The 71,886-nt window shown below is 42.9% G+C and overlaps 2 protein-coding genes across 15 annotated transcripts in view; one reads left to right on the top strand and one right to left on the bottom strand.

The window, feature by feature from the left end:
* Window positions 1-31,062: 31,062 nt before the first annotated feature.
* On the top strand, window positions 31,063-61,140 carry Prpf18 (pre-mRNA processing factor 18). 2 transcript variants are annotated; one of them, NM_001356451.1, is made up of 11 exons: window positions 31,063-31,282; window positions 34,880-34,957; window positions 35,075-35,101; window positions 37,525-37,629; window positions 39,434-39,547; window positions 44,203-44,349; window positions 45,982-46,050; window positions 47,230-47,370; window positions 47,496-47,567; window positions 49,610-49,765; window positions 58,672-61,140. In NM_001356451.1, the coding sequence occupies exons 1-11, from the start codon at window positions 31,217-31,219 to the stop codon at window positions 58,750-58,752; spliced, it is 1,056 nt and encodes a 351-aa protein (NP_001343380.1). In that variant the 5' UTR covers window positions 31,063-31,216; the 3' UTR covers window positions 58,753-61,140. The 2 variants fall into 2 exon arrangements, with proteins under 2 accessions (NP_001343380.1, NP_080321.2); NM_026045.4 differs by lacking the exon at window positions 35,075-35,101.
* An 8,014-nt stretch (window positions 61,141-69,154) lies between these two features.
* The window catches only part of Frmd4a (FERM domain containing 4A), a 596,394-nt gene continuing 593,662 nt past the window's right edge, over window positions 69,155-71,886 (bottom strand). For all 13 annotated transcript variants that reach the window (XM_006497439.4, NM_001347086.1, NM_172475.3 and 10 more), the window contains one exon: window positions 69,155-71,886. This exon is cut by the window's right edge and continues 345 nt beyond it. The gene's annotated coding sequence lies outside the window, so the exon portion shown is untranslated.

Raw genomic sequence — 71,886 nt, 5'->3', positions numbered from 1 at the left:
CCTTCATGCCTTCAAAACCAGTACCACCTGGGTGACTCGTACACATTACCAAGTCCAGCTGCAGCACAAGGTACAGCCTTGGCTATCTCTGGAACACAGCTTCTTTGTGCTCCCAGAAAACAACTCCCAGATTTCAATTCAATGATGTTGGTCTCTTCTTAATCATTACTAATGTCTTAGCTCAAGCTAACCAGCATCAATTGTCCCAGTAGTTCCTTCCATTCTTATTTCTAGAGCCAGAGCCACATGGTTGAAGCTGCCGAGTTCTGCTGCTTACAGGAACTAGAACATGATCCCCTTGTACTATTACATTACCACTGGCTTTATGTTTTCTAAATCCTTCACTGCCTGGGCTTGGCTATCCTGGTTATTGCTCTGTAGATTGACCTTGAATGAAGAGATGAGCATGCCTGTCTCATGGGATGAAAGGTGTGACCTGGTTGGAGTAGGTGTGTCGCTGTGGGTGTGGGTTTAAGACTCAATTGCCTGGAAGTCCAGTCTTCCACTAGCAACCTTTGGATGAAGAAGACATAGAACTCTCAGCTCTGCCTGTGCCATGCCTGCCTGCATATTGCCATGTTCCCACCTTGGTGATAACAGACTGAACCTCTAAGCCTGTAAGCCAGCCCCAAGTAAATGTTTTTTGTTTTGTTTTGTTTTTTTTATAAGCCTTGCCTCGGTCATGGTGTCTGTTCACAGCAGTAAAACCCTAACTAAGACAGAAGTTGGTAGAGAGGGCTATCCCTGGCCCACTTAGACTTGTTCAAAAACATGAGTCTATGGGGGCCATACTTAAACATAGCATAATGCAAATGCATTTAGTCCATGCCTGGATCTAAATTCAGCAGGGTAGGATCTTGTCCCAAGATCCCACTCCCTTAATCTGTTATTTCCTAGAACACAGGATTTTGCTCCATTTCACTTCCTGGTATGCCTTTAATACTCAAACCATATATTTTATATTTTGCCTTTCTAAGCTTGCTATGCTTGTTCAAACTTCTCTTTGTGAGACTTAACCAGAGAACAAAGTCTCGCTGGGCTTTTTTGAAACTTCCTTTGTCAATGCAATTAATGCAATTAATCCAAGTCTCTTCACCTTAGCCTCAGGCAGACTTTTCAAACAAGGGTAAAAAGTAGCCACATTCTTCACCAAAATTCCACAAAAACAGTCTTTATGCCACATACTGAAATTCTTCTCCTTTGAAATCTCTTGGGCCAGGTCAACACAGTTCAAATTACTCCCAGCAACAAAGTCTTCCATATTCCTACTAGGATGACCCATTAAGCCCCATTTAAAGCATTCCACTGAGTTTCAAATCCAAAGTCCAAAAATCCACATTCTTTCAAATAAAAGCATGGTCAGGCCTATCACAGCAATACCCCAGACCTCCAGTACTAACTTCTGTCTTAGGGTTTTACTGCTGTGAACAGATACCATGACCAAGGCAAGTCTTATTAAAAAAAAAAAAAGCAACATTTACTTGGGGCTGGTTTACAGGCTTAAAGATTCAGTCCATTATCACCAAGGTAGGAGCATGGCAGTATGCAGGCAGGCATGGCACAGGCAGAGCTGAGAGTTCTATGTCTTCATCCAAAGGCTGCTAGTGGAAGACTGACTTCCAGGCAACTAGGTTAGAGTCTTGAGCCCACACCCACAGTGACACACCTACTCCAACCAGGTCACACCTATTCCAACAAGGCCACACCTCCAAATGGTGCCACTCCCTGGTCCAAGAATAGACAAACCATCACAGTCTTCTTAAAACTTCCTCTCTCCCTCTGTCTCTGCCTCTCTCTCTTTTCCTTTCTTTCTCTCTCCAACTATGTATTATCTTTCTCTCCCTGTCTTTCTCTCTGTCTCTCTCCCTCTCCCTCTCTCTCTCTCTCTCTCTCTCTCTCAATATATATATATATATATATATATATATGAAATTTATATTGAGAGTTTGTATTAGTGTTCTCTAGAGTAATAGAATTTATGGAATGATTCTTTTTTCTCTATATTTGAACACACACACACACACACACACACATATATATATATGAATTAATAGACTGACTTATAGACTACAGTCCAGCTAATCCAGCAATGGCTGTCTGTGAATGAAAAGTCCAAGAATCCAGTAGTTGCTCAGTCCACAAGGCTGTTCTTCTGTATACACTGGATCCCAAAGAACTAGGGTCTAATGTCAGTGGAGAAGTGGACCTACTAGCGAGGTGAGGGCAAGCAGGCAAAGGAGAAAAGCTTCTTCCTTCTTCCATGCCCCTATATAGGCTCCCAGCAGAAGGCATGGCCCAAATTAGAGGTGGGTCTTTTCACATCAAAAGGTCTGGATTGGAACTGTGTCTTTCCATCTCAGAGATCCTGATTATAAGTGGATCAAATTAAACAACAACAACAACAACAAATCCTTCACAGAGTCCCCTGCACTCTTAGGTTTCAGTTCCTGATGTTGTCAAGACAAACAAGTGTGGCCATCATAGAGTTTAAGCAGATATTTTAAGAAAGTTTAAAAATACACACACACACACACACACACACACACACACACGTCCTGTTTCTCTGGCAATCCTGACTAATATAAGGTCTAACTGTCCATTATCACCTCTGAAACCCGTTGCCTCTTCCTAGCCTTCAACCCAAATCTTCTAAGCTCATATTGCTTAATGTACCTTTTGTCAATGATGATGGCTTCAAGTCAAAAGAAAGGAACTGCGTTCAAGGAGTTTAGCTAACATGTATGTGCTTTTGATTTGATGTATATTTATGGGTTTGGGGGTTTTTGTTTTTGTTTTGTTTTTGTTCTTTATTCATTTTTTTTCAGCTAGAGGGCCTTTTTAGGGATCAGTCTGTGCCAGCTGCACACAGAGCACACAGACCCTGGCTAATGGATTTGCTCACCATGCGGGTAGAAAGTTAAGAAACCAGGTCCACTAATTCCAGGTCCTGCTTATTACTTGACACTAGAACGTTAATATGGTAATTCCTTAAATAATGACTTCTTAGAAAACTTCCCACTGCTTACATGTAGACCTCACTCGCACAGCTATGCTTCTGCCCTGGCCACACACTTGGGCATGAGTATTTGGACTGTGATCCTATCTAGTTCTCGCTGGCTCTTTGCCCCACAGCAGCTGACACAACACATTCCTATTCATCTGGGATAACCTTCTCTTGGGTTCTGACTCTTGTTATTCCTGCCTATGTGTGCCATCAATGCTCAGTGACTAGTGACACAGTGCCCTCATTTACTGGAGAGAGCCAGGTAGCTACAACTAGAACTGGACCTAGGGCTTTTGTTGTTGTTTCTCTGATGGAAGCTAGGACACACATCTTGAGCCCTGGTATTCACGTCTGGGATGGAGTGTTCTAAATTCAGTCCTCTTGGCTCTACTTAATTCCCTTTTCACTTAGGGCCCAGATTGCACGGCTACCATACCATATGAAAGACGGGCAGATAAGCACCGTGACATCCTAAGAAGATGGCATGATGAAAATGGCCTATCGGATGACCCATCCCCAAGTATTATACAGGATAGATAAAGGAGAAGAGACTGGCTAGCATGCTAATCCATTAATTGAGATATATGATGCGTAAGGCCTGGCCTAGGTAGTGACCATAAGAAATGATGAATTACACTTTTATGTAATTAAGGTACTATTTGCATAAAGATGTTCATTGAAGAATAATTTATAATAGCAAAAGCTTTCAGTTACCTAAATATCCAATAGTGAAGGAAATAATTTAAATAAAGACCACATAATGAAATATGAACTACACAAACTACTTCAGAGGCTATGCATAAAAAGAAGAAAGTACATGTTAAGTAATAGATGCAGTGTCACTCTTAAAAGTAAGATACAAAATATATATGCAGTTGTCACATTGTCTATTGTCTAAAAACCTGTTGGCTGTGACAGCATTAATGGTAAATCAATAAGCCTCAACTACTGTCCAGTGCACAGGAAAATTTTTGTCCCCCTAATACTGTTCTTTTGTTTTGTTTTGTTTTGTTTATTTATTTTATTTTTTGTTTTTTTCGAGACAGGGTTTCTCTGTGTAGTCCTGGCTGTCCTGGAACTCACTTTGTAGACCAGGCTGGCCTCGAACCCAGAAATCCGCCTGCTTCTGCCTCCCAAGTGCTAGGATTAAAGGCATACGCCACCACCACCTGGCCCTAACACTGTTCTTATTTGGGCTTTGAAGTGGTATGAACTCAGTTTATTACATGGGTCATGAGCAAGAAGCACATATACTTCTCTTTAGACGACCTCTTCCAAAAGAATAAGAAAAATGAAATACAGTTGGGGTCATCTAATCTTTCTCAAATTCAATGTATCTGTGTATATCACGTGGTATTCAGTGAATACTTGAAAGTGTACAAACCTTTCGTCCATGCCTGTGCACGCGCTGTGTTCGTCACGGCAACAGAGCCCAGGCAAATGCAACTGCAAGTGAGTTGTTTTAAGTTGTTCAAGATGAGCTTTCTTGGAGTCTTTTCTTAATGTAAATGCCTCTACCTGTTACTTTTGCTAAAGAAAGTCTGTATATTGCATTAAAAAAAAAGAATGTGGAGGAGACCAGCTTTCCCTGGATCACATGAAGGACACCCCCCCAGCCACATAAAAGACACTGTAATAAATAAAAGGCTGTGGTCAGTAAGAGCTGACTAGGAAGGAGAGCAGGATCTCACCTGAGGCCGTCTCTCTCTCTGTCTCTCTCTGTCTCTCTCTGACTCTCTCTCTGTCTCTCTCTGTCTCTCTCTGTCTCTCTCTGTCTCTCTCTGTCTCTCGTTGTCTCTCTCTTCTGTTTAGCAGCTGTCGGTGCCAGAGAGTAATTGACAAAGTTCAGAAGTTCTTACTGCTTCTCAGAGTCATTTTCTGTATTGTTATTCTGCCCCCAAATTTTAGCACCTGTCCTCTGTCATGCAGTTAGGAGATTATCACTTCAGCCATCTCAAGTGTGTCTTCAAGAAAATAACAAATCAAGTTGACCTTGCTTGCAACCACAAGGCCTACTGTAGCTTGGTAGGACAAGCATAGACTGAAGGATGCTCTTAGAGTAGCGATTCTCAACCTTCCTAATGCTCCGACCTTTTAATATAAGTTCTTACATTATGGTGATCCCAACCATAAAATTATTTTGTTGCTACTTCATAACTGTAACTTTCCTACTGTTAGTGAATTGTAATATTAATATCGATATGTGACCCCTATGAAAGAGTTCTACAACCACCCCCCCACACACACACACACAAAGGGTTTACCACCCACAGATTGAGAGCATCTGCCTTGGCACAACTGGCCTATTCCTTGGAGAGTAACTGTATTTGTATAAGAAAATCCCGATGGGACACTGGACTTATCCTATCTGAAAGAAGGGATATATGGAAGATTACCTGACCCTCTCTCTATCTCTAAACTGGCCAGTTACTCCTAGAACATATACTCAAAGCTCATTGTAGACTCTTCGTCTGATGTGTAGTGTACAGCCTACAATATAAAATGTTTATTTAATGATTTCACTTTGTCTCACAAAGGATTTCTGGTCCTATTTGCTTTGGCATCATTTGACCACTATTGACCTATTGACCCCCTTTCTATGCCTCTGTACTTACTTCATCCTTCTAGTTGCTGTCCTTTAAGGACAGATTCTTATTTTTGTTCAGAGCATCTTGATGTGCTCTTCAGGTTACCTCTTGTTTCAGCTTTCTGAGCCAATGTTTCTTTCTGGTACATCCTATCATCCCTTGTGAAATCTGGCATTGCCTTCTATGGCATGAACTTTCACCCTGGCCATGTTAATCAGCATTGAATATAGTACAATAATTTGCAAGTCCACGGTGCTATCAGGACAGTATCACCATAGCAAGCTTACTTCTTCTGTCTCACAAAGCTTTGATCCAGTGACATCATGAAAGAGGTCTCTTGTGCCAGGCGGCAGTGGTGGATGAATGCCTTTAATGCCTGTACTGGGAAGGCAGAGGCAGATGGATCTCTTGAGTTTGAGGCCAGCCTAGTCTACAGAGTTCCAGGATGTTCAGGGCTACACAGAGAAACCCTATCTTGAAAAAACAAAAACAAATCCAAACAAACACCAAAAAAAAACCCACCACAAAACAAAATACAAAAACAAAAACAAAAGAACAACAACAATAACCCAAACAAAATAAAAAAAAAAGCCAGCATAGTGTGCTGATAAATGCAGTTGGCTATTAATAGTGCATAGTCTATGTCACTCATGGACCTGATCTCTGTGTTTTGTTTTCTGTGTTTCTCTCTGTCCTTGACTCTAAGCTTTTTCTTCTTGATGGATCCAGGAACTTATGGATATGCTTGACCCAACTCTTCTCCTTGGTATTTTGACAGTGGCTCTTACTGTCTTTATTAATCTGTCACCCTGCTTGCAATTGTGGAACAATTAAGTTGTCTTCCCACAAATGATCCATGTCTCCCTCAACCACTTTACCTGACACTGGTTGGAGGCTATGCTCTTTAATGGTCTAGTGTTGCGTGTTGTTTTCTGCTACCGCCTTTGTTCTGGGAGGTGTCCATACTCCCAGCCCCCACCGAGCTTCTGTTTTACTCTGCCCGACTTTAGCTCTGGGAGGTGGCCGATGATCTCTCAGTCCCCACACGGCTTCCCTTTAATCCTCAGATAAATGACATGCATACACATTTTGTTTCTTTTCCACTTGCCTGGTTTCTGCCATGCTTTGGAGGGAGAAGAGGGGAGCAGCCATTGAGGTCTCAGGACGAACTGGGACCTGTGGTCACTACTACAGGGGGCAGGTCATGGATGTTTGGCAGGGACTAGGTGGGACTAGCCACTGAAGTTTAGGGCAGGTGGGAGGAGCAGAGATAAAAATATTAAGGGCCAGTTTTCCTGGCAGGAGATAGTAACACCCAACAATTGTGCCCTAAGGCAAGTTGAAAAGGAACAAACTGTGTGTATGTGTGTTTTATCCGAAGATTAAAGGCAAACTGGGTGGGGGCTGGTAGGGCAGACACCTCTCAGAGTAAAGTCAGTAGAGTAAAACTACACGCAACAGCATAGCAGATTTCATGGCTGTGGTGGTTTGAGTGAGAAATGTCCTCCATTGGGTCAGGTATTGAACACTCAGTTCCCAGTTGGTGGTTCTGTTTGGGGAGGTGGGGTGCACCCTTGCTGGAGGTGGTACATCACTGGGTGCAGACTTTATGAGGATAATAGCTTCCAGTTTGTGCTTTCTGTTTGTGGTTGAAGATGTGATCTTTCAGTTTCTGCTCCACGCCTCCCTTGTAGTGTGTACTCTCCCTTCTGGAACTGTGAGCTAAAATAAGCTCTGTTTTCCGAAAGGCACTCTTGGCCATGGTGTTTTATAACAGCAACAATGGGTAATGGAGTCTTTTCAGGAACGTCATTCCCATCTATGGGGATTTAGCAGAAAGGTGATAAGATGGAGTATGAGGAGGGGAACAAGGAAAGGGTGAAATTCAGGGATGGAAGTTGCTCAAGTAGCACATGGGGGAACAGAACCCTAGAAACGACGGGCATGGTTGGTAAATGGAGTTCCATGAAGAAAAGAAAGTGTTCAGGTGAGGGATGAGGAGGAGAAAGAATGGATGTGTTGTTCACAGTTGTTCAGCAGGCTTGGCAGAGAGATACAGGGTCATGCCAAGGCCAGATTGTGAGGGAGGCTGGAGCTGGTCTTTGCTTCTTTGTGTGTTCTTTTCCCATCTTTTATCTCCCCAGTTTCACCCCCATTACTAGAAGGATAGGGGAGCAGGAGAGCAAGAAAAATCCCCAAGTCTAATTTCTTTCCCTTCCTTTCTACTAATAAACCTTGACTAAACCCCAACTGATCACCAACCACCAACCTGGCCTTCCAGGTAAATATGAATTTATGCACCCTCTGAGAAGTTCCCAGAATCACAAACATCACACAATTGCAGAAACTATTGCAGCTGGCAAAACCAAGCCTCTTCTAGAGCATGAGGCAAATCATAGTCAGCTATTGCAAACAGTCTGAAGTACCATATCCCACTCCTGGAATTATATTGAAAGCACATGCTTATAATATTTTAAAGAAATTCCAAAATTGCTACTACAAGATGCTATTAAAGAGACAGCAAATGAATGCCACTAGAAGCTGTCCAAGTAGATTTTTTGTTTTGCATTCAAGAAAAAATATTCTTTTTTTTTTTCTGAAACATAGGCTCCTTCAAAGTTTTATCAGCACACCCCTGTTCTTCCTAAGTCTCTTTCAATAGTCTTTTTTTTTTTTTTTTTCTTTTTTTGGTTTTTCGAGACAGGGTTTCACTGTATAGCCCTGGCTGTCCTGGAACTCACTTTGTAGACCAGACAGCCTTGAACTCAGAAATCTGCTGGCCTCTGCCTCCTGAGTGCTGGGATTAAAGCGTGTGCCACCACGCCTGGCTTCAATAGTCTTTTTTGATTAGATATTTTCTTTATTTACATTTCAAATGTTATCCCCTTACCTAGTTTCCTCTCCAAAAATCCCCTATCCTCTCCCCTCTCCCTGCTCCCCAACCCACCCACTTCTGCTTCCTGGCCCTGGGGCATAGAACCTTCACAGGACCAAGGGCCTCTCCTCTCACTGATGACTGACTAGGCCATCCTCTGCTACATATGCAGCTAGAGCCACGAGTTCCACCATGTGTTTTCTTTGGTTAGTAGTTTAGTCCCCGGGAGCTCTGGGGGTACTGGTTAGTTCATATTGTTCCTCTTCCTATGGGGCTGCAAACCCCTGCAGCTCCTTGGGTCCTTTCTCTAGCTCCTTCATTGGGGACCCTATGCGCCATCTAATGGATGACTGTGGGCATCCACTTCTGTATTAGTCAGGCACTGGCAGAGCCTCTCAGGAGACAGTTATATCAGGCTCCTGTCAGCAAGCTCTTGTTGGCATCTGCAATAGTGTCTGGGTTTGGTGGTTGTTTATGGGATGGATCCCCAGGTGGGGCAGTCTCTGTCCATCCTTTAGTCTCTGCTCCGCACTTTGTATCTGTAACTCCTCCCAGATTTTGGGAGGTATTTTGTTCCCCCTTCTAAGAAGGATCAAAGTGTCCACACTTTGGTCTTCCTTCTTCTTGAGTTTCATGTGTTTTGCAAATTGTATCTTGTGTATTCTGAGCTTCTGAGCTAATATCCACTTTAAAATTTTTTAATTATTTATTTTTTTACACTCCATATTTTATTGCTCCCCCACATCTACCCTCCAACTGTTCAATATCCCATACCTCCTCCCTACCCCCTGTCTCCACATGGATGTCCCCATCCCCCACCCCACCTGACCTCTAAATTCCCTGGGGCCTTCAGTCTCTTGAGGGTTAGGTGCATCACCTCTGAATGAACACAGACCTGGCAGTCCTCTACTGTGTGTTGGGGACCTCATATCAGCTGGTGTATGCTATCTGTTTGGTGGTCCAGTGTTTGAAAGATCTAAGGGGTCCAGGTTAATTAAGACTGCTAGTCCTCCTACAGGGTCGCTCTTCTCAGCTTCTTTCAGCCTTCCCCAATTCAACAACAGGGGTCAGCTGCTTCTGTCCATTGGTTGGGTGCAAATATCTGCATCTGACTCTTTCAGCTGTTTGTTGGGTCTTCCAGAGTGTGGTCATGTTAGGTCCCTTTTTGTGAGTGCTCCATAGCCTCTGTAATTTCACAACCGAGGAATATCAAATGGCTGAGAAGCACCTAAAGAAATGTTCAAAGTCCTTAGTGATCAGAGAAATGCAAATCAAAATGACCCTGAGATTCCACTTTACACCAATCAGAATGGCTAAGATCAAAACCACAGATGACAACACATATTGAAGAGGATGTGGAGAAAGAGGAACATTCCTCTATTGCTGGTGGGATTGCAAACTGTACAACCACTCTGGAAATCAATCTGGAGGTTCCTCAGAAAATTGGAAATAGATCTACCTGAAGACCTAGCTATACCACTCTTGGGAATATACCCAAAAGATGCCCCACCATGCCGGGGGGTGGGGGGCATGTGCTCCAGTACATTCATAGCAGCCTTATTTATAATATCCAGAAGCTGGAAACAACCCAGATGTCCATGACAGAAGAATGGATACAGAGAATGTGGTTCATTTACACAATGGAGTACTACTCACCTATTAAGAACGAGGACATCCTGAGTTTTGCAGGCAAATGAATGGAACTAGAAAATATCCTGCGTGAGATAATATCCAAAAGGACATGCATGGTATGTACTCACTAATAAGTGGGTGTTGGCCAAAAAGAAAAAAATATTCTTTAAAAAATATCTATGCATGTGTATGTGTCTGTGTGCATGCATGGGTATTTGTGTATCCCACAGAGCCTAGACAAGGTTATCCAATCTCTTGGAGCTGGAGTTATAAGCATCTGTGGGCAGCCTGACTGTGGGGGCTGGGCTCTGGCCCTCAGAACTGAGCAGCAATGGCTTTTCCCCACGAGCCTTCTCTCCAGCCCCAGCCCAAGAAAGGACTTTTTTTTTTTTTTTTTTTTTTTTAGACAGCTTAAATAAACACAAAATATTTTAAGTCAGAAGGCATGGTGTCATGTTGGGTTTTTTTTTTTTTTTTTGGTCTGTTGCTATGTATTGTAATGCTAAATACTGCCCTCCCCCCAAGGTCTGGTTGCCCCCAGGGATGAGGAAGTGTTATTATGTAACCTAGCTCCTTAATTTAAGACTTTGGTTGAGTTAAGATGCCTACATCTTACAGTTGTGCAGAAGAGAGGTAGATGGATCTCAGTTCCTGGGCTTGGGGTTTGAGGATAGACCACCAAGGCGAGAAGAAGGTGGAGAGAGGAGAAGACAAGATGGGGGCAGGTAAGTCATGAAAACATGGCTGTGAGCCTGGCTAGTTGGAGTTAAGAGCAGCCCAGATGAAACATGGCAAGTCAAAACAGGGTTATTGATGGGGAGTAGATTTTAAAAACATGGAGGGTAGATATCTGTCCAGCTCTAGTGCTTTAAAGACTTATTGTAAATATTAAGATTTTGTGTCTTTTATCTGGGAACTGAACAATAAAAGGCGGGGCATGAACCCCCAATTGAGATTAAATAATTACTACAGCCGTGTCCAAGCCTGTAATTCCTGAACTTAGGAGGAGAATGGAGGATTTCAATGCTGATACCAGCTATATTAGCAAGACCAAATTTCAAGAATGAAAAACCCAAACAAACAGAAATAGCTCTAAAACAAGCTACTTGATTAACCACAGCCAGGAAAGTGGACATCAGAGTGCTGTACTCGAAGGGCAGCGTGACATTTGACATTTAGTACTGTGTGTTACAAGAGGCAGCCACTCAGTCACTGCGGACGAAGGCTAAGCTAAGCAGTACACGGAGTACCTGTGTGACGTTCAGCACGGCCAACCTTTCGTTTTCTACCAGTGATTCTCAACACTTGGATGCATCCCTGCATCCCAGGGCAGCCTTGCAAACTATTGATGCCTGGCCTCTTCATTCAGAGACTGGGGGTTAGGTCTTGGAATCAACAGTTTTCACATATGCTCAGTTAACATTAGTGAACAGCTAGGCCTGAGAAACTCTGGTCTTTGTGAATGTTTTCCCCTGTGAAAGATGAAGGGGCTTAGAAATCAAAGAGAAAATGCAAGTCTAAACCTACCAATCACTATACCTATTACTAAATCTTAGATAATTCTCCAACCCAATGGAATTAAAAATGAAATCTAAACTTGAAACAATACATGATTTCTGCCCTTCAGAATGTTCAAGAATCCTAAGACTGAAATTTAGGGGTTCATAAGTAAGAAATAATTATGTAAGAATGTACAAAATTACTTTATTTCTTCTTTGTGTGGCATGCATGTGCATGTGCTGAGACGCACACACGGAAGTCAGAGGACAGCTTTGGAAACAGTTCTCTCCTTCCTCCGTACTGAGCGGGGGATCGTAACGTTTCTCACAATGAATTGTAGGCTGGTTGGCCTTCCAGCTTCTTGTCGGCTCTCCTGCTTCTGCCTCCTATCTCACTATAGAAATGAAGGATTGCAGACGCAGCCCATCACATCTATGCTTTTTGTGGGTACCAAGGATTCAAGTCATGTTGTCAGGCATGTGCAGCCAGCATCTTTATCCACTGAGCCATCTCTCCAGCCCTGCAAATGTATTTAATTATGAAACTCTTCAGTAATCCATGTAGGAAGCACGTTATTTTTGATACTATACTATGATTTACAGTTTAGAATGTATTTCTGCATTTTGACACATTTCTGTCTCTTAAGTTTCTTTCAAAATTGCTATCTTAAATACATCCTTTGCAAATTTCAGGTCTTGTATGCTCATCAGTGAAAACACCACCTCGTATTTCTCTTCTATCCAGTCTTCTGTATTTTTTCTAGATTACTGTTGGCAGGCCCATGTTTATTACATGACAGGTCAATGTCACTTCTTTGATGTAAGTCTCTAGCCCTACTTTGAACTCATTGGTTGACTGGAATGCTTATGGAATAAAAATAAGACAGAAGAAAGGACAAGTAAGGGTGATTGGGAAATTGGCACCGGCCATTTTTAAGGGAATTAAAAAGATAAAAGTAGGGGGCTGGAGAGATGGCTCAGTGGTTAAGAGCAGTAACTGATCTTCCAGAGGTCCTTAGTTCAAATCCCAGCAACCACATGGTGACTCACAACCATGTATAATGAGATCTGATGCTCTCTTCTGGTGTGTCTGAAGACAGCTAAAGTGTACTTAGTAATAAATCTTTTTTAAAAAAAGATAAAAGTAGCAATAACAAAATGCCATCAACTAGGCTGCCAGCAGAAGTGCTAAATGAGTGTTTGTTGGAAGAATACAAGAATGGATGGTTGAATTAGAAACAGGAAAAGAGCTGAACTGACATGTAAAACCTGTACAATGCATACTCCATATTCAATCTTGTTTTATTCATTTATATGCACAATTTATTTATATTGTTTTGTTTTGTTTTACAAGATGTGGTCTCACTCTGGCTATCCTGGAACTCACTCTGGCTGGCCTGACTCAGAGATCGGCCTGCCTCTGTCTCCCAGGTGCTGAGATTGGAGGCGTGATTTCTCTGCACACCCGACAGTATCTTAAATCAACACACTAATTCCATCCCACGGGCACTAGGATTTCCCGTACTATAGATGAAGGAACTGAAATACAGTAGGACAGTCATGTCAGTGCTGGGTTTGCCTGCTGGTGATACAGGCGCAGTCCTGGATTTCATAACATCACTATGGCTGGTCACCTAATTTCAAGCACTAATGAGTCAGCCCCACTTCCTGCACCAGCCAAGGGTAAGGCCACCTTGGGTGTTGTCTGATTTTGGTGGCACCTGCTGGTGGTGGGACCTGATCTTACTTTAACCACTTTTTAATCTCTTCCTGTTTATAACTTCTGAGACTCATCTAAAGGTATCAAAGGTATCAGGCGACTCCTGCCCGAGCACTTCAAACAGAACATCGAGACTCGGGCGCAGAGCTGGATCTGAGGACTCTGGTTTCAGCTTGGCTCATCTCCGCTGACGGACCGTTGCAAACCAAAGCAGCTCCTGTGTGTCCTCTACCCAGTGTGCAGTTGAGACAGTTTATGTATAAGTTCACGAGATGGTGATCTGCAGTTTTCTTTTTCTAAACTGCCCTTGTCTGTTGTCTGTGTCAGGGGAAGACTTGCCTCAAACAATGAGTTGGAAAGTGTCCCCTCTTCAGCTTCCTGGACGAAACTACAGAATCAGCATCAATATTCGCCTGAATGTTGGGCCCTTTCTCAGGTCCTGGAAATTTCTGCTTCCATCCTACAGAGTTTGTTTCCTGATTTATTCAGTTTGAAATCATCGATCCCGTTCCCTATCCCTTCTCCCGATCTCTTCCCTCCCTCTCTTCTTTCCAGTTTGTTTACTTAGGATTGCAAGTTGTGCAACTTGAACTAGAAGTCAAGTCTCCTTGAACTAGAGATCCTCCTGCCTCAGTGCTCCTCCAAGTGCTGGGACTGAATGTATATAATTGAGCCCAATTGTGACTTCTTTTCTTACTCTCTGGGATTTTTTAGAAGCTATTATTTAAATTTCCAGATACTGGCATGCTTTTATAGATGCTTTGCTGTGGCTTGTATATTAATTTCATTGTTGTTAGACATCATACATTGCATAATTTTAATTCCTTTTGATTTATTAATAGATTAATATTTTGGTTGTGAACCTATCCTTTAACAGGTAAGTCATCTCTCCATTCATTATTAATATTTTTAATATTCCCCAAAACCTGCCTTAGTGCATGTTCCCGAGCTATGGAAGGGACAGTCTGGTGGTGAGGGTGTATACAAGTCAAAAATCTCTGAGCTGTCCACCATTGGCAACAGCAATGGTCTTGCTGGCCTTGCACTTTCTGGACCCAAAGCTCTCCCTGGTTTCAAGGCTGCTAACAGTACCCTTTACCCTCCCTGATTACACAGGCTTGTCCTTGAACCGCTCAGTGAGATTAAATGAATGAGAGGAAAAAAAAAAAAAAAACAATTTCTGTTTTGTCCTGTATTTGTCACAGACAAGATACCAACTTCAAGATGAAGTTCTCATCCTCAGATTTCTCCCATAGATAGACTTGCTGCTAATGCTGTTTTATGGTGTATGAAGTCACCAACCTGGCATATGAATCCTGTGATATAATATGTGAATATTGTATCACAGTATAATTATTGTGAAAATTGTTGTGAATGAGTGTGTGAAAGCAGAAATCCTTGTAACCAAATCCCCATGCCCCCTTCTCTCTCTCGTACTCATGGTGTCTTAGTTAGGGTTTTATTGCCATGAAGAGACTCTATGACCAAGGCAACTCTTATAAAGGAAAATGTTTAATTGGAGCCAGCTTATCATTCTAGAAGTTCAGTCCATTATCATCGTGGCAGGAAGCATGGCAGCTTGCAGGCAGACATGGTGCTGGAGGAACCAAGTGTTCTACATCTTGACCCATAGGGAGCAAAGAGTAGATTGTCTTCTGCAGGCAACTAGAAGGAGGCTCTGATTCCACACTGGGCAGTGCTTAGGCATATGAGACCTCAAAGCCCAACTACACAGTGATACACTTCCTCCAAAAAGGCCACACCTACTCCTAACAAAGGCCATACCTGCTAACAGTGCCACTTGCTGTGGGTCAAGATTCCAACACATGAGGCTATGGGGGCTGAACTTATTCAAATCACCATATACAGCATGAAAGTTGTCTGTGGTGTTTGGACATTTGTCTGCAAACAGCTCAAAGGAGACACAGCTTAAGGGCTGATCAATAGCGCTGTTAAAGAAAATGCTAAGATTAACCATAGCTGACAGCATACTGTTCCGGGGGACAGTGGCACTTGCCACTTTGTTTAAATTAATATAATCATTCTAAATCTGCATTAGTGGCTTCCTGAGGGGGTTATAGACGCTGGTCTTACTTACCGATCCTTTTACCTTTAATTCGCGATATTTTTCTTTATATCCTAGATAGTGTTCTTGTAGACTGTGCTGATAGCTCTATTTCATAAACTCACTTGGATGCTCTATTTAAGCAATTTGCTTTTTTGAGCAGACTTTATTTACATTTGTGTGTGTGTGTGTGTGTGTGTGTGTGTTTATGTACCAGGCTGATTTCAAGCTCCTTCTCACTTCTGTGTGCGGGGGTTATGAGAGTTCACCACAGCACCTGCTGGGAACGTTCATTCTACATCCTTACTGATGTAAGTAGCAAATTCGCTGTTAGAGAAACCAAAAAACCGTGGAGCTTTATTTCTGTTTGTCTGTATCTTTAGCATGTTTTTGGTTCTCCTGCTTTTTCGTGCTTTCTCTTCTGTTCTAAGACCCGTCTTTCACATCTCTTACAGTACAGTTTTGATGGTAATGAATACCTTTGACTTTCGTCTGAAAGAAGCACTCTTTGGTTCACCTTCCTTTTTTTTTTTGGTTTTTTGCTGAGAATAGAATTCTAGGATGACAGGGTCTTTTTCTTCACCACCCTCACAATGTCACTCCTCTGTCTTGTGTCGTGCGTGCTGAGAGGAAGAGCACAGCTCTCCTTTGTTCCTACTCCTGTGATGATTTCTTGAAGGCACCACTGAGCTGCTGGCTTCATCCCTGGCTTCTCGGGAAGTTAATTACGATCTGCCTTAATGTTTTTCCTACTGGGTTCAGAAGTTTTGTGGATCTGTGTTTCTTTTAACTTTCATCACTTTTGGAAAAATTGGCTATATTTCTCAAAATGTCCCGAATGGGACTCCTATTACAGATAAGTCAGACGCTTGATCCTGTTCACTAGTCAATGATGCCCTCATATTTACTGTTTGCAGCCTCTTTTTTTTTTTTTTTTCTATTCTTCTTTAGGATCATTTGTACCAACAACTCTGTCTTCAAATTCATTTGTATTTTCTTCTTCTACTTTTTATGTGCTGTTACTAGCATACCCCGGGTCACTTTTACCTCATAGATGATATTTGCAAATCTGTGTTATATTCGGTTTTCTTTCATTTTTCTATGCATCATGGTTTTGAAGACTCTTTTTAATATTTAATAACCTTTAATTGACATTATACCTATGTTTACTCACACTAAGCACACTTATGGTCAGCATTCATTGCCTAGATTACATCCTCTACATCTCGAGCGTCAGAGACATGCATGTGCCGCTGGAGCATCAGAGACATGCATGTGTCGCTGGAGCGTCAGAGACATGCATGTGCCGCTGGAGCGTCAGAGACATGCATGTGCCGCTGGAGCGTCAGAGACATGCTTGTGCCGCTGGAGCGTCAGAGACATGCATGTGCCCCTGGAGCATCAGAGACATGCATGAGCCACTAGAGCATCAGAGACATGCATGAGCCACTAGAGCATCAGAGACATGCATGAGCCACTAGAGCATCAGAGACATGCATGTGCCGCTGGAGCATCAGAGACATGCATGTGCCCCTGGAGCATCAGAGACATGCATGTGCCACTAGAGCATCAGAGACATGCATATGCCCCTGGAGCATCAGAGACATGCATGTGCCCCTGGAGCATCAGAGACATGCATGTGCCACTGGAGCATCAGAGACATGCATGTGCCCCTGGAGCATCAGAGACATGCATGTGCCACTAGAGCATCAGAGACATGCATATGTCCCTGGAGCATCAGAGACATGCATGTGCCACTAGAGCATCAGAGACATGCATGTGCCACTAGAGCATCAGAGACATGCATATGCCCCTGGAGCATCAGAGACATGCATGTGCCACTAGAGCATCAGAGACATGCATGTGCCACTAGAGCATCAGAGACATGCATGTGCCAGTAGAGCATCAGAGACATGCATGTGCCCCTGGAGCATCAGGGACATGCATGTGCCCCTGGAGCATCAGAGACATGCATGTGCCACTAGAGCATCAGAGACATGCATGTGCCCCTGGAGCATCAGAGACATGCATGTGCCCCTGGAGCATCAGAGACATGCATGTGCCACTGGAGCATCAGAGACACATGTGTACCTACCGCTTCAGAGGCTTCCTATTCACCATCCTTGTCATTTATTTGATTTTTAAAAATTTCTCTTTATAGACTATATTTTCTTGCCCACCTGATAATTTTGTTTGTATCGCAGGACATCACAGTTTTGTTTTGTTTTTTTTAAATAGTGTTAAGTAGTGGATTGTGTTGTATCCATGTAGAAACATTGTCCTTGGAGGCTGGCGAGATGGCTGAGACCTAGGTTCGGTTTCTAGCACCCATATATTGGCTTTCAGCCACTCTCAGTAAGTCCTGCTCTAGGGGATCTGATGTCCTCTTCTGGTCCCCATGGGTACCAGCCGTGCGTGTAGTGCACAGACATGCACGTCCTCAAAAAATCCCATACACAAAAATAAATACATAAAACACCAGCCCTTTATCTAACAGGCTGTCAAGTCACACACCGTCAGCTTGACTATTTTGAAGCCTTTAAGCTTGAGTAGGGTGAGCTAGAACCCCCCACAGTTTCAGGATAATTTAGCCCCAACTGCTTGGATAAGTTCTTTTTGAGGACTCTTTCCTAAACCTGGTGTTTATCTCCCATGTGTAAGTTCTGGGTTTTGTTTGCATTACTGCTGTATGGGGGGTGGGAGGGGTTATACACAAATATACAGATCAAAATTCAGCCAATTGTTTAAACAATTGTGGAAATCGCACCCTCTCTTTTCCTCAAAATGTAGTCCCCTTAAGATTAATCACAACTGGACTCTACATGTGTTGGATTCTGCAAATTGCCTTGGCAGTAATTCAGGGTGAGGCCTCACCCATCATAGCTTCTCTCTTGGGGATCTATAGTCTTGCTGCTTGTCACAGAGTGGAAATATTTGTTTCATGTCTTTTTATGTTATGTCTGCCCACCCATCTGCCTTTCTCTTATTCCTCCCCTACTGCTATTTATGATGGGTTCTTGTAGTTGGCAGTGTGCTATGTATTAAAAATCCATGTCCTGTGGCCCAGCTACTTGGGAGGATGAGACAGGAAGACTAAAAATTTGAGACCAACTTGGACAACTCAGTGAGACCCTGTCTCAAAATAAAATATTAAAGAAGGTCTGGGGACATAGCTCAGTGGTGGGGCACATTCAAGGCCCAGGGTTCAATTCTCAGTATTTAGAAAAAGAGTCATGCTTTCTCGTAATCTTTTGGAATTATATATATATATATATATATATATATATATATATATATATATATATATATATTATTAGTCAGGGTTCTCTCGAGTCACAGAACTTATGGATAGTCTCTATATAGTAAAGGAATTTATTGATGACTTACAGTCTGCAGTCCAATTCCCAACAATGGTTCAGTAGTAGCTATGAATGGAAGTCCAAGGATCTAGCAGTTACTCAGTCCCACACGGCAAGCAGGCGAAGGAGCGAGAGCGAGACTCCCTTCTTCCAATGTCCTTATATGGTCTCCAGCAGAAGGTGTAGCCCAGATTAAAGGTGTGTTCCACCACACCTTTAATCCCAGATGACCTTGAACTCAGAGATCTCCCTGTCTTAATCTTCTGGAATCCATAGCCACTATGCCTCAAGATCCAGATCAGAAACTTCTATCTCCCAGCCTCCAGATAAGGGTTACTGGTGAACCTTCCAATTCTGGATTGTAGTTCATTCCAAATATAGTCAAGTTGACAACCAGGAATAGCCTATGTGTGTGTGTGTGTGTGTGTGTGTGTGTGTGTGTGTGTGTTATGTATGAGTTTTACAGAGTTGTCTACTTTTTATATGTGCAAGTGTGGTATTTTGCCTGTATGTAGTATGTGTACTATGTGAGCACCTGGTGCCTGTGGTGGACAGAAGAAAACATTGAGTCCCCCAGAACTGGAGTTACAGATGGTTGTGAGTTATCCTGTGAGTGCTGGGTATGGAACCTATGTCCTCTGGGAGAGCCACAAGTGCTATTCATTGCTAAGCCATCTCTCTTGCCTCCCCTTCTATATGAATTTGAAGATTATTTTCTTCTATTTTGAAACTTTATTCCATAACATTAGAGTGAAGCATGCACTTTGTTACTGTGATGTTTGCTCCTCCTGGCTTCCTTTGGATGAAGATGTAGAACTCTCAGCTCCTTCAGTGCCATGACTGACTGGATGCTTCTGTGTTTCTTGTGTTAATGATAATGGACTGAACTCTCAACCTGTAAGCCAGCCCCAATTAAATGTTGTCCTTATAAGAGTTGCCTTGGTCATGGTAGCAGTAAACCCTAACTAAGACAATTACTGTCTCTGAAATTGACTTTACAGAGACTGTCTTTTGCCAGTTCCTTTCTTGGGTCTTTTTCTCTATTCTTCACCAATCTCGTGTAAGTCTTTACTCAGACTCTTTCCAATATACACTTATTTTATATTTTTGATAATTTCATACATGAATACTGTATTTATGTAACCCCCACTCTGTACTTTCCTCCTTCAATGGCTCCCATGCCCCATGCCCCCTGCATCTCAACTTCATTGCAACACTTTAATTAACATTGTTACATACCCACCCCATAATTATGTACACACATCACACACACACAGGTTCCTCCCACTCTCTCTCTCTCTCTCTCTCTGTGTATGTATATATATATGGGACATCTTGGGATTGGATGTTCAGGGGTCTCACCCCTAGAAAAAAACAGTTTTACCTCTCTCATAGGAACAATGAGTTGACTATAGCCCTTTATCTATGGGTGGGTGCTTTGTGAGGTTTCCTCCATCCACTTTGGTATATCAACCACATCACTGCACAGGTCTTGTTTGGGTGGCCATATTGTTACTACTTCATGAATGCAGCTCCTTGTCATATATGGAAGACTATCTCCTAGCAGATATCCTGGTCCTCTGCTTCTACAATCTCCCTGCCCCATTTCTGGAATGTTCCTTGAGCCTTAGGCATAGAAACTGACAACACAACACCCATGATTTGTTTTATTTCTTTCATACAACACCAAAAAGGTTGAATTATGACAGTGATGATGTGTGCCTTGCCATCTCACCACCTACAATTATGTCTGCTGTTAAATCTCTATCATGCTTACATGATTTCCCTTCTATTTATTTTACTTCAAGTTTTTATTAACAACAGGCACTAAATTGTATTAGGTGCCTTCTTGGGGCTTTAAATATATATAATTACTTGTTATTTCTCTTTTAATTTGTTCATGTAATTCACTTTTAGTTAGATATTCTGTAATAAATTCTTGGTGTGCTTTTATATACTGCTAAATTTCCTATGCTAATATCTCAGAAGCAGCTTTCTAATCTCCATCCATAAGTGCAGCCACAGCACAGCATCCTTCTTGCTCATGTGGCCAGTTTTCAGGGTTAAGTTTATAATTGTTTCATAAAGTGCAACAGAGTAATTGCCAAAAAAATTTTTATCATCTGGGAGATTTCTCAGACCAGTGATTTTCAAAGCGTGACCAACTTAGAGGACAGCTGAAGTTAATGCTATTTTTACAATAATGGACACCATGTGCCCTTTCTGGTGCCATTCATGGGGAAGACATGAGAGCAACCACCACACAGGACTCACCAATCCCCTCACTCTTCTCTGCCATGTATGAAAGGAAGACAAAATCTAGCTGCACATAAACAGCTTTGGCAAAGCAGCAAGATTTAGACATTTTATCAAATCTTGACACTTGAGTAGATATCATTTTCAATATTCTGTATGATGAAGCATGAAGTACCTACACAGGGTATTATGGGAGCCCTTAGAGAATGGATGCATCGAGAGAGTCAGGTGCTTAGTGAAGGGACCAGTTCAGAACTATAGCTCCCACACTTGCATATTTGGCAAATGTTTTCTTGTAAAGAGCTGGGTCTGGTCCCTAAGCATCTACCAGCATTTGTAACTCCTGGTGGAATGTGAACCAGCAGTGAAAATGAGCATTCTGGAAAATTTTATCTGTCATCAAGAGTTTGATCCCTTCCTCGTCATTAAAGGGGTTTTCTGGGGCTGGGGATGAGACTCAGTTGGTAGAGTGCTTGTCCAGCATGCTCAAAGCCCTGGGTTCCATGTCCAGCTATGTGTGAAACTGATAGTGCAGCCCCAGCTCTTGGGAGGTGGAAGCCAGAAGCTCAGAAGTTCCAGCTCAGCCTTAGGTACACAATGAGTTCCCAGCCAGCCACATCAGTCTATGTCATTGATGAGACATGGTGATATTAATGAGTGGGGTTTTAAAATACTGCCTAGTAAAAGTGACAAAATTTGTGAGATATACATATATCAATGAACCAATATTTTCCAAATGACCAGTTATGATGTCACAAAATTACAAATGAGAAAAAAAATTATTCAAAGCTCAAGATGAACAAGTGGGTTTTTAATGTAAGAGAATGAACTGTTCATCAGCATAGTTTCAGAAGTAATACTGATTGAGTAGGAGTGTGTGTGTGTGTGTGTGTGTGTGTGTGTGTGTGTGTGTGTCACATGTGGAGGCCAGCAGGCAACACTGAGTGTCATTGTTTAGGTGCCATACACTTTTCTGTGAAAGATAGGATCTCTTTCTGACATGGATGGATGTCTCCAAAGAAATTCAGCTGGCTGGCCTGTGGGCTTCAGGGACGAAGTGGAAGTTTCTGGTTGGGTCTTGTGATGCAGACTCATGTGGTGTTTTGCCGAGGCAAGACCATGGCAGGACAGGTAATGTTTGGAGAGAGTATAAATAGGACCCAATGGACAGTGACAGGCTCACTTCCATAGCTAGCTTTGCAATGCTTTGTTGGTCTCATGCCTTCACTGATTTTTCACTCCCTTGAGAGAGGCATGGCAAAGGACTCCTGGCATCCCTGCTGGTTCTGGTTGCTCTCTCTGACTCATGCAGATTCAGCCCAGATTCAGCGGAGGCCTGGCTGTTTCTGCTGGGTCATCCACCGCTGCTGACTCATGTTTGCTATCCTGACAAACAGAAATTGGAATCACCTCAAAGAACTACTTCTAAACAGGTCCACATCCCCTTGTCCTATTTACTGTCTTTTCTCCCCTGTCTTTGTATGGTAAAATAGAAGGAGGGTTGAAACTTTTGAGAACTCTTATTAAAAGTAGGTTTTGAAAAACTTAAGCCGACACAGGGATGGGTCTGTCTCCACTGGGAGTACAATGTGTACCACCATGCCCAGCTTTAAAAAGGATGGGGGTGGGATGCTTAAGGGTTTGAATTCAGGTCTTCTTGCTTTCATGCCAAGCGCTTTATAGACAGGACTATCTCTGCAGCCTGATAATTAACTTTTGAAAAACTATTGCTGCTTAATTTGGGGTATGTTAACAGAGAGAGTTGTCATAAGAACATACTAAAGATATTACATTCAATTGAATGCAGAAGTAGACATGAAAGAAATTTTGTATTAGACATTAAAAAGGTTTTAAACAACATAAAATAATGCTACTATGTTCATTTGAGTTTTTGAAAATGTTATTTCTCAAAAAGCACGTTTATACTAATATGTAGTATGTTTGTTATGGTATTTTATAAATGAATTATGACTTACATAAAGCTAAGGTGACCTTTTGAAGAACATGTCATTCTCAATAGCAAGAGATTCGAACATGATGCCTTTGTAAATGGGGTCCCCTGCATCACTCTTATGTTGGAGTTGTTTGGTCACTTTCATAACTTAAATTTCTGGCAGGAAATCCCCCACCTCTCCGAGGTTTTCAGGCTCATGACCAGTAGGCTGCAGGAGATACTTCCAGTCTGTTAGAAGGCCTGGCTACTGCTTCTTTCCTCTTCCTGACCTTGAGGTTTCCTCTCTGAAACTTTCTTTTTAATTGCGGAGATACTGCTAGGAACCATTGTAAACGCTTCAGGTGAAGAGTAGAGAAGACAGCAGTGGACACGAACTGTCAAGCAAGGGCAGGACGCTCAGCGACCTACAGGTGGCCTCTCATCTGACCTTTTGGAAAAGTCAAGAAAACATGGCAGTCGGGTTCTTAACAGGTGTCTCAGCATGGGCTTCAAACGGAAGACTGATATCTGTAGACTCTCCCAGCCCCTCCTGCCCAAGACCTGCTTCTCAACTTCCAACAATCTTAAACAGTCTCAAAATCAGTTCTGTTACCAGCCTCGGGTCAGGCTCTAGAATAATTCTAACAATCCTTACAAACATGACTGATCTAAAAACTAGAATGCCTGTTTATTAATTTCCTGTGTCTTTTGGTCAAAGTGTTTTCTTCGTGTTGCTTGTAAGTGGCTGTCCTTTGCTTCGGAAGTGTTCTTGAAGTACCTCAGTAAGGAAATGAGAAATTTCCAAATCTGCAGAATTTGGCAGAGGATAACGAGGGTGTGATGAGATCTGTGATCCTTAGATTGAAGCAGTGAATTAAGACCTCTAAATCTCCACATGAGATATTGGCTAGGATGGGCTGTGTGATGAAGAGGGTGCCTGAGGGCCAGGGCCACACTCTGGAAGGGATGCTGCTTGCACCTTCAGGAGCCATATTCCCAGTACGTGGAAGAGGGATACTTTGATCTGAAGAGAGACTCAGGGTAAAATACCACTATACTTACGGCAACCACATCAGTTACAGGATGCACCCTGGTTTCAGAAACCCTGCAGCATGAAGACTTAGTTGTGGTTCTAGAAAACCAGAGCAAGCCATAGTCTAGAAAGTTCAGAGTAGAAAATTAGCAGCCTGGAGGCCCTGGGACTTGCTCTTCACTGCCGGCCATTCAAATTTCTTCTTGCAAATCCATCTTACTCTTCGTGGCATTCCAACCTTGCCCTAGCAAAACTGTTTACAGTTTCCTAGCAACTACATCCTTAGAAATTAACAATATATCTAATTGATTCTCACAGAACGTTTCCATTGATTTTTACAGAACTCTGTGTCCTGAACTGTCATATGGTTGTAAATGATGAACAAAGCCAGCTCTCACACAAATTCCTGGTGATATTTTTGTTTAGATTAATGAATGAGACAGAAGTGAGACAATGAAGATGTATGTCAGAGCTACACTTATTTGTCAATGACATGAGAGGCCATTGCATCAGACAGAGGTCTTAAAATGTCCTAAAGAATGTTTCTTTAAGGTTTTTGTCCTGTTTATAAGTGATGGATACAGATTCTGTGGGGTTTAACTTATTTTATATTGATGATTCTCCACTACAGAGAGATTGGCTCCCCAGGCAATGGTTAGCAATGGTCAGGACATTTCTGTTTGTCACAAATAGAGAAGAGGCTGCTACTGATCCACTGAGTAAGGGCCCTTCCCTGGTGAAGAGTTGCCCAAGGTTGAGCAATCTTAGCCTGCACTATTAATATTATAGCTGTATTTTTGCATACATGGGTGTAAGAGGGCACTTGTGTGGAGAGTTAGTTCAATGTCGGGTATCTTTCTCTCACTCTCCACCTTATTTTCTGAGACATATCCATAGTTTATAGAAGTTTATATCATCAACAAGATGTAAGATGGAGTGTACATACAATGTGCCTGACCTACGAGATGCCCAAACAGCCTGTGAATCATTATTTGTAGCTTTTCTATGGGCTCTCCATGAACATCTTACACTCTTGGACATGGGAGTTCCTGGCCCTTCAGTTTTGAGACTTCAGGGCTTAATAAGCATACCATTTTATTGCTCCACCCAAATTCTCAGAACTCCAGACTGAATTACAATACTGGCTCTCCTAGTTTTCAGTTTGCAGATGGCAGTCAAACTTTCAGATTGCCATAATGTAAAACCAGTTCCTTGTATAGCATCAGTGGTTACACGTAGCCACTTTTGATAGTAATGTTAAAGCAATGCACATGCAGTAGAAGTAATACTTGGGATTTTGATCTTCTTAGTGATACTTGGTAAGAAAAGTACCTTGAGCTTTTGGGTGGCGGTCAGTTTTCTACAGTGTACTTACTGTGGCTAAGCAGGTGTTTATGACATTAGGTATAGTAAAATTATGTATTTTCAAATTATGATACTCTTGATGACTGTGATTCTTACTCTTCGTTGTCTACTCTATTAGATTCATAATCATCATGGAAATGCATCTCTGGGTGCATCCACAAAGGGTTAAATGAACAGGTATAAGATGTGGGCAGAGTCACCCCAATGGGCTGTGGTACTGAATGAAAGGAGAAAATGAGCCAGACACTGCTGCATGTAGCTTTTGCTACCTGGCCTAAGCTCCAGGAACAGGCCACACTACCAGCGCCCATCCAGGTTCCCAGATGAAACACACACACATTTAATTAATTTCAACCAGCACTATTGGCTCAACTGCTGGACACCTCCAATCTACTTCTCAACCTGCCCTCAACTTGAGTGGCTCAGCCACCTTCAGTCCCATCACTACATCCCACCTCCACCTGTGGCTGCTCTGCCCGAGATCTCACATGGCTGGTTAGCTTTTCTCCCTCCAAAGCATGGTGAACACTCCTTTTTTCCCTCTTTCTCCTGAATCTGCTAGCTTTGCCTGCAGGGTGTGGAGGGTTATTGTTGTTGTTAATGGTGGTGGTGGTGGTGGTGGTGGTGGTGGTGTCTTGCGCGCGCTCGACTGGCCAGGAAGAACGATGCTGCAACAGGATCCTTCTGCACACGTTTATTGGAAGAGCTTGATTGTAGAGGCGAAGAGACCCTGAGCCCAGAACTGGTGCTGCTTTTATAGGCCTAGGAGAGGCGTGTCTTACACCCGGATTGGTTATGCACTATGCCTCATTTGCATGTTCCTCATCTGATTGGCTACTCTCTCTCAGTACCTCACAGAGCCTCATTATCATACCTCATTTGCATGTCTCACATCTGATTGGTTACTCTCAGTACCTTACAGAACCTCATTATCATACCTCATTTGCATGTCTCACATCTGATTGGTTATACTCTCAGTACCTTACAGAACCTCATTATCATACCTCATTTGCATGTCTCACATCTGATTGGTTATACTCTCAGTACCTTACAGAACCTCATTATCATGCCCGGGCCAGGCAGTGTCTTTGCAAAAAACTTTACTGCATATGTACACATTGGTTGTTTGTCCAAACTTATGCGTGGTGGCCAGCAGTAGTCAGTGCCACTCTGCAACGGCACATGTGGCTTCCCACATAGGTGGTGGTGAGACCTGGAAGTCCCACCTATTTTTCCCAGCTCATTGGCTACTAGCATCTTTATTGACAGATCAAGAACCAATTGGTGAACAGGACCTTAGCATCAGCCCCATGCCCTACAGATATCATGTCACCAGATGTTTCATGCTTTTGCTGGTATGCTCTCCACACCATAGTGGGCTGTATCCCCTCAAAGTGTGAGGCAAAATAAAATCTATCTTCCATAAATTGCTTCTTCTTAGATTGATGGTTATAGGAACAAGAAAAACATCTAATACAATGGGTTTATTGGGATACAACCTTCTTGTAATTAGAAGAAAACTGTTATATCTGTACATATCCTGATGGTTCTGTTCTTCAGGAGGCCCAGTCTCTATCATTGATCTCAAACTACTAACATTATGGACAAGCAAGGGGTTGGTCAGAAATGTGCAGTCCCGCACTACTAAGTGACCTCTCATCTCAAAGGTACAGATGTCACAAACCCAACAGCACAAAGAGTAAAACCATAAGTAAGCAACTGACTCACAGAGTCCTTTAGCGATCTCTGTGGGTTGCTGTCAGCCAGTCTGCTTTTAGCCTGCCAATGACATGGCTGCCTACCATTCTCAAACTCACATGTTTATGTCCTGTGTCTTGGCGAGACTTATGCCATTCCAGTTTCAGTTTCTCAAGGAAGGGAGAAGGGTCTCTGACTGGATTGGATTTTGTATCTGCCCACAGTTACATTTAACAAATCATCCATGTAAATGTGGCTGGACCCAAAGGGAGCCTGCCTACTTCCCATCAGATCCTCAGAAATCTCATTGGAGAAGAGATAGGCATCCTAATATGACACCCATGACAATGATGCAAATAGATAGACACATAGACACATGCCTCCTATTGTCCTCTGACTCTTGATATGACACAGCCTGTGTTTCTGATTTACCCCTTTCCTACAGTGAGATTCTGTGATAATAGACCATCAGGTCTCAAAATGCTCCATAGTCAGCAGCAGCAGCTGCCTCACTTGGAAATTCTGGGATGTGGGAACCAGCAACTTTATCATTAAAATCAACCAACAGACTCTTCTGAGGCTAAAGATTGAGACCCACTATGTATGGTTATCTCTCTTCTTTTTTTTATTCATTAGGATTACAACAAAATAAATTCAGGTTACCTTGATAACATTTGGTATTGCCCTCCAGTCTCCAGAACTGACAGATAATGTTTTAGGATGCATTACTCCTCCAAAGGGATAATCTTATAATCTGTGTATTGATTTACATTTCTTCATCTTTCAGAAGATGACTGCTTTTAACTTCTGTGAATACTGTGTCTCAGATACACCACCAATCATATAATTTAATACTAGTTAAGCTTTTGGGGGACAACCCTGTGCCTCCCGAGCTCACTGATCCCATAGGAACCCTGCTCTGGAGCTTGGTTTGAGCCAGCACTTAAAGGACTGAAGAGGTCATGTCAGACGCTGGAGTGTTCAAGTGGATGATCATGAGAACTTTAAATATTATTCCCCTTAACCTTTGCATTCTTGTCTTAGTTAGGGTTTTACTGCTGTGAACAGGTACCATGACCAAGGCAACTCTTATGAAGGACAGCATTTCACTGGGGCTGGCTTACAGGTTCAGAGGTTCAGTCCGTTATCATCAAGCATGGTAGCATCCAGGCAGGCGTGGCGCAGGCAGAGCTGAGAGGTCTACATCTTCATCTGAAGGCTGCCAGAAGACTGGCTTCCAGGCAGCTAGGGTGAGGGTCTTATACCCCCCCCCCACAGTGACACACCTACTCCAACAAGGCCATGCCTTCTCCAACAGGGTCACAACTTCTCATAGTTCCACTCCCAAGCATATACAAACCGTTACACTTGTATAGGAGTCATTTAAGATTTATCATGTTTAATTTCAAGAGTAGATAAGTAGGTCTAGACTATTAAAAGTTTCAGTGATATAAAATATGAAATGACTGATAACTGAATTTTTTTTCCAAATCATGGACTTTGAATCAAAATCTGGGCTAAAGAAGACACTAATATTTACCAGTGGGTCTGTGTCTATTTAACAACTTCATTTTGGTCTATTTCCTTGTAGTAAGTTCTTTGTTTCTATGTTTTAATTATACAATAGATATTATTGCTGTATTTACTTACATTTAAAGATATTTATTTGTGTGTTTGTGAAAGGGCAAGTGTGTGCCATGGTGTGTGTGTGTGTGTGTGTGTGTGTGTGTGTGTGTGTGGTGGTCAGAGCATGGCTCTCTAGAGTAGGTTCTCCTCTGTCACGTTCTAGGGTTCAGAGCCTGGTCATTTGGCCCATGCACAAGCGCACCCACCTACTGAGCCCTTTGTTGGCCTTGCACGCTATACTTATGCATTCATTATTTTACTTTTAAAAGAAAGCCTATTATAAACATTGCTATTGTTGAGAATTTTTTTTCAAATGTAGTTTCGTGCTATTCAGTTGTATGTATGACCTATAATTTAGCTATTCCTCAATTTAGGACCTTTGATTTATAGCTAATATCTCACTCTTAAATAATATTTGTGATGAAATGGTGTACACATTTTCTGGATAGCAGGATTGATCTGTTTTAAACTCTGCTGGTCCTCTTCCCCACTGTGCCCCTCTTCTGTAGTTTAAATTGCTCATCCATTTGCTCCCTCGGGTATTCGTCTTTTTCGTTCTTTGATCTGAGACCCTCATCATGATTTAATGCGCTTTGCATAAACATAGAAGTCAAAGATGGGAATTGAAGAGGAGATAGCCTTTTCTGAGTTTACCCTGATAGTGTCCCATCTGGTTCTCTGTGAACTGTATAAGCTATGCCAACACTTCAGGTTTGGGGGTCATCATCTCTAGTTCCTAAATCAGAAGGATGTGGGTAAATGGTTTGACCCTGGTAACAACTATTCACATAAGAATGTCAGCATGCTTCATCCAAGGACAGAAGTTAGGCATCTTTTACTTTTTAAAAAAGTTACCACATTTAGTCATTTATTCTTCAGTTGCATGTGTGAACGTGTGTGCGTATACGTGTGTGTATGTGGTGGTGTGGTTGTGAACGTGCGTGTGTATACGTGTGTGTATGTGGTGGTGTGGTTGTGAACGTGCGTGTGTATACGTGTGTGTATGTGGTGGTGTGGTTGTGAACGTGCGTGTGTATACGTGTGTGTATGTGGTGGTGTGGTTGTGAACGTGCGTGTGTATACGTGTGTGTATGTGGTGGTGTGGTTGTGAACGTGCGTGTGTATACGTGTGTGTATGTGGTGGTGTGGTTGTGGTTAGAGGATGACTTTGAGAATCTACTTTTTCTTTCCACCATGTGGGTTCCCAGGGACTGCACTCAGGTCATCAGTCTTGGCAGCAACTATTTTTAGCTGTTCAGCCATCTTTTTGGTCCTCAGATATCTTTTAGATGAAATATCCTATTTCACACACAGACACACACACACAGTATAAAACTTTCTTTTCTTTTTTAAATTTGTTTATTTATTATATGTAAGTACACTGTAGTTGTCTTCAGACACCCCAGAAGAGGGCATCAGATCTCATTACAGATGGTTGTGAGCCACCATGTGGTTGCTGGGATTTGAACTCAGGACCTTTAGAAGAGCAGTCAGTGCTCTTAACCGCTGAGCCATCTCACCAGCCCCAGTATAAAACTTTCTAATGAGCAATCCTTTCAGTTTTTATTTTGATAAACCATCTTACCTACACTTGAGTTTGAATTGAATGTTATTTCACTACTTCTAGAATAGAAAAATGTAACATAAAATATTGTTGAATTATGACAACTAAAAACAAAGATGCTTTCATGGCATGGAACCAAGAATAGATATGTTATAAATGGTTCTAAGATTAAAAAAAACAAAACAAAACCAAAACTCTGCCAAGTATGGAGGTCCACTCTGCGGTTGGGGCAGGAGGATTACTTTGATAGCAAGAGTTTGAGACCTGCCCAGGCAACACAGTGAGTGCCTGAATCACAATAAAAATAAAAACAAATCAAAGTAGAATTTCAACATATTTTTTCTTGGGCTAGGTTATAAGAAAGAATGATTATATTCCCAATCATCATTGAAAATCTTCATTGCTGATTGCATAACCAGAAAACACAATAAATTTACAGGGTGTTGAATAGGCAATTAATAAACACTGCCATTTTAAAACTTGTATTATTTATGTATTTCTCATTCTCTAGTATGTTAGCACTCTTGGCAAATAAGTAAATTGAGGAACTATGAAGCAAACTTTAGGAGTATACAAGCTGGTTCAATCGGGCACAATAACCATTTAAAGAGACAAACAGTTGTTTTTTTTTTTTTTTTGAGACAACTCAGAAATCTGCCTGCCTCTGCCTCCCAAGTGCTGGGATTAAAGGCCTGTGCTACCTTTGCCCGGCCTTTTGTTCTTTTCTACCTGTTACTGAAATCACAAGTGTGTATCTGGAGGGTTCCGCTAGGGGGCAACAATACTCAGCGGTTTTGGCCGCGTTCGCGCCGAGGGGCGCTCCCTACCTTCCTTTCGTTCATCCTGATTTCCGCCGGAAGCGGCTCCGGCAGTTGTTGTTTTCCGATAATTGGGCTCTGGTTGCTTCGTGGTTTGTCCTCTTCCCCCTCCCCTGGCGGGTGAGGTTACCGCCGAGGAGCTGGGGAGTCAAAGTGAAGACACTTAGACCCTGGGAGCGAGATGGACATCCTGAAATCCGAGATTCTGCGGAAGCGGCAGCTGGTGGAGGACAGGAACCTGCTGGTGGTGAGTCCCGGAGCTGTGGTTCGGGCTTGAGGGTGGTGGACTGTGCTTGCGGTGTTGGCGGGAGGGTGATGGTCCTGAGAGGGTCTGGGGCGGGCACGGGGCTGACAGATCCGCCACTGTCCCGGGCAAGCTGCTGGCCCAGGGCTTAGCAAGGGGCAGAGTATGGATGTCAAGCCTAGTCTGGCTCACTTCGGCGGCGCTTGCTGTCCTAACCAGTATCCGCCGCAGGCAGAGTGATAAAACAGCATACTAGTCATTGTCAATTCCAAAGCATGTTGCAGAGTTAGTCGGCTTTATTCCTAAGCGATCTGGCACACGCCATAGAGTGCAGAGTTTGTTCCTCTTTGTGTGCGTGTGTGTAAAAATCTTGTTTATTAGTCAGTGACTTTTGACAAGTGCAAACACCTGTGTAACCCATTCTCCATGAGGAGATAAAATAGCAATGTCCACTTTCCAGTCCCTGCGTGGATTACCCACCGAAGCAACTTATTTATACCTCAGTTTTGCCTGCTCTAGAATGTCACATCAATAGGATGTACATTTTCATATGGAGCTTCGTTTGATTAGAATGTTCGGGGTATTACTTTGCTGTGTGTGTGTATGTATGTGTGTGTGTGTGTGTGTGTGTGTATGTATGTATGTATTAATTTTCTGAAATTGTATTCTGTTGTCTGAGTAGATCTGGTTACCCATTCTCCTAGGGATGAGTGTTTGAGCTGTTTCTCAGAATTGGTTGAGCAGATTCTGAGCCCTATCCCTTTGGAACCGCAGGGTTACAGAGTACATGCATGCCTAAGTCATTCAAAATGTTGCACATCTATGAGCTATGTCAGAGGCTGGCTAGTCTGCACTGTTGCCCGCGGTTTATGTTGCCTGTCTTTTTGGTGGAGAGGTTTCTGTATGGTTCTAAATCTCATCTTCTTGATAATTTAAGTAATTCATGTGTGACTTTTTTTTTTTTAGATACTTACATATTTTTTTGTGAAGTGTTAAAACTGCTTGCAAACTTAAATTAGGCTAGTTATTAGTTCTCCGGACTTTAAATTAGGTTAGTTATTCTCCATACTTTAAATTACGTTCGTTATTAATTCTCTGGACTCCTTTATGTATCCCACCATCTTCTTTGATAAGTATGTTTTCTGGATATCAATAATAGTGCCTTTTGAGGAATAAAAGCTCTGTGTGTGTGTGTGTGTGTGTTTATATTTATGGATTGGGGGAGAGCATGGCAGGGACCCTTGGGCTTGTCAATGACAAGACAATCAGTATAGATTAGAAACAACTACATAGGGTTTGCATGGGGATGGTGAGGAACCAGAGAGATGAACAGAGATGCTAGTTAAAGCTCTAGGAGACAAAGTTTGGGAAAGGTCACAATCCTCCAGATGGAATCTGAGGAATGGTGTGTGTGTGTTTGTGTTTGTGTGTGTGTGTGTGTGTGTGTGTGTTCATGTCTCCAGCAGCACAGAGCCAGTGGTGAGGCCTCTATTGTGTGTGTGTGTGTGTGTGTGTGTGTGTTCATGTCTCCAGCAGCACAGAGCCAGTGGTGAGGCCTCTATTACAGTTAGGCACTGGAACCCTACACACTATTTCAGCTATACCCAGAAATACTCTCCCAGGCCCAGCATGTTGACCGAAGGCCTCAACTTCTGACTGACCTCTGCTCTGGTTCCCAGTCATCTTCTCACTCTAGTGCTGACTGCAAGTCCCTTCCTCTCCCAGTATAGCATGTCAGATGCTGGTAGACCTGGACCTGCGTAGCCCCAGCCAGGATAATATTAGCCAGTTACTCCTTTGTTCTCTATATAGCCTGTTAGGTGCTGGTGGGCCCAGCCAGGATGGCCTCAGCCAACTATTGGTGCTTGGTCTCCTCCTGTCCTGTACAAGACACTGCTGAATGCCCAGAGCTGCAGGGACTAGGGAACCATGGGATTGCAGCTGGTCTCCAAGGTTCTCCCTGTGGTCTTTAGCCTTCTCCAAGCAGTTTGTGAAAGCATCTAGGCCCCTTCTTCTTTGATTTCTGAGACTTCCTTCCAGACTTCCCCGCAGCTGGTCCATGAGTGTGCCTTACATCTTCTGCGGCATCTCAGGCTGTGACTGATACAAGTATTGAAACTGTTGATGAATCTTGTAGCTGCTGGTGGCAGCTTCTGAAAAAACAGTTCATCATGGTGTCCAGGGTGAACCTGGAGGCTGCTGTGTGAGCTTGTAGATCCTCTGGTCCTGTAGACCTTTCCCACAGCCACTGCCCAATTAGCATTGCTCAGTTCAGCCATTTTGAAATCACCACCAGCTTTTGATTTTTTTTTTTTTTTTAATAGAGCACAGTTGGTTTTTTTCTTCACCCTGCTCCTCCCTCTCCCTTTCTTTCAGTACTTACTATGTACTCCTACTGTGTCATCCAGGTTGGCTTGGGACTACAGCGGTGTATCTAGCGTCAGTGTGTGAAGGGTTTTTTTGTTTGTTTTGTTTTTGTTTTTGTTTGGTTTGGTTTTCGAGACAGGGTTTCTCTGTATAGCTCTGTATGTCCTAGAACTCACTTTGTAGACCAGGCTGGCCTCGAACTCAGAAATCCTCCTGCCTCTGCCTCCCAAGTGTTGGGATTAAAGGCATGCACCACCACTACCCAGCATGTGAAGTTTTGTTTTGTTTTAAAGATTTTATTATTGTAAGTAAGTACACTGTAGCTGACTTCAGACACACCAGAAGAGGGTGTCAGATCTCATTACCGGTGGTTGTGAGCCGCCACGTGGTTGCTAGGATTTGAACTCAGGACCCTCAGAAGAGCAGTCAGTGCTCTTACCTGCTGAGCCATCTCGCCAGCCCACATGTGAAGTTTTTAATGATTATCATTTTCTGTGTTTTCTGATTGGGAGATTAAAACAGTGTAACGAGTTGGAAAGCAGTTGAGCAACGTCTTAAAATTAGGCGGCTGTTTGGCCTGCGGGCTGGCCATTCTTCCTGCCGGAGACGTTTGAGCATATTGTAGTGGCACTGTCTTCTACGGGCTCACGGGCGTTTATGAAATACTGGGCATCTTAAGGATGTTTGGAATCAGATGTTCATTTGCCCCAAAGGAGGAGCTATAAAATAACAGAACCCAGAATTGCTATGCTAGGGTTGCTAAGATTCCAAATGATGAGACCTCACACGTTCCTTTGGAATGCTCCTATTGATGAGATTTCCAGAACTATCTGCCACAGTTTCTGTTTTGATTTGGAGAAAACAACAAAAAGAGATCTCTGTGTGGTTCAAAGTAAATCTGTCTGTAGAAATGATCTTTGAACTTAGTTGTTAGGAAACTGAAAAAACATTTTGAAAATGCTGTTGGTATATTATTCTCTTTGCTGCTAGAACTCCTACTTCAGTCAAATAAAATACTTGAGTTTATCACATATCCAAACACAGGTCTGCTCTGGAGGAGGGGGCCACCATGCAGGGGGTGGGGGGTACTCAGTGGGATTATCTTCAGGGCTAAAAATATTACATTTTTGAGAAACTGAGAAGTGGTTTTAAAAGGTTCCTAAGGGTACTTGATAACTGAGGCAGGAACTTCTGCCAAGGGCACATTAGTAATGCACTGCTTGTCTTTGCTAGGAAAATAAAAAATACTTCAAGCGGAGTGAACTGGCGAGAAAAGAAGAGGAAGCGTATTACGAAAGATGTGGCTACAAGGTAAGAAAGCTCCAGCTTTCAGGTTGAGTCATATATTTCTGAGTTCACATTTTTTACAGCTGTTGTTAAATAACAAAACTGTTGATCTCTGTTCAATTTATCAATGTTATACATTAGCCTGTAAGTGAGAAGCCTTCTGGAGAGGTATGAGTTTTTGGTTTTGATTTGGCTTTTAAAAAAAAAAAAAAAAACCCAGATCTTGAATTCAGGAAAGTACGTGCATGACCTCTGGCTTGGAATGGTTTGGCTTTCTGTGGACAGCATGAACGGCTTGAGATCAGAGCTTGGATTTTTTTTTTTTTTAATTAAGTCCCGGTTCTGATATTCCTTATCTTCATCTCTCCCACCACTCTCTCCCCTACCTCTCCCAATAAAAGTGTGTTTTGAAAGAGCTCAAAACACTCTACTCATGCAGCCTTGACTGTTTTAGCAGCAAGTGGTGTGGTCTCTGCTTCCTGCCTACCTTAAGACGCTGGCTTTATGTTATGCTGTCCATAATTCCTTCTGGGCCCAGTCCTGCTTGAAATAGAGTCCATAGCCTCTGTATGCTTTAGTTTGCTTTCAACATGGACAGCATTTGTGTAGTCCGTTAGTTAGAAGAAGAGTTTAAATCCACGAGCTGTGTGAAAGGCTTCACGTTCGTGCTTGAGTTGCATGCCTGAGATGACCTTTCACATTGTCGCGTTGACGACGACACTGGGAGGGGTTGAGGCTTAGGTGGAGAAGCTGTTTCAGTTGTTTTCAAAGCAGACATAGTTTAATACTCAGCTAACAGGTTCCATCAAAACATGCTGGGTAATACTCCTGTGCATGGACTGGGGAAAATTCTGGAAATTAATTTGTGTGGGTTAGCATTTCTAGAGGAAAGCACGAAGAATGTAACTGCTGTATGTGTGCCTTTGGCTTTATTTTTTACTGTTGGAAAGGCAAGTATTGAAGGAGTATTTTAAAGATAGATGCTGAAAAGTTTATCGTTGTATTTTAATAGGTTTCTTTAAAGACACCAGCTTCATTTACTTCTAGTTTAGAAAAGTAAAAGACATTTTATTATATAAATAAGCAGTGACTAGCTGTGTAGACAGCATGTCCTGCTCGCCCAGCATGGTGCCTAGGCTTGACCTGGGGTCAGAATCCTTTCTCCTGCACCTTCTCTGCTGTCTCAGCCTTTGTGAGTGTGGACCGTTGCTCCCCTCTGAGAAGGTAGGAAACTAGTGTCATGTAGTAGCCTAGTGTAGTGTGCCCTTTGCGTTCTGTAGATCCTGTTGTTGATGTGACACTGCTAAATCCAGCTGGCAAAATACCGCGTAGATCTTTGTCCCAGAGCTGTCAGCTGTCTATTTATATATGAATACATATGATGTAAAAGTACGTTAGATTGAATAAATACCTGCATTTTGTTGCTCTTTGACAACCCTCCCTCCTTGGAGTAGTGACAGTATAATATGGTTGCTTTACTCCTTTGTAGGAGCTAGCCCCCATTTGTAAAGCTTGGTGCTGATTTTACCTGTGTAAGTATTCAAAACATTAGGTTTTTGTCTCTATTTTATTTTACCTTTAACCATAGCCTATAGAATCATGAATTGCATAATTTTTATTGTGCAGATTTTCTTAATGAGACAGTAGTTTCTTAAAACAGTTCTTCCTGTTTCTTTGAATCTATTCCTACTTCTGAATTTTAAACTTATCTTGTGGGTGGATGGGAGCCACACTTCAGTATATTTCCAGACTACACAGTCAGACTTTTAAATTGCTGGACTCAGTTTTCTCAGTCTGTGACTGACCTGCCCAGATATGAAGGAAGGGCTGAAGGCATTTTCGAGTGCAGGATCACGAGTGAGAATCTGTATTTCCTGGGGCAGTCACCCTTCATTCCTTCTCTTAAAGGTTCTTAGTCCAGTTGTACACAGCTCTGAGTGTTCATCTTCATGCCTAGTTTATCCAAGGTTGGAATACTATGTCTGAAGCAGCTAAATGGGAACTGGTTCTTTAGTCTCTGTAAAGGTGAACCACAGTTGGATAACCCTTGAAGACAGTTTTCTCACAGAGGCAAATTGATTGTTTTCAAGAGAGAATGTGGGCTGGGCGGTCATGGCCTTTGATCCCAGCACCTGGGAGGCAGAGGCAGGCGGATTTCTGAGTTCGAGGCCAGCCTGGTCTACAGAGTGAGTTCCAGGACAGCCAGGGCTACATAGGGAAACCCTGTGTCAAAAAACAAAAATAAAACCAAAAACAAACAAACAAAAACAAAACAAAAAAAGAGAGAATGTGGGCTGTTTCAGTGTCTGGGGAGAAATTAAGTTCATATTTAGGCACCATTGAGTTTCTTTATTTTGGAAAGCACCGTACATATGTGACTCTTTATAGCAAGAACGTGCTCTGCTGTGTGCATGCTCTCCACGTGTCATGCTCCTGAGTGGGTGCTTGGTCAGCTCTTGGAAGCATGCACAGTTACTCTGCAGCCCTTCCTTCAGCAGGAACACTCGTGTCTGCGATGGCTAAGGTGATTAGATGGTGAATAGAAATACATGTTGGTAAGTTTGAATTTCATTTCTTTGGCCTGTTAATAGATACAGCCAAAAGAGGATGACCAGAAACCACTAACATCGTCAAATCCAGTGCTGGAACTTGAACTAGCAGAGGAAAAACTTCCTATGACTCTTTCTAGGCAAGAGGTAAGGTTCTGTTTATTTTGTAGTCAGAAAGAAAAATTTACACTAGACTTGGGTAAGTTATTTCTGAAGTGAGATGATTTGACTTAAAAATCTTATGTGGTCAGAGTTTTTGTTTTCCATGAACTTGGAAATCTTTTCCTTTGATAGCATTCTTACTGTAAAAAAACCACAGTAACAACAACAAGCCGGAGCCAGAGCTTAGAGCAGTGGCTTCTTTTCAAGAGGAGTGGAGTTGGATTCCCAGCACACACATGGGGGGTGGCTCCCAACTGCCTGTCTTTCCAGTTTCAGGGGATCCAGTGCCCTCTCCTGGCCTCTTTGGGCACCAGACCTAAATGCAGGGAAAATGCACGTGTAACGCACTCCCTCCCCACCCCCACCCCAGACATAGTTAACATGATTGTGTGAGTGCATGATGTGTGTGGGCACACACGTGTCAGGACACACATGTGGGGTGAGATGACAGCACTGTGCAGTCAGTTTTCTCCTTCAGCCTTTCCATGGGTTTCAGGCATCAAACCCAGGTCACCGGGCTATGCAGCAAATGCCTTCCATTAATAAGCCTCCCCTACCACCCAGTAGTCTTTCTTTCCTAACAATGGTATAAGTTTAAACAAACATATGTATAAACTTACACATCCTAAGTAATTATACTTACGTTATTGTCTAAAATGGTTTAAGTACTACTGTTTTGCTGTTTACATCTCTTATTTTTTGTTTTTTTGTTTTTCTGTTTTTCAGATTAAAACACAAAAGATCTGTATAAGTCCCCCCCCCCTTTTTAGTGCTACATAGTTTTTCCTGTCTGTATAATTTCTCACTATGTATTTGTACCTTAATTTTTTCTTTCTTGTTTTTTTGAGACAGAGTTTTGTATAGCCCAGGCTGGACTGAAATTTGCTATGTACTGTAGTCTGCCTCATAGTGTTTATTTTCCTGCCTCCCCTTCCTAGGTCTTGTTTTTTGTTTTTTGTTTTTTTTTCTGCTATGCTTTTAAACTGTTCCTATTTCATTGTCTTTAGATTGCGTCAGCATTTCCTTGTGAATGATAGTATGAACCACTTCTGAGACATTATTTCATGCCTAATTATGATTATGTCCCTTGAAAAAGTTCTAGGAGCATGGTTTGTAGGACAGACACTTTGTGTGTGTGTGTATATATATATGTATATATACATACATATATATATATATGTACATGCATATATATATAATACTTATATATATAAGTATGTATACTTTTAGTTTTTTAGTTATTCTTTATGTGGCCCTTGTGTTATGTCTGACAGTGTTTGTGTATTGGTGTCTATGCTATGGTTTCCATTAAGGGCTTGCTTTAGATTTCCATTACAGATTCATATGTCAGACTATTTGATAGGAATTATTCAGAGAAACAACAGTTTGTGAGATATTTGTGTCAAATAGTGTTGGTGTAAAGTACTTTCCCCCTTTGAGTCACAGGTGTATCTATTAAAGTTGTATCTATTAAATCCTGTGCTGTCACTCAGTGCACAGTGGCCTTGCTACATTGAATCCCGGGGCCCAGATGGTAGAAGGAGAGAACCGACTCCTCTAAGTTTTTCTCCAACTTCTGCACACACCTCATGGTTCACTGCCCACCCAAATACACTCTTTCAAAAAGTTTGAAGGATTTTATATTTCATTCGGAAACTCCTGTTTGGATAATTAAATTATATTTATTAAACTTAGGTTTTAGTTTAAGATAAACATGACATTATTTTGAGATGTTTATGAGGGTTTTTTTCCTCTCTGAAGTCTCCCAGGTGTTTGTTTCTCTTCCTAGGTCATCAGAAGACTGAGAGAAAGAGGAGAGCCGATTAGACTGTTTGGGGAAACCGACTATGATGCTTTCCAGCGTTTAAGGAAGATAGAGATTCTTACACCAGAAGTTAACAAGGTAAGACCAAACCTGAAGACAGGGTAGTCGCACGGAAGCTGGGCAGCATGGGGTTTGACTGTTAGCATCATAGTAAGTGTTCTGCTTCTAAGGGAAGGCTGTGCCTTACGCATAATTCATCTGTTTTGATAAATAGCACGTGAGCGCATTAGCAGCACAGTCTAATGGTAAAAGATATTGTTGTCACCCAGTTCTGTGTCACTTCTGTCCCAGGCAGCTACCTTTCTTCTGACTGAAGACACTGTGAATTAAGTTCTACTTGCTGTTTTGGTGTTAGCATTTTTACATTTCATGTGGATAGACACAGCTCCATCGACTCAGCGTGGCATTTCTGAAAGTGCCATCCGTGCACTCTCTGTTTCCTGTTACTGCTCAGTTACTGTGCTACCATGAACAGGCCACAGTTTGTTTCTGGGGTGGGACCACTGCTGTCAGGAACACTTGTATCTCAGGGAGGAGGTCAAGAGTGCCCCCACTCTACTTCTGAGGGAACGAGCACGGGCAGCATTGCCGCATGAAAGGAGTAAATGTGTGCTTTCTAAGGGGGCATGCCGAAAGACCAACCTGTGGGCTGTTAGTCTTGGGAATTAAACCATTCTCTTTCTTGTATGTGTAGAACCTCATGATTTTATTCATGTCCCTGATGTGAAGATGAGTGAACATCTTTTCATACTTACCTTCCTGTGTCCAGTGTTTGTACTGTTTCATTGCTGTGACAAGGAACCTCACAAAACAAGGAAGGTTAATGGTTTATTTTGGTGACACTTTGAAGGGATACGGTCCCCAGAGCAGGGAAGGCAGGGGGTTTTCGGTCACATTGCACACACAGGAACAGAGGATCTGTGCTGGTGTTTGGCTCTTTTTCTCTTCATTCTGTCTGGGACCACAGGCCATGGGATGGGACCCCTACACTTAGAGTAACACCTAGAGTAACAGAAGTACAAGGATGAATCTTTTAAAATAGTGGAATTGACTTGTTGATCCACCAGCACTTTCAACTATTGAAACCTCTCCAGATTCCCTCCTTCCTGGGAGCTCAGAGAATTTTGAAGACCCATGGTTGAAACTATATTCCGAACTTAAAGAAGCTAATGCCCTTGATTTTCTTAATGAATTAGGTGATTCAGTGCACAAAGCTTTCTACAAGATGGGAAAAAAAATCGGAAAATGATTTTACTGGCTGGCTGCTCTTAGTATCTGTGGAAAAAATGATGAATGAAAGGAAGGAGTTGTGTGATAAAATCGAAAGGCTCCAGACACAAGTAAAGGATCTAAAAGTTGCTAAGTGTGTCCTTGAGGAGAATCTTCTCTCTTGTAGCAATAGAGCTCAAGTTGCAGAAAATCAAACGGAAACTCTCATTGTAAGGTTGGCTGAACTACAGCGAAAATTCAAGTCTCAGCCTCAGAGTGTGTCGACAGTTAAAGTAAGGGCTCTAATTGGCAAAGAATGGGATCCTATAGCTGGTGTTTGGCTCTTTTTCTCTTCATTCTGTCTGGGACCACAGGCCATGGGATGGGACCCCTACACTTAGTGCAGGTATCCAGACTGAGTTATCCCAGTCCCAGGAATCATAGCTACCCGGGAGATCTGTCTCCATAAGTCCCACAGGTGAGAGCAACCATCACAGGCTTATGAGAGCCCTGTGTTCATCTTTTAATTGGTCTGTCCTTTATTAATGAGTTAGAAGTTCCATATATGTGCTGCAGATGAGCCCTTTGTGAGGAGCACAGGTAGGGTTTTTGACTCGTTTGGTCCTCGATGGTATATTACTTATTTTCTTTTTAAAATCTTTTTTTTTAAAGATTTTATTTATTTATTATATGTAAGTGCACTGTAGCTGTTTTCAGACACTCCAGAAGACGGAGTCAGATCTCGTTATGGATGGTTGTGAGCTACCATGTGGTTGCTGGGATTTGAACTCCGGACCTTCGGAAGAGCAGTCCGGTGCTCTTACCCACTGAGCCATCTCACCAGCCCACTTATTTTCTTAATGGAGTCCCAGTTAACAAATTCTTTCTTAGTTTTTATTTATCTATTTTAATTTAATTTTCTCAATAGTTGTTGGTTTTGTGTTCTGCTTGAGAATTCTTTGCTTATGCCAAGGACTTGAAGAGATGTTTGTGTTTTCTTCTAGAAGGAACAGTTGTATTTTACGTAGAGGCTCTGGTTATGTGTTAGTGGCCAGCATCTGGTCTGGTCTGTGGCGGCTGAAAGGAACGTGGTTTGGGTTTAGATGTTTGTTCTGCAGGTGTTAGGGCAGTGCTTGCTCAGCTCCTCTGTGGCTTCGTTAGCCTTTTATCAATTCACTCTGTTAAATACTGAAAGATGGGTATGATTTTCTTTGGCTTTTAACATTCCGTCCCAAAACTTGGTGCTGTGAAGCAGTTTAGTAATATTAAGTATTCTTGGTTATTTGTGACTTTAATGACACCAGAAAAACTCAGTTCTATCATTTGATTGGTCTAAGCTAGGCAGACCTTTACATAAAGTCTTTGTGTGATTGCAATCCAAGGGAAATGGTTGCCTGTGTGAGGAGCCTTCTCCCAACCCTCGGCCTGGTCCTATCTTTACGCACAGGCTTACTGTCTCGGTTGGAGTGGTGGGAATAGCTGGGGGCTGGCTAGGGGTCTTGCTCCATGTGTTCTGTTTGCTAGTTAGTGCTTTCTGTCTGCTTTCCTTCTTTCCAGACCTCTTTCTGCATTGAATCTCAGCAGTGCCCGTCCAGCCCTGTGGTACCAAGCTCCTGGGATATTTGTGCTCTTCTTTGTCTTTAATGATGTGCTTGCAGTGTCTTTCTCTAAAAAGCCTTTGAAAATATTGTCTATTCTTCTAGACACAATGCAAAAATTACTTTTTTTTTTAACCTAATCACAGTCCCCATCAGAAAGAATTAGTTGCTTCCTTCTTTGTGTTCCCATAATTAACCTCTGCAGATGCACATAGTGTATTTCACTAGTGGCAGAGTTTGGGGTGTATTTATCCTATTCTGGGGCCAGGGGTGTTTTGTCTTTGTATTTGTGGCCTAGATCACACATCTAACGGTTCTGAGGAAAGAGCATAGGTCTGAAGGATCTGGGGTCTATTCCTGGATGCTAATCATTAGCTGTGTGACCAGTGGCAAGTCTTGTAATCTACTCCAGGCCTCACTTGTGAAATAGAGATGGTGGAACCTTCTGCTCACTGGGCTGTCTTGAGAATTAAATGCGGTAACCATTGGGAACCTGGTCTGTACATTACATAGAGCAAGCCATCAATGTTTGCTAAATTAAAAGTGTTTGAGTTGAATATTCCAACTCAAGTGTGTGTGTTGATGCTAGGATGGGTGGATGGTAGGATGCAGTGAGCATTGAGGGTGCACACTGCCTTTATTAGCTCAGAAAGGAACTATGTTAGCGTTTGAGAACAGCCCTAGCACATAGTAAATGTAAAATAGACCAACAATGACTTCTTGTGACAACTCTACATATTGGGTAGAATAAATCCTATTTTACAGATGAGGCAGCCAAAGCATAAAGGTAAGTAAGTTGCTCAAGAACTCCCATGCAGCATAGTTCTGAACCAAGTCTACCTTTGCTCTCAAGCCCTGCCACATAACATCTCCTACTCTGCTCCTTAGCTCCTTGGATTTTTAGATTTGTAACAGCATCCCCAGCCCTGCTCCCTGGCTCTTCTGCTCAGCATCCCCAGCCCTGCTCCCTGGCTCTTCTGCTCAGCATCCCCAGCCCTGCTCCCTGGCTCTTTGTCTCATAGCTTGTGCTAAGGGAGCCTGTTCTCTTCTTCTAAATTAAATATTCAAGCCTAGAGATACATTGAGTGTATCTTTGGTAGAAACAAAGTTTAGAGCCTGGCTTAAAGAGACACTGGGTAGTGGTTGTTTTTTTTGTTGTTGTTGTTGTTGTTTTTTCATTGACATAAGGAGTTCAGAGCAATTGAAATGAGGTTAAACATGTATGTGACCTGGGAAAATGGATTGGGGACCTCGAATGAAACTTGGTCACGTTCACTAAGTTTTATTATTAGAAAAACAATATGGTTTTGATGAGGATTTTTAGATTTCTAACATGTCTGTTTTCTTTTTCTTAGCAGTAGACTGGACAGTGTGCATATATTCTTTCCACTATTTTTATAAGAATTATTTTCTGCCTTTAATACCAACACTTGGGAGGCAGAGGCAGGCAGATTTCCGAAGCCAGCCTGGTCTACAGAGTGAGTTCCAAGACAGTTAGGCCTGCACAGAGAAACCCTGTCTTGAAAAACAAAAACAAAAACAAAAAAATTTTAAAGTGAGTAGCACAATGATTTGCTTCATTCCCTAGTTTTGACAAGGCCTTAGCATGACATGTACTTCTTGGCGTGGATTTGGGAAGGGAAGGTTGAGATAAGGTCATGTAGCCCAGGCTGGCCTCAAACCGAACCATCTGGTCTTCTTGCCTCTACCTCCAAGTGCTGTGACTATAGGTTTGTTCTACCATGACCAATTTCTCGGTCCTAGGTGGCTTTGTGCACGCTAGGCGAGCGCTTGCTGACTGAGCTACATCTCAACCTGCAATGTACTTGATGAGAATGAACGAGCACAGATCGCGCACACGCGCGCGCACACACAAACACACACACGGTGACACTTCCTAACTGGTGCTGCTTGTTCTCACCCTAGGGCTTAAGGAATGATCTGAAAGCAGCTTTGGACAAGATTGACCAGCAGTACTTGAATGAGATTGTGGGTGGTCAGGAACCTGGAGAGGAGGACACCCAGAATGACCTGAAAGTTCACGAGGAAAACACCACCATTGAAGAATTAGAGGTAGTCTACCCGCCCTGAACCCGCTCCCCTGCATCCCTTCCTCCTGAGGAGCAGGTCACTGAGTTGAGCCGTGTTCCTGCACAGCGCACGCCATCCTTGGCATGCAGGCACTGGCTTTTCTCGTTCACTCACATTTCCTACCTTCAGAAGTGATCACTGTAGTATTTGCATCCTTTTATTTGCTGGCGGCGCTGCAGTTTTTATGTTCATGTAAAGTAATATTGTGTGTTGTGGTAATCTTTATTTTATTCCTTTTCCCCAATTCACACTGTGTTTAAGATCCACACTTGCTCTCAGCTCCTCCTTAGCCATGGACATGGACTGGAACAGAATTGTGGGGCTTATACACACATATTCAATTTGAGTACTAACAAACTGCTCCGTCTGTGGCATGGTTGTCTCAGGGCTGTCCCTCTAGCAGCACATGAGGGGCGTGTCCTTACATTTCTGCTAGCACTTGGCACTGTATAGCCTCCTGATTCTGGCACCGTGATGCATGTGAATGATATGTGTAATCTTATTGAAACAACAGTATCATGTAAGTATCCAGCATGTAATAAGTACAGGTCAGAGTTCTTTGTTTGCTTTATGTTTAACACAAAGCTTTATGTTAAGCTGTCACCTGTCCTTGCTTTAGTCTCTGGTTTCTGAAAATGTAGGGATCTCTAGAGTGAGGTAGCAGCTAAGGACGCCATTTTACTGCACTCCCTTCCAGCTCCTCTTTGGGATGCTCTGTAACTTTTACTAAATAATTTGAGTGAGCTATCGATTGTCACTCAGGCTTGTTCCCTCCCTCTGTCCTGTTAACCCTCCCTCTAGTCCTCCTCTCTTTCTTCCTTATTTTTTTGAACTCTCTTAAGATATTTGCATGCAATATAATTTACCAAAATCAAGTATACAGTTGAGTGGCTCATGATATATATCCACAGGGTGTTGTCACCAGCATAATCTGATTTTAGGCCATTTTATCCATCTAGGAGAAGTGCCCAGCTCTGTTAACAGATGTTTTCATTGATGTTTTATGTTAAATTTGCAAAATTGGGGCCTGAGGTGGCTCAACTGTGATAGACACCGTGCACTGCTCTCTCCAGCTTGGTTCCCAGCACCCATGCTGAACGGCTCACACTGCAGCTCCGGGCTCTAAGCTCCCGTACTCACTCTCTCTCTCTCTCTCTCTCTCTCTCTCTCTCTCTCTCTCTCACACACACACACACACACACACACACACACACACGTCCAAACACAGATATGTAGCAAAAGGCAGTAACAGTGTGTAAAGTATTTTGAGTTATTACTGTGTGTATGTGTGCTGTGTGCATGTGTGTGGAGTGCAGATTGTGCCTGTGCAGGCCTGGTCCTCTCTCCGCCTTTACCTGGATTGAGCTCAGGCTGTCCAGTCTGCCTCTCTCTGCAGGCAGCACTCGCCTCTACCCTTGAGCCACTTTGCTGACTTTTACCTCTCCATGCATAAGACGTAGCGCATCTCTACATAGAATGTGCAGTTTTTCCTAACTTGTCTATGCATTAGTAAAGCCTTTTTAACATATTGCTGGTCACATGCACACACTTGTACACCTTCTTTTTAAATTGCTATGTGTTAGTGAACAGGCATGTTTTCTTTTTCCTCTTGAGGCACTGGGGGAGTCCTTAGGGAAAGGTGACGATCATAAGGACATGGACATCATCACCAAGTTCCTGAAGGTGAGTGCTGTAGGGAAGGGCCGGAGACCATTGCGGATGTGTAGGAAACTCTCCTACACGGGGAATATCCTGGGGAGGGTACTTCCCCAGCGTTTGTACTTGCCATGTGAGTGCCTGCTGCTAAGTGCTAGGCTGCTGGAGCCTCTCACCCTATGTGTGCTGGATAATGGATGGAAGTGTGTGTCTGCTTTCTGTGTGGGCTTTGCCCAAAAGCCAGGGACAGTGATTGCAGCATAGAGTGGCCACAGCATTCGGAGTTCCTGTTCGTTCGCCTCAGATACTCTAGAGAGCTGTGCCAGGGAGGTGGTGGGCGGAGAGAGGGAGCTAGGGCAGGGCCTCGAGCAGAGTGAGCAGAGCTAGGATCAGGAGCAAGGTCGGCTTCCTGAGTACTGGGCTTCCGTCTTGACTAGTTCTGTATTTGCTGTCTCTTTCCTTATCTAGGGAGAACAAGGTCAGATCCTAAATTCATTTAAATACTTGTCTGCAGACTGGGAGACCAAGGACTGCTTTTATTTGTATTTACATTTTCTTTTACTTTGTTATTTAGAATTTTAAAGTATTTATGTCTTGAATGCTGTAGTTGTCAGGGTTCTGTGTATCCCCAGGCTACACAGCATAGATCTAGACTGTGCATGGAGCTGCCCTTCTCTTTGATGGTCTGTCCTCACTTCAGCCTTCATTGCCACCTGTCCCTGGAAAGAGTCTGCAATTACACCCAAGGGGCTCTGGGTTCCTTTGCCAGGCTGAGAACTCGGCATGGATTGCAGTTTGAGTTTTACTTACTTATCTATCTATCTATCTATCTATCTATCTAAATAGTATATAACATACTTCAAACACTGATCGGATATCAAAGTGCATATATATGATAAACCCGGATTAGTTGAATTGTGCATAATAGGTACAAATAAAAATATAGTGAGTTTATTTCAATCCAGTCATTGAGGAATTTGATAGCTCTTTTTTCGGAAGTGGTCCATCTTCATCATGTACATAATTGGGTGTCTTGACTTTGAAGCACATGATGAAACAAACAAGTTGTTTGTTAATTAAATCTTAGTAGATGACAGCTTACTCAAGCAGTGATAAGGACGATTCTGTGCTGACTGTCCGTGTTGAGAGCTTCTCCACACACACCACTGGGGGGCACTGCAGCCTTAACTTTTTTTTTCCCAACAGTTTCTTCTTGGTGTTTGGGCTAAAGAACTGAATGCCAGAGAGGACTACGTGAAACGCAGTGTGCAGGGCAAACTGAACAGTGCTACCCAGAAGCAGACGGAGTCCTACCTCAGACCGCTTTTCAGAAAGCTCCGGAAAAGGGTGAGGCTTCTGGAAGATTCTTTCTAAACTCATATTTTTGTTTGTTTAAATCAGAATATATAGAATAAGTAGTTTTCACTACATATGGTAGCTTCTAAAACTAGTTATGTTTTTTCTCTTTTTAGAATCTTCCTGCTGATATTAAAGAATCAATAACAGATATTATTAAGTTCATGTTGCAGAGAGAGTACGTGAAGGTAAATTATACTATGTGTTACAGTTGCTGTAACCATTATGGAATGGGGAGAATTTTACATAGTACATTTAAGAATGAGTATGAAGCATGAAGCAGGTAGGAGGAGAAAGTCTTTTTGTTCTCTTGGCATTGAGTAACAAACTTGAGACCTCATCTTTGTGTCTTAGTCATTTTAAAAGCCGGTTAAGAGGTTCTTCAGAGCATGTGCGATATATAGGCATGCTCGTCTATGGGTGGGATTGAATATCAGAGTGTATAAATAGTTCATCACGGCATGGAACAGATCCTCCCCTACAAGCAAGCTTCTTCAGACCACTGCAAAGCTTAGTTAATTGGTAACATAGCTGAGCTGTTGTCCTGGCTGATTCCGAGGACCTTACGTATGCATTGTGGTTGTTTCTATGTTCGGCAGTTGCTCATGGAAGGCTGCTGGGACTCACCCCCCCCTACAGTACTGTGGAGGTAGCAGACTGCTTGCTAGGAGGGTGGTTGCTGTTCACGCCAATGCCTTAGCTCTCAGGAGAGCTGTTGGAATGCACTCTAGGATCCAGGACTATTGGGGAGAGCTTAGATGCGGGCATTGGAGGGAAGGCAGTTGTAGAAGGGAGAGAAGCCTTCTGGATACTGAAAATATGACACTGAGGTGCCCACGAAGCCTGGAGTGAAGGTCTTTGAATCCCAGAGGCAGTGCTAGAGCACTAGAGAGGGGAAGAGGGAACTGCTAGCATTCTCAGATGACATGGTGACTTGATGAGAGCATTGGGTCATGGAGGGATTTATTATTAAAGCCAGTTGTTCCAGTAGAGGTAGCTTTTCATTCTTAGTTTCTGCTAGTTGCATGAGTCTTTTGTTTTGCTTGTTTTAGTTCTCTGAGCATGCGTGTTTTGATCATTGTTCCCCTCCCCTTCATAGTGTTTAGTAAGGATGACTGCATGGCAGTGTATGGCAATCCATGGCACAGTTGGTCATGGCAGATGGCACTAATCACTGCCTGCTCTAGCCGATGCCTTTGTCATTATTTTTCTCACAATGTATATCAAAATCAGGTGAAAGCTTACTTTGTATAAATGACGGTGAGAACTAGTACATTTTAATGTGTTGGGGAATTCTCTTTGGGTTTTAGAGATGTGGGAAATTGGAAGTTGTATCAGTTGAAATCCTGTGTGGAAGTTACATATGAGAGCCAGTGACCAAAACCACACAGAATTCCCTTTAAAATTAAACCCTTAAGATGTGCTGCAGAGCGAGGTGACAGGTATCCCTAGGGTGGATGTGACCTCCCAGTTAACCGAGGGCTTGTGTGCAGCCTGCTTGCTGTCTTTGTGGAGCTTTAGAAGTTCCCGTGTTTTGTTCTGTTTTCCCTCCTTTCTCTCAGCTAGCCAGACTTGACTGTAAACCAAGCCCTTTGTGTTCACTGGCTTCTGTCTTGATTTTCATAGCTTTTATTTTAGGCTCTGGACAAGTAGGAGTCTTGGGAGTCAAGGTGGAAAGTTCCCATGCTCATGTGCTTCAGCTGTGTGACCCGTGAGCCAGTGTCCAGGCTTGTGTGTCCATCTGTTGGGGACCCTATGTGGTTGCCCCAGCAGATAAAGCATCGCCCCGCCCTCCACTGCTTCCAGAGCCCCACAGTGCTGTGTGGACAGTGAATATGATGGCAGGTTGGGTGGTGAAAGGCTAGCTAGCTACTGTCCGCCTTCCAGCTCCATGTGTTGGAGACTGAATCCAAAATAGAGTATCTGTTAGCACGTGAAATGAACTGCCTGCTGTTCCAGTCTGAAATGCATTGTTTTCCATGCACAAAGGCTAGAAAGGGGTGTTTGTCTTCCTCATTAGTATTGACTTGTGTTTTCATGGGCATTTGTGTTTCTGGGCAGGCTGTAAGTCACCCCAAACTTTAATTCTTGATTAGAGCAATGGAACATAATATCTTTGCCAAGAGGTAGATAAAATGTCGGTCAGGAAGGGGGGGCTATGCAGTACTGGAAGTACACATTTGAACCAATATATTTTTGCCTTTTTGATTTCTTTAAACTTTTGTTTCAGGCGAATGATGCTTACCTTCAGATGGCCATTGGCAATGCCCCCTGGCCTATCGGTGTCACCATGGTTGGTATCCATGCCAGAACTGGCAGGGAGAAGATCTTTTCCAAGCATGTTGCGCATGTTTTAAATGATGAAACCCAACGGAAATACATTCAGGTAAGCAGGACAAGATTTGCTCTAACAGTCCTTTTCTTTTTAAAATAATGGGTGTGTATGTGTGTATTTGTTCACACGCGCGCCCGCAGGCACACATGCCTGGGCATGCATATAGGCATCAGAGGACAACTTTGTGGAGTTAGTTCTCACCTACATTTGTGTGTGTTCTGAGAATTCAACTCAGGTCATCAGGTTTGTACAGCAGTTGCTGTTACTAAACGTTCTTTAATTCTCCAAACATAGAACTCTAAAGTGAAAGAATGCTTATGCTAACCCTTCTCTGCAGGGAGTGCATTCAACAGCCTCTAGTGGACACCAGAAATACTAGATAGTACTGAGCCCAGATACTTACTCGACTATGGTAAAATTTGGTTTATTAATTAGGCTGAGTAGACATGGTGGCATGCACCTGTATTCCAGCACTTCATTGGTGGAGTCAGGAGAACCTTGTTCTGAGCCAGCTTGGAATAAAGAGGGAGATCATGTCTCAGATAATCATAATACACAGGGGTAGGAGGGACAGAGGAGGGGTTGTTAATAACTGGTTATAAAAAAGGGCAGTTGTAACGATATTCTGTAATGAAAATTGTGTGAGTATGGCCTCCCGGGCAACGTGGTGCTCTCGCCTCTGCGCTGCCATGAGGTACAGTTTCTGCAGAAGGGGATGAAGTGAGGCTGCTGCTGGAGGTGGTGCTGCGGTGCTGGAGGCTCCTGCTGAGCTTCTAGAGATCCTGTGGAAGCATCGTCAAGCTGTGAGAACAGTTGACTGAGGTAACTGGAAGTGTGGAGAGTGAAACCCCAGAGAAGGGCAGTGACTTCGCAGTGAGTGGGGCAGTGAGGAGGTTACAGGGAAGTTCCCTCTCAGCCTCACAGAGTAAAGGACACCACGACTTCCATACCTGATGGAAGGGAGGGGAAGTCATGAGGCTCTTAATTTGCTTAGGACTAAAACAAAACTCTTGGAATTTTTTTTTTGTTTTGAAACAGAGTCTTCTTATATATATAGTCCAGGTATGAATCATATCCAACTTGCTTCTAACAAAGAAATTACAGATTGGGTACATAAGAGAAATACAGGGCTTAATTAGGACAACCAGTTTAGAGTATTTTATGATAATATGACTTGGAATATGGATTTAGTGTATGGTAACCTAAGAAGGTATGGAAAGTGAAGTATTGGCTTCAATGTTTATAGTTATTTTTAAGTAGCATATGAAAATGTTTTTTAAATTATGCAACTAAGTCTGAAGTATTTGTACTTGTTTTTTTGAAATTATATATGCCTCATACAAACTTGTTTGTATTGAAACCTTGATGTGAATAAAAAAAAGAACCAACTATGATCTATCTTTAGCAAACTCTTACAGATCCCAAATTGTATGGAACGGCTTGCCAGGTGGCGGCTCTTAAACCTGAAGATGAGTTCTGGAAATTTACTTAAAATTTTCTTAAATGCATAAAATTACATTCAGATGCTAAGCTAGAGAATGGTCACCACTCATGAATTATCTTTGTTTGTATCTTAGTTCCAATTGCTGACTGGTCATTTGTATGACATACTTTGTGCCTTATTCACATTCATTAGCATTATAAACATCTCAGCCTGACTCCCTAGTGTTGATTGTGCAGTTTGTACAGTTCACATATACTTGGGTAAATTCGAAGACTTTCCGTTTTTAATTTTCAGGATTCTATTAATGTTTTTATTGTGAGTGAGGGGTGGCATGTGTGCTGTGCAATGGTGCACATATACAGGCCCGAGCCCTGGTTCTCCTCTACCTTTGCAGGTTCCAGGGATCGAACTCAGGTCATTAGGCTTGGCTGCAAGCCTTTACCAGCAGAACATCTCACTGGCTCGATTTTCATTTCTTAAAACCACAGATGACTGTAGGAAAGGCTAACGCTTTGAATTAGAAAAGAGTAGGTTTTTTTCCTTTGATAATTGATTATAATTTCCAAGGGTTAAATTTGTTAATCATGCTCATTTATACTATGGGTAAATTACACTGTTTAAACGTTTATACAATTAGATAATTTTAAAGACAACATTTCTTGTAGACAATGTGTGGTTTCTACTTCCTCCTAGACTAGTTTTTATATACATATGTAATTTATTTAAGAGGATTTCTAGTTTATTTATATATTAAAAGTGGGGGGGGGGGAGCTGGAGAGGTGGCTCAGTGGTTAAAAGTACTGGCTGCTCTTCCAGAGGTCCTGAGTTCAATTCCCAGCAACCACATGGTGGCTCAAAACCATCTGCAATGGGATCCAGTGCCTTCTTTGGGCACACAGATGTACATGCAAATAGAGCACTCATACATTTAAAAATAGTAATAAAATAAAACTACTATAGTTTTCTATTTTAAAAAATATTCTTTCAAAAAAAAAGTGTGTGTGCATGAGTGCCACGTGGGTGGGTGTTTATGTGTGGGAGGTGCGTGTGCCTGGATGTGCACTGGGCGGTTGGAGGCCAGAAGCTAACCTCAGAGTTGTTTCTCAGGATGGCTACCTTTAGAAAAGGAAGTATTTCTATGTTGTGCGTATGAATGTTTTGCTTGCATATGTTTAAGTGTATCATGTGTGCCTTGTACCCAGGGAGGCCAGAAAGAGTGTTTGAGCCCCTGGAACTGAAGTTAGAATTGTGAGCCACCCCAGCTCCTGGGAACCTAACCTGTGTCTTCTGTAAGAGCAGTGAGTGTCTTAATCGTTGAGCCATCTCCCTAGTCGGTCTCGCCAGCCTGCACACCACTGTGCCTGACTCTACTGAGTTCTAGACTCTCGTTCTCTTGCGTGGGCAGCAAGCACTTCAGAATAAGCTATCATTTTTTCTTGCTTAACTCTACTTTCCAGCCAGGTTTGATGGCTGTAGTTTCGTCACTTGGAGGCTGGGGAGGATTGGAAGGGGGAGGATTGGAAGGTTTGGGATGAGTCACAGGGTATCTCGAGTTAAGAATAGCCTGGGCTAAATAGTCAAGGTCAGATGGTTAGGGAGAGTTGGATGGCATCCTATAGATGGTTAGGGAGAGTGAGTGCTGTTTGAGACAGCAGCTGCCTCTGCTGTGGAGAGGACACGATGGGCGTCAGCCTGTTGAATGAGGAAGCCTTGAGTACTAAATAAGGGATTGGAGTCTCTCCTTGAGCAGATGCTAGGGACATGTTAGTGACTTTCTAGTCTTTTTCTCATTGACTTGGATGATGTGTTAGCCTGGATAACAAAATCTGAGAGGGATTATTCGGCTCAGTTTCAAAGGCTTTAAACAGTGGTTCTCAACCCTCCTAATGCTATGACCCTTAATACAGTTTCTCATGCTGTGGTAATCTCAACCATAAAACTGTTTTTGTGACTTCTTCATAACTGTAATTTTGCTACTGTCATAAGTCATAATGTAAATATATTTGGATATAGAGGCTTGCCAAAGGGGCCACAACCCACGTGTTGGGAACCACTGTTTTAGAAAGTGCATACCATGATGATCACATTGGGCCCCTTGGGTTCATTTATGAAGAACAAGTCCAAATTTGAACTCTCCATTTAGCTCAGTCTTGTTGCTGTTTGTAGTCTTTACGGGTTGGCCTGTTTTGTGTGTATGATCTGTCTGTGTCTGTTCCTGTGTGCCATGCTTCTCTGTAATAAAGGCTTGGACAGCACAGGAAACATGGCGGGGGGGGCGGGGGGAGGCCGGGGGGATTGGCGAGGATTCTTTACCGCTATCTTAACAGTGTTTGCTAGGGAGGAAACTGCTTCACTGACCCAGCTGACTGAGTGGCGCACAGCACCACAGACGGCTGCATCCTCACACTGTTGGCAGTGGAGATTTGTCAGCATAAGCATACGCACACACCTTCATGGTCAGGGGCATGGAGTGTGTAACTTAGCATGGAAGCTATGCATGTGCCTTCATGTAAACGCTTACTTACAGCATGGGAAATCTAGGGCGTAGTAAGGTTGGCTCTGTGTCTCACAAAGGCAGGCTAAACTTACACACAGTTTAAGAGCGCACAGGAAGATGGCGGGCTGAGTCCAAAGCCTTGACTGGTCTCAAGGCATAGTGTTAATTTTCTGTGACGTCTGTCACAAGTTTAGTCTCTGAGGTCAAGACAGGGACAAATTATGGAGTGGTATAGTCACATGCAAAAGAAGTAGACATTCCAGAAGTTCTTGACATATTGGCACAGAGGACAGTTTCTGATAGTAAGGAAGACAATAAAACCTTGGACCCAGCAGCCCACTCTGTCAAGTACACAGTCTGAGCAGCAGTGAGACAGTGGACTGGGACTGCAGTTCACAGGAGTGAGTGTGGTACAGCTGGTGATGACCTAGTGCTGGGGTGACAGCATAGTTTACTGTTGTCCTCAGACTCCACAGCAGCACCTGGTAATAGTGCTCAATAAATACTTTGTGGTTGGATGGGCGCCTCTGTGGTTCATAGTCTTGGTCTTGTCTAGTCGGTAGGGATGGAGACTGTTGATGGCAGTCTTTATGAGACACTCCTAGATAAGGTAGTGCAGAATGGTAGAAGGAGGGTGCTTTGTTCTCTGCAGTGAAGGGCCAAATAAGTTATGTAAAGTTTGAATTTTAGTATTAGGAAAATCTTTTTTTAAACTTCTTATTTGAAAGTCACAAGAAGTTGCAAAAAAAAACCAGTATGAAACAGATTTTTAAAAATTATTTATTTTATTTATATGAGTACACTATATCTATCTTCAGATGCACCATAAGAGGGCATTGGATCCCATTTCAGATGGTTGTGAGCCACCATGTGGTTGCTGGGAATTGAACTCAGGTCTTCTGGAAGAGCAGTCAGTGCTCTTAACCGCTGAGCCATCTTTCTAGCCCGAAACAGATTTTAATAGTAGGCAGAATTGGCCCACAGTTGGGAGGAGGGTGGCAGTGTTTGCAAGCATTGAGTTAACAGTTGCATGCACATCTGTCTGAAGTCTTCTCTGCCATTTCTCCTAGAGGCCATTGCTCTGCCTGTTGCAGGCCTTCAACAACAAGGGGGCTGAGTGTTCCGATCTTGGCCTCCTGCCTGGCCTCTCGTCCTGCATTTTCTTGCATGTAAAACAAAAGAGCTGTACGTTTTTCTTCTCCTTCTGCTATAAGGAAGTAGACTGTGAGTGTACAATGGGAGCGGCCTTGGTGCTCAGTCTCTTTGGTAGCTAGCTGTCATTTTGGTCAGCCTTGCCTTGTAGAAATGGACATCCAGTGTTCCTTGGTACTCAATCTCTTTTAAGAATCCAAAATCTTTTTCTTCTTAAAAAACACTCTGATTTTGAAAATGTTGCCACGGGGTTTTTTGTTTTGTTTTGTTTTTTTCTTTTTAAATTAGCATTGTATGAAATTAAGCACAGAGTCACTGTGTTGTTTATCCTGAAGTCCACGCTGCGGCTCAGGCAAAAGACTGCCAGGCATTGCATTAGTTTGTAAAAGGCTTGATTTCCATTGTATGTAACGACCTTTTTGGTCTCTTGGTGAGGTTGATTTGAGGTATGTTCTGAGAGGGCCATTTTCAACATGATACCTGAAGTTCAAACCTTTTTATTTTATTTTTTAAGACGGTAAACATTGGACTGAAGAGATGGCACAGAGGTTAAGAGCACTGACTGCTCTTCCTGAGTTCAATTCCCAGCAACCACATGGTGGCTCACAGCCATGTGTAATGGGATCCGATGCCCTCTGGTGTGTTTGAGGACAGCGACAGTGTACTCTATGCATAAACAAATCTCAAAAACCCAAAGCAAACAATAGTAAGCATCTTAGGCCTGCACTTCCTGTGAGCCAGCAGCAGCAGCTGTGTTCCAGAGACACTGCTAAGGGTAAAGTGATATTGTGGATCAGTTTGCAACCTCTGGCAGATGTGTAACTCAGACCTCTTCTACGTGAAGATACTTGCTAAGGAGATTTGGAAATTATGTAATAATTACTTCTTTTAAAATAACACATCAAGAAATGCTTTAGTGTTAGAAGTGTATGGCTTTAGTCGTATATAGCCCAGGGATTCTGAGTAATACGTGCCACATTAAAAGCTAAGATCTGGGTAGAGCGTATTCCTTCACACTGTCTTGTTTCTATGTTCTCTCCCATCAGTCAGTGTTACTCTTCGTTTGTAAACACTTATTCAATATATTTTATGTCTGTGAATTCCAGCTCTGAACTGTCATGTGGGTGCTGGGAACTGAACTTAGGACCTCTGCAAGCGTAGGCAGCACTCTTACATCTCCTCAGCCGTAGTCAGTGCTGCTCTTGACTAAGTGTTTTCTAGTTCTGCCTGTTACTGGACATTACATAAATGAAAACTTAGAGTGACATGACTCCTATTTTTATTTGAAATACTGGTATAACATGTTCTATGAATGTACTTGAAACAGTTCAAGAGACTGTTTGCTGAAACATGATTTCATCCTCTGGCTTTTATGCAAACTTCTGTAGACTTCAGCTGTGAAGTTGAAGTGTTCTGTTCCTCACAAAATTAAATACACCACGGGGAGTTTCCTAACCAGATAGATCAAACAAAAGCTATATAGCTTATTAACTTACCTAAGTCTACTTGTTAGGTTTAAATTACTGGTAGAAGCTTCAAGGATGGCTCATTTCTGCCAAATAGAGAGGAAACACTTTAGCCTAGTTTTTGGGAAAACTTTTACACAAATTATGATTTTTAAAGACTGTTAAAAATGGAGTGATTAGAATAACACAGTGTAGATTTGCATAGAGAACGTGTGTAACCTTTAGGAGATTAACTTTGAATGGCTTTCACTTACAACCATGGTTTAGGGGGATGAGGAAGAAAATACCTAGTGTATGTACATGTGTGCGGCCGATGGGCATGACAAAGGCCCATAGAATCCTCCCAGCTTCTTAGTCAGAAGTCAGTACATGATTTGCAAGAACCACCACCAAGGGCTCTTGTGGGGCGTTTACAGTGTGGCCAGACACAGCAGAGCCTCACACAGAGTGGTGGGAAAATGATCAGAACTCAACAGCAGGGCAGTTGAGTATGAAAGAGAAGTTCTTTATCATAAAGCAGATACCTGGTTAGCGGAAGAACTGTGAGGAGCAAAGTCAATTACATGCGTCCCTCCGCACTGAAAGATAACCCCTCCCCACCCGAGCCTTTGGGAGCTCAGTGTGGGCCACATTTGGATCTGGGAAGGACTCTTAAACTGTCTCCACATCACGTTTCAGCGATGTTGAATCTAGTCGACCATAGCTCCTTCCACAGTAGTTGATATTTATGTTATCAGTTTTACTAGGAAGCTAACTGATTGTGTTTTCACGGTCTCATTGGGTCTGAGAATTACTTGATCTGAGCACAGCAGCAAACATGTAATCCCACTTCTGAATGTGTGTGAGTGCCAGACAGCCTGTCTAAAATTATACACAAAAAACAAAAATAAAAAAGCTGTTTGAATATTTAGAGTTTAAAAGTTCTAAATAGCCAGGCAGTGGTGGTGCACGCCTTTAATCCCAGCACTTGGGAGGCAGAGGCAGGCAGATTTCTGAGTTCAAGGCCAGCCTGGCCTACAGGGTGAGTTCCAGGACATCCAGGATATACAGAGAAACCCTGTTTTGAAAAACCAAAACAAACAAACAAACAAAGTTCTAAATAATGGATTTTTATGTATCTGAGGCCATTTTTAATGCTATCTCCCTGAATTTCCTCATGAGTTCTTCAGTTACTGTTTGTATAACTGCAGCCCTGTAGTTCTTTCCACCGGGTCATGAATCTCTTGTTTAAAGACGCCCTCTGTGTCATTTTGAGGGGAGAAAAGGAGTTGAACACTAAAAGTATCAGGCAATATGCTACATGTTCTTTTATAGCCCATATTATTATTCTAGGCCTAAATTTCATTATTGTTCTTACTGTGATGAGAATTACGAGGTTTTAATTTTTGTAAACTTAAGATTGAAAACACCTTAAAATAATTTGTGCTAAAAATTGGTATGGTTTAGGATCAGTGAAGTTAAGCACTGCTGTTCCCTGTTGTTTTAATAGCTAACTAGTCAATAATATTACAAAGATTTCAGTAAGGCATTTAACAGACATTCCTTGTAATCAGAGAAATTTGGAAATGGATTAAACAATCCGTAGGATTCTTTTCTGATTGCAGATTTTTATCTTCAAGAGAAATCTACAGTGGCTTTCTGCAAGTTTCTACTTTGGCCTGGCCTGTTTGTAAGGATACAAAGAATTTGCATAAAGACTTGAAAGCCTTTTTTTTCCCCCCCAAAGACTAGTGATGAGTGAGAAAGCTAAGAAAAAAAGTCCTGGCCAGCTAAGAATTTTAAAAGGTCAAACTGAGAGAGGCATTGTCACCTTGAATGGTTTTCTTGGTCATTTAGGGCTCACTTCTCTCTGGCAGCCTGGTTGAGGAGAGCCAGTTATTATCTATGCTCTAAATACTCTATTTGTGAAAGTGTGTATGTTCATGTATTCAAACGTGGATGAAAATTATATTATTTCTGGGATTCTTTTCTCCTTGTAGTTACTTTTGTTTTAAAAAGTTTCAAACAAAAATATGTCTTATATACAGAGGTAAAATTTCCCTGGCTGGAGGGGCAGAGATCACCTTCCTGTGTGTCCCGGGACTTTCTTCTTAGCTTCTTTAACTTTGGAGAGAGGGAAAGCTTTTCTGAGAGAACCACATCTTTGAACGTGTTTCTCTCCACCCAAACTCAGAATGGCTATATAGAATACACAGCCCTATAGAATACTTATTTTTTAAATTGATCAACGATGTTGTGACGAGCAGAACCCATGAATGGACACTGAGTGTCCTACCTGTACTTCTACCTGTACTTCTGAGTGGCATTGCTGAAAGTGCCACATTTCTGAGTACTGCAGAGAAAGGTAGGTAGAGATAGTCCAGCCATGTCATAATGAACTTTTATTTTGTGTTCCTAGGGACTGAAGAGGTTAATGACAATTTGCCAGAAGCACTTTCCTACAGATCCGTCAAAATGTGTGGAGTATAATGCACTATGAGATCTGCACACAGTGTGTGTGTCAGGAAGCCTCCGCTCGCTCGATCCCTCGCAGCATGAGGACTCCGGCCTTACCACAGCTACGAGGGAAGAGCTCCACCGTGGGGTCTTCCTGGTGCAGTTCTTGTTGACTTTAAGAACTGTGTTGGCTTTCACATGGAACTGGACTGCAAACTAATTTTTGTGTCTTGATTTCATTTTAATGAGTTGAAAAATTAAGTTGTAAAGATATTATCCGTAGTTTAAGTGTGTAGACAACCACCACTCAGGAAAGGGGGTTGGAAATGACCATTGTCAAGATCCCAGTGTGTCGTTGATACTTAGGAACATTTGAAGGTGGCTTTGAACTTTCTGTAAATTATTGTGATTTGCACATTTTTCTATGTGGTATTTATAGAAAATATTTTTTATATTTCAGCAAAAGTATGGGTCATTGAATGCTCCTTTAGAGTTTTCTGTGGTCTTGGACCTTCTGCCATCTTGTAATAGAGTGTGTGGAATGTTGCTGTTAAGTGTTATTTGTCTTGTGTTTCAGACTTGCTTTTCTTTCTAAGCAGAGTATGGTTGTCATCTTTCTGGACAGATGAATTGATAGGAGATAGAAGGTCGAAAGATGGCTGTTATACCAGCCTAAGTTCAGAACACCAGCATATCAAGGACAGGGTGAGGAAGTGGCCGTGGATCCAGCTGAGAGTGGCAGCCTCGGGACTGGATGCCGGAGAGTTGTGGCGTTCCTGGCTTCCCTGTGCCTCACTTGGTCCTCACTCGCCTCACAACATGACTTGCTCTAGGGCTTACAGAATGGAGCTTTGGTCACCGTGACCACTCTGTGCTGCAATGCTGAGAGGTCTGGACTAGTTCACTGATGTGTGCAGATGGGTTGGGTGTGGTGTCAGAGAAGGAAGAGGGAGTGGGCCAAACCAGGACTGACAGCTTCTCAAGGACATGCTCGATCTAACTACAGCTTTGGGCATGTGGGTCCATCTCGCTGAGCTTTGGCTTCTTTGTCTGACATTGATGCTAAGAGTCCATACCTCACATCGATATTGTGTAAGATGCTGAGTCTGCTGCCTGGCAGATGATAAGAGATCATTATTATTGCTTATTACAGTGTAGACCCAGGGCCTTTACGGGGCCCTGTGGCTACCCTGGGATAGTATGTACTCATGTAACAACAACAACAACAACTGAGTTAGCAGCAATAGTAAGTGAAGGAGTCATTATTAGGTTTCTCTACCCCCCGCCCCCCATCTTTACTTTCAGTCAGGTCCAAGTTTAGGAGTGCAGAGAACAGGACCTGGGGGCTGCTGTAGGTGGCTCAGATTCACAGTTGCTTATGCTGGCCCCTCCTGAGAAAGCCACTTTGGGCTCCTTAAGGTCCAAGGCATGCATAGATAGGATAGCTTCTGCCAGTTGTTTGCAGGGTGGTGGCTGTCTTGGGTTGAATCAGTGTTCCCTTGCACTCCAGCTGAAGCCTTTTCCTAAGATGAAAGCAGGTGTACCTTGGGACTTACTTGACAAAGAAGAAACTCTCATAAGATGTGCAGCAAATCCCTACTGTGACATGTGGTTTGGTCATAAAAGTCTTCTTTATAAATACTATCAGAAATGCCCAAATCACTCATTCTTCATCCACTGTTAGGCCACACAGCATGGTAAGTCATTTTATGTTGTCTTCTCTTGTTAATATTCCACATAAAGGGGCTGGAGAAATGGCTCAGCGGGTAAGAGCACTGACTCTTCTTCCTGAGGTCCTGAGTTCAATACCCAGCAATCACATGGTGGCTCATAACCATCTGTAATGGAATCTGATGCCCTCTTCTGGTGTGTCTGAAGACAGCTACAATGTACTCATATACATAAAAAAATAAATAAAATCTTTTTTTAAAAATTCCACATAAAGAAGAAACTATATCATATGACATCAGTACTTCCTAAAATTGATCTGTGTGGGCTGGGGTTTTGTTTTGTTATTTGTTTGTTTGTCTGTTTGTTTTTTGAGCTTGCTTTGTCTGCAGGGGAATTCGTATTCTCCAGGACTGGGACTGTGGCCATTCTGAAGCTGGGTGGAGAGAAGCATGTTCACGAATGTGGCTCTCAGTCAAGTTTTTCATAACCGAAATTAAAAAGCTATGTACAAATTAAAGAAGCTACATAGAAACTCCTGGGATATGTAGGAAGATGACCTTTCTTTCATTAAATGGAAATTTTACTTTTGCCTATACTATATATTTTTGTTTCAAGATTGTTTTTAAAACAACAAAGATTTCTTTTAAACAAGTTACAACTCTATTGACTGTGTCCGTTTCTCTCCTCCCCATCCTTCCATCACAAGAACTGGGATTCTCTGTATTCACATTTAGTAAAAAACCCTTTCCTTAGAAATCAATACAGGTGCTGCTTGATTCATTGCGGGATTCATCCTGACATAGAGTACATCTGAATATGTATGTATGCATGTATGCATGTATGTATGTATGTATGTATGTATGTATGTATGGTGAACATAGAGTACATCAGAAATGCATCAAATGCCCCTAATGATTGGCTTGACTTAGGCTGCTTTAAGTGCTAGGAACCCATCCATTAGCCTGTTGCTAGGCAAAGCCGTCCAGCACAGCTGCTTTGTATAGTAGAGCCTTCCAAGTCCATGGACTATTTTGAAAGTGGTGTAGCTGCTTTGGATGAGTGACAGTTATTTTCTCTGAGGATCAAGTTTGATAGCTCACTGTGGAGAGACCACTACCCAGCATCAAGAGAGGGTTGAACTGTGAGTGGCTAGCCCTGGAAGAGACCCCCAAGTTCCTGTTCCAGGGTGCCGTTTCTACTGAGTGCTTACTGATTTCATTTAATAGAAGGTGAGTGGTCGTAAGGAGACTGTCTCATTTTCTAGGAGTGTCACTGTCAAGTGAATGGATCTTTCACTGTTTAATGGCCTATAGCAGGCAGTCTAGAATGGCAGTAATTTCAGTGTTGGAGGGTGGGGATCAGGGAAATACAGCAGTGGCCTAAGATTTGTCTGGATTCTGTATGAGAAGGGAGACAGCCCTGGGAGAACAGAATGAGGCAGGCAGGGGTCACAAATGGAACTTGGCAATCACGCGTAGACCCGCAAGGCCTGGGAAGTAAGCAGACAGGACTTGTAACTGTGGTGTGATTTAACCTAGTCCAGCGCTTTAACTATGCTGGAGTTGGAGCACAGTAAATCATTTAGGAATGCAAACCTTGGTTATTGCTGTTGAAAGGGAATTCTGAAACTGAACAGCCTGAGAAAGGCGAGAAATGTTTTCCCAGTCTTTGGGAGGCTTGGCTTTGGGAGTTGGTGTCTGGTTCCATTCCTGGCACGCAGTCCCCACGAGTGCTGCTCACCACAGAAGGGAGGCCAGAATGAAAGGGAGTCTCGAACTTTACGTTTCTTTTGTCTGAGCATCTTGAGTAGATAACTGAATGGATCGTACCTCCTCCCTGTTGCAGTTTTCTCCCACACAACCCCTGAAAGCATAACTTTATCCTCTAGAAATTTATGGTATGGCATCATATTGGGAGTCTTGAACCGAAAAGCACTTTCTCACGGTTTACTGATGGAAGAGTTTCCAGCTGTCCAGAGAGCTGAGGCCAGCACAAGTCTCTAGAGGGTCCCTTTGGAAAACTGCTGTGGTAACTGGTTTTTATCATAGACTCTGCAGCTGCATTGGCTGAATTTTAACCCCTGGAACTTAAATGGTTAACAATAACATAAAGTCTTTTGAAAGTTTAAAAACAGTTTCTGGTGGTGTAGAGTAACTAGGGAGTGCCCTGTGGCTGGCTAGCAGCAAAGGCTGGACGTGAGCTGACCCTAGCCAAAATTTTGGAGTTGTGCTCATTACAAAAAGAATAAGGTTTATACATTGGCCAAAATAGTTTACTATTAAAACGTTGACTATTTGTGTATTTTTCACATTTTAAACTGGGATACTTTAGCACAGCATATGACTGTATTTTAGCTAGGCCACGTCCTTTGTCTAGTTTCTTCCTTATCCCTAAGCCCTGCTCTGAAATAACTGTTAGCTGCCCACCCCCACCCCCAGTGGCCAAGCTTAATGCATACTTCAAAGGACAGCAAAGGACAGCCGCCACTGGGGAGTTTCCACTTTCTTTTTGGGTGTTATTGGTGACCTCAGCTTCATTCATTGGGCTTCCTTCATGGCAGCTAAGTCAGTCCCACAGGCTTTCAGCTGCAGTTTTACAACCTGTCAAAACCAAGTTGCCTTTGCATTAAGCATGCTTTTCTTTGAAGACTTAGAAACACTATGACCTATGGGTATTGCAGCCTGAGCTTGGCTGAGACTGCCCACTGTGAAAGAGTTCAAGTTGTACATGTGAGTGTCCCTGATGGTTACCGTGAATGGTGAATGCTCTAGACCCTGCATCACATATCCACCCACGCAGAGGACCGAAACAAACACTGCCTGGCCATGTCTGAGGCAGCATGTGTTCCTATTCTGGCTTTTATTTGCTGGGTTTTGTATTGTTTGTTTGTTGTTATTGGTGATGGTGGTGTGTGCACACATTCCAACATGTGAAGATGTCAGACCTCAGGCCTCATCTTCCATCCTGCTTGAGACAATGGGATGCCCGTTGTTTTGCCTCCACATCCTCCAGATTAGCTGGTACACAAGGCTCTGCATCCTCTAGGCTAGCTGGCACACAAGGCTCTGCATCCTCTAGGCTAGCTGGCACACAAGGCTCTGCATCCTCCAGGCTAGCTGACACACAAGGCTCTGCATCCTCCAGGTTACCTGACACACAAGGCTCTGCATCCTCCAGGTTAGCTGGCACACAAGGCTCTGCATTCTCCAGGCTAGCTGGCACACAAGGCTCTGCATCCTCTAGGCTAGCTGACACAAGGCTCTGCATCCTCCAGGTTAGCTGGCACACAAGGCTCTGCATCCTCCAGGTTAGCTGGCACACAAGGCTCTGCATCCTCTAGGCTAGCTGACACACAAGGCTCTGCATCTTCCAGGTTAGCTGACACACAAGGCTCTGCATCCTCCAGGTTAGCTGACACACAAGGCTCTGCATCCTCTAGGCTAGCTGGCACAAGGCTCTGCATCCTCCAGGTTAGCTGACACACAAGGCTCTGCATCCTCTAGGCTAGCTGGCACACAAGGCTCTGCATCCTCTAGGCTAGCTGACACACAAGGCTCTGCATCTTCCAGGTTAGCTGGCACACAAGGCTCTGCATCCTCCAGGTTAGCTGGCACACAAGGCTCTGCATCCTCCAGGCTAGCTGACACACAAGGCTCTGCATCCTCCAGGTTACCTGACACACAAGGCTCTGCATCCTCCAGGTTAGCTGGCACACAAGGCTCTGCATTCTCCAGGCTAGCTGGCACACAAGGCTCTGCATCCTCTAGGCTAGCTGACACAAGGCTCTGCATCCTCCAGGTTAGCTGGCACACAAGGCTCTGCATCCTCCAGGTTAGCTGGCACACAAGGCTCTGCATCCTCTAGGCTAGCTGACACACAAGGCTCTGCATCTTCCAGGTTAGCTGACACACAAGGCTCTGCATCCTCCAGGTTAGCTGACACACAAGGCTGCATCCTCCAGGTTAGCTGACACACAAGGCTCTGCATCCTCCAGATTAGCTGGTACACAAGGCTCTGCATCCTCTAGGCTAGCTGGTACACAAGGCTCTGCATCCTCCAGGTTAGCTGACACACAAGGCTCTCCATCCTCCAGGTTAGCTGGCACACAAGGCTCTGCATCCTCCAGGTTAGCTGACACACAAGGCTCTGCATCCTCTAGGCTAGCTGGTACACAAGGCTCTGGGGCTTCTGTACACTTCCCATCCTCTTGAAGAAAGGCTGTAATTACTGGCATTACTGTATGTCCGTCTTTCACGTGGACTCTCCCACTCAGGCCCTCACGATTGTACGTCAAGTGCTCTCACCTACTGACCCACCTCTGCAGCCTGTATGTTTTCTTTAAAGAATACGCTGGTTGTGACCCTCTCAGTCGACAACCTTTTAATATATCATGAAAACTTCTGATTATAAGGGAATTACTAGCTGGGTTAAGGAAGGAAATGACTTATTGAAAGAAGTCAAAGCATAAGGAGTTGAATCCTCTTTAATATACAGGTGACACTTGGCCCTTATGGTTGGTAAGAAATTTAGCATATTATAAAGTCCTGTGTACTTCCTTAAGTATGTAGCAGGTAAGTTAGGCTTGCTTGATTCTGTGTTTGTGTGTTTTCCCAATTTGGAAATCAGTGTGCTTGACTTTCTTATGTGCCGTGTTCAGTGGAAGTTTAGGTTTCTGGGAGTCACTCTTGTGCATAGCTGTGGTTCGTACGGGTTGTGCCACTTTGCATGAACCTTATTTATGCCTTTCTTGGTGAATATAGATTATTATAGCTAGAGTAAGGTAAGCATACTTTCATCTCTAGGAGTTCCCATGGGGCGTATACTAGTCACACGCCTGCTTTGGGGACTTGAGAGTTTAGTTTGTCTACATCTGCTCATATTTGAAGTGTCTTCTGAAACCTTTGCTTTAGCAGGGTTACATTGTGGACTTAGTTTGTGTTCACCCGATGATAACCCAGTTGAAACACCTCTACTGTACATTTCCTTTTAGGAAGGCTCTAATCAAGACAGACTTCATGCCTGTTGTCTCCTGTTGAGTTTTGTACATTTTCTTGCTTAAATGAATTTTTAAATTCATTTAAAAATTGAATTTATTTAATTTTTATTAAAGAATTATTTATTTTATGTATATGAGTACACTATAGCTGTCCTCAGATACACCAGAAGAGGGCATTGGATCCAATTACAGACAGTTGTGAGCCACCATGTGGTTGCTGAAAATTGAACTCAGGACCTCTGGAAGAGTAGTCAATGCCCTTAACCACTGAGCCATCTCTCCAGCCCCTCTTGCTAGTTTATACTTATGTATACATTCTTATGGACATAGATGTTGTACTATGGCTGAGGCCAATTGTTGTGCTAATTGTTAATGGGAAGGAACAAATCTCATGCCCAGCTTGGATATTGATATAATCTTTTCAGCTATCTTTGAGTAGGGACCCCATTAAAAAATCATTTCATTTGGTAATCTTTTAAAAACATTTATAGACTTATTTTTATGTCCATGAGTATTTTTCCAGCATGTAGTTAAGCTTACTGCACTTGGGCAGTGCTTATGGAAGTCAGAACAGTATCTGATCCCAGGGAAGTAGAGGTACAGATGGTTTGAGTTGCTGCGTGGGTGCTGGGAAGTGAATCTGGGTCCTTTGTAAGAGCACCAAGCGCTCTTAATCACTGACTCATCCCAGCCTGTATGCCAATTTTAATGAAACTTTTTTTCTCTTTCTTTAACGGTGTCATCATAGTGGCATTCCTACAAGCATGGGATTTCAGAGAAGGGAACTGAATTTTTGCACTTTCTGTAAAATCCTAGTGTTTCGTTACGTATTCGTTCATTTGTATTTGTGTGTCTGTGACGTAAGCTCACGTGTGTGGGAGCTTGCACGCCTATGCACATTAGTGAAGGCAGAAGAGCACTTCCTACTCCTGTGAGCAGTCTCTCTCTGATTCTGGGACTCTTGTATGAAGCTTTGAGGTTGCTGCATCCTGACTCCCCTTTTCCTGTCTCATGTAGCTGTGGCCTTAACCTTATTCTCACACTAGTTGAATTTGGAAGCACTCTTAAGCACTGTAAGTGTACCAGCATTCTTCCTTAGCAGACGTGGTGGAAATGGCATTACTCTTTCCGTCTCGGGCTAAATCTTCTACTGTGCCTGCTTTCCTGCCCCTCTCTGGTAAATGATTCAGTTTTTATTTTCTTCCTCTTTCCCACAATGCAGTATAAATCTCACAAGGATGGACATTCATATCTGTTTTGTTTACTGCAGATGTGGGAAGAAAAAGAGCCATCAGGGATAATTACAAGATCTTTGACCTGAGCCCTAGGAAGATGGCACTTCCTCTAAGTTGAGGGTGGCCATTGGAGCATGTTTGGAGGGGGAAATCAAGAGTTAGGTTTTTGACATCTCGCTGTTGAAGAGGCAATAGGAAGTACAGATTGAAAGAAGAGCCCCAGAATGGATGGAAAGTGCTGGTGTCGCCAGCAGAAAGGTGACACAGCAAACCAGGAGAGCAGTGTGTTATGGTTGGAATCGGAAATGTTCTCAGGAGGCTTGTGTGTTTGAACACGTGGTCCCTAGATGGCTATGCTCTGTGGGATCTTTGGGATGTGGGGCCTTTGTGATATAAGTAGTTCACTAGGGAGTGATCTTTGAAGTTTATATGTGCCTCTTGTTCCAGTTTTGCGTTTTGTGTTCTGGTCAGCCAAGAATCAGGGTACGTTTACTTGCAAGGACCTGGTACTACCCTTTGCCTGCTAAACCAGAGTCAAATAAAACCTTCCCTGAGGTGGTTTCTCTCAGGTACTTTATAATAGTGATGAGAAAATACAGGGAGCCAAGAGTAAGAGAGTCCAAACAAACATAGTGGTGTGAAGAAGTTATCTCAGTAGAGTAAGGAACACTGTCTACATTCAGTGCCTGATGGTAAGCTGCATAAAATGACAAAAGGGAGCTGTTGGCATCACAAGGCGTCCATCTTGATGACTCGGCTAGGTGAAGCGGAGGGGAGGAGTGCATGACTGGAGTGAGTTTTAGGGAAAATGGGTACCAGAAAGAGAAGCAAAAGTAACCTACTACTGGCTTATAAGGATAACATCTTATAAAATGTGCTTCTACGAAGAATAAAAAACACCCATGTGCGTGCATGTGCGTGTACACCAATTATTCTAGAATACCAATTATTATCTACACTATTGCCTTGGCTGAATAGAAGTGACTTTGCTGGCAGTGTGACTTAGTGTAAACCAGGCAGTTATATATTATACCTCAGTGGCTGTCATCTCAGAGAGGCCAACTCCTTGCGCAAGGTCTGAGTGAGAGCCCCTGTATGTTAGTGTCCTTGGGAATTGGCTTAAGCTCCTCCCAGTTTAATGCTGCTAGAGTTCCTCACCCTTTAAATCTCTATCCTGTGCTGCTTTTTCTGATTCACAAGCACCTAAGACTGAGCACACGGATTCTGTACCAAGTGTGCAGGGCCTTGACAGAGGCCACTGGCTGCTCACAGCCTTCAAGTGGATCTGTACACTCTGGGGAGAGTTTTGTGTGTCTTTTAACAGTTATTCTGGGAAGTCAGGGACTGAATATTTTTAATATTTTCTACAGGATCAGGGTGTTTACTTTGTGTTCTCCAGGAATCAAGATAAAAATGAGAGTTATTATGTTGACATTATGTGAGAGGCAGAAGTAGGGGTGTGTGTGAGTGTGTGTGTGTGTGTGTGTGTGTGAGTGTGTGTGTGTGTGTGTGAGTGTGTGTGTGTGTGTGTGTGTGTGTGTGTGTGTGTGTGTGTGAGTGTGTGTGTGTGTGTGTGTGTGTGTGTGTGTGAGTGTGTGTGTGTGAGTGTGTGTGTGTGTGAGTGAAGCTAAATTCCAGTTGCTTTCCTTTGACGGATCTTAGAGCACAGGCTCATTTTGGCATCTTTATGTATAACATGTTTACAAGAGGCCTTTTTTGTTTCAAGTATAGATTATTTTGGGACAGTGTGATAGTGCCCTAAGCAGTTTCCCAGACAGTTGCCAGAGTTCAGGAAGTAGGAAACACTGTTCTATCTGCTTACTTTCAGACAGGTCCAGCTTCTTCGTGCATCGTTGCTCTTATTGGCAGGCTCTAGCCCCTTGTCAGGAAGGGCTTTCCATGTAGGGTGTTCCTGGAGGCTAGCCTTTCAGTTTCCTGCTAGGAAAGAGCTGTCTGTCAGGTGACAACAGGCCAGGGATACAATTGCAGTGATCTGCTAATGCATGCCAGTAGCCGTATGCTTAGGAAAGAGCTGTCTGTCAGGTGACAACAGGCCAGGGATACAATTGCAGTGATCTGCTAATGCATGCCAGTAGCCGTATGCTTAGGAAAGAGCTGTCTGTCAGGTGACAACAGGCCAGGGATACAATTGCAGTGATCTGCTAATGCATGCCAGTAGCCGTATGCTGTAATTGGGGGACTTTTGTAACTGTAACTGGCTATTGTCCAGGTGATATGATTTAGAGGGTAGATGATTTATAGCAAAGAACTGGCCTCTCTACCACGGCAACAATACCAGGTGTACTTGGGTGTGTGTGGTGGTGTGCGCCCGCACTTGGGCTGGAGGCAAAAAGATTGTGATTTTAAAGCTGTTGTGCAGAATGAGACTGTTTTAAAGAACAAGCCAAACCCAAAAGGTATGCCATAGGTAGGCTGATGTTTATGGAAAAAAAAAAAGTTCATTATCTTCTTGATATGTAGATTTCTGGAGCGTGGTTACATGTTTATCGTTTAGAAACAAAGTGTCCAAGAGGCAACTGGGGTGTTTTCATTTTGAAAATGCTTTAATAAGTGTTGACAACACTGTTCTGCAAAATGTAAAGGTACTATACAAATTCTTAATACAAAAAGAATAAATTAAAAGCAGATTTCCTTTTTTTTTTAATTCTGCAACTTTGTCTACAACATACATCTTTGTCATTGATTACAGTTGAACAGAATCCAGTAAAATCATTTTACATGCTCTACAGTCAGTTTCAGGAGCAACCTAATCTTACCACCCCCCCAATTATTAAACTAGAGTCCGTTTTACACAACTTGTAATAAACTATTGACATGAATGGATATGTAAAACTTTACACCTAGTTAACTAAGCAGTAATTGGTCATCTGATAGCACCTGGGTGAGGCTTGCTATATTTAGAACTAAACTAATACTGGATGAAAACAAATTGGGCTTTGAACACTCCAACACTCACCTGCATATAACAAAATAAACCAACCTGGCTCACAACATAGTCTTCTGGCTGAAACAAGCAATTTCTTACATGTATCCAACGAATCCAATAGGGGCTTTAAACTGGGGACTTCATCTCCCTTAAAAGAAACAGGGATGTGTAAAGAATCTGCAGGTGCTTGGATACAATACCTAGAGCGTTCATCACCAACCACAGCGACCATTTATTATGTCAGTCTCAAAGGACTAATGCGTATTATATTATGTACAGTGTATTAACCGAACACAGCTAAACAGTAAAACCTGTTTTACTTAAATCTCTGTCCTTACTGCCAGACTATCGTGATGGTGTTCACAGCTCCCATTCCGTTTCCCTCTGCTCCCCAAATCTATTACATTTAGATTCTTTCTGCATCTCTCATAGATCCGAAGGACTTCAGAATCAATTTTCAAACTGCTGTCTCTGTTATAACCTGTAACCATGTAACCTTGTCTTGTTCTTTGTTTCCTTTTGGACGTTTTCTGTTCAGGCAAATTATTCAGGCATCTCCTTTTGGAAGAAAGAAAATGGGGCACAATGTGTCACATTTCCATTAGCTAAGGAAGGAAGAAATAGTCCCCAAATAAACCTGCTTTATGTAGCTCCGACTATCATACTAGGAGCAAGAAAGGTAGCCCCGTCTCCACGGAGCCCCAGGGTCATTTTGTACCATCATATCCCGTCCCCACTCACCCTACAGGGTTATCCCTCAAGTGTCTGGGAAGAGTACTGCTTCTGGAAGCTGGGCTCATCACGCCAACCATGCCCAGCTCTGGGGTACCCAGCCTTGAATGGGAGAGAAAAGGCCTCAGGCCACATGGGATGAATGCTCCCACTTGACTTCCAGAGGTTTCCAAGCCACTGCAAAGTGAGGGTCAGTCCTTTCTGCTGTTCATTTCTTACCTTCCCAGTCTGGTAATGTCTATTGTTATTCTTGGATTTAAATACATGAGGAAGTTTTTTTCTTTTGATGCCACAGCCAACTTTTAGATTTGCTTTCTTCCCACCCTGGCTCCTGGTCCTAGATGTCTTCCCCACAGGAAGTCATGACAAGGTAACCCCTGCAAGCCACACTACCTCCACAGAGACTCTTGTGCCATCGTTAGTGCCATGCCCCACTAAGACTGTGCACTGGTTAGTTAGTATAGAAGTGGTTCTGAGGCCTTTGGAGATTGATGGCTTTTTGGTTGTGTGTTAAGCATAGCTCAAAACACATGTAAACAAGCAGCTTGCACGCGTGCTTTTATGTTTTTTGCCTTTTATCCTCTTGGTATCTGTGGACGGAGGTGGTGTATCGAGGTCACAGATACTGCTGGAGGGGTCTGGGCCCTTTGGGAGCTGAGTTGTTGCAACTCTGCTCTGCCTGCCAACTGGTAGACGTGTGTAAAAAGTCTTCCTACCTAAGGGCGTACGTGAGTTCTCTGACTAAGCGACACACAGGCGAGGTCTGTCCGAGTGCACACAAGTGTTAACAAACATAAAATGAACCACAACGGTAAAACACTTGAGTAGATTGCAATGTGCTTTTTCCCTTGGTTTCCCAAAAACAAAAACTGAAAGGCCTTGTACAAAACAGAAAGGTTACACTTTTACTGGTGGTTTTAACGAGAGAACTGCTTTTGGCTATGGTCACCGTTGGCTTCCTCCCCATCCCAAAAGGAAGGAAGCTTTGGGGGCGTAGGCTGAAGCCCCTGCATAGGGCAGTCCTAATGGTACCCTGCTCCTCCCATGTCCAGACAGATAGAGTCCGAGTCTGCCAGGCCAGCCGAGCCTCCTTCATCTTCACTGTCCCGTTGGGTTTGTTCCCAGCTCTCAGGAGTGCTCCAGGAGAAGGGTCACGACAGGACGTGGTCTAAGATGGTTGACTTTCACTTGTGCTGCGTAGGAGCAGTTTAGAATTGAAATTTCGCTGCAGAAAAAGTGTGTTCCTCTTGGCCCCTCCTATCTGTTCATTGTTGAATGTGTCTAATCTTTGGCAGCATAGAACCAACTGTGATCCTCTGATGCGTCTCTGAAGCACCAGTCTTCTTTCTCACACGTCCCCTTAGGAGCTCTTGCTGGCTGTCTCACTATGGCAGATTTATTTCAGGTGTAAACTGATATCCCCTGAGCACTCTCCTCTAGAAGCACTCGGCCGGCCTATAGGGTGGCAGCCAGAAACAGCTTCAGTATCTGCAGGCAGGGCTAGCTTTTTTCTTGTTCTCTTCTACAGGAATTGCATGTGTTGGCTTTCCTGACAGTTTGTGGCCTGGGTATCATGGCAGACGGAAACCACCAAGG

Source organism: Mus musculus, chromosome 2 (assembly GCF_000001635.26).
Source record: "Mus musculus strain C57BL/6J chromosome 2, GRCm38.p6 C57BL/6J".
Lineage (NCBI taxonomy): Eukaryota > Metazoa > Chordata > Mammalia > Rodentia > Muridae > Mus > Mus musculus.
This window is presented reverse-complemented; position numbering and strand designations above follow the sequence as displayed.

What these genes read in the sequence shown, in the direction of transcription:
- Prpf18 (NM_001356451.1), top strand. Translation starts at nt 31,217, where the DNA reads ATGGACATCCTGAAATCCGAGATTCTGCGGAAGCGGCAGCTGGTGGAG. An exon ending in AGGACAGGAACCTGCTGGTG is followed by an intron (nt 31,283 to 34,879) that starts GTGAGTCCCGGA and finishes TGTCTTTGCTAG; the next exon opens with GAAAATAAAAAATACTTCAA. An exon ending in ACGAAAGATGTGGCTACAAG is followed by an intron (nt 34,958 to 35,074) that starts GTAAGAAAGCTC and finishes GTTATACATTAG; the next exon opens with CCTGTAAGTGAGAAGCCTTC.